This window comes from Argopecten irradians, chromosome 9 (assembly GCF_041381155.1).
Source record: "Argopecten irradians isolate NY chromosome 9, Ai_NY, whole genome shotgun sequence".
In the NCBI taxonomy this organism is placed as follows: domain Eukaryota; kingdom Metazoa; phylum Mollusca; class Bivalvia; order Pectinida; family Pectinidae; genus Argopecten; species Argopecten irradians.
Genome location: NC_091142.1, coordinates 40,966,953 through 41,039,041, shown reverse-complemented (window position 1 = coordinate 41,039,041; position 72,089 = coordinate 40,966,953). Strand labels below are relative to the sequence as shown.

General features: G+C 37.0%; 2 protein-coding genes across 6 annotated transcripts; one reads left to right on the top strand and one right to left on the bottom strand.

Moving 5' to 3' along the window:
- Nucleotides 1-26,711: 26,711 nt before the first annotated feature.
- LOC138332354 (uncharacterized) lies at nucleotides 26,712-66,154 on the bottom strand. 5 transcript variants are annotated; one of them, XM_069280430.1, is made up of 6 exons: nucleotides 66,015-66,154; nucleotides 42,566-42,672; nucleotides 38,448-38,721; nucleotides 35,522-35,636; nucleotides 29,749-29,850; nucleotides 26,712-27,445 (listed from the first exon to the last, which is right to left on the bottom strand). In XM_069280430.1, exons 3-6 carry the CDS (start codon nucleotides 38,691-38,693, stop codon nucleotides 27,264-27,266), a joined length of 645 nt encoding a protein of 214 aa, XP_069136531.1. In that variant the 5' UTR covers nucleotides 38,694-38,721; nucleotides 42,566-42,672; nucleotides 66,015-66,154; the 3' UTR covers nucleotides 26,712-27,263. The 5 variants fall into 5 exon arrangements, with proteins under 5 accessions (XP_069136531.1, XP_069136529.1, XP_069136530.1 ...); XM_069280428.1 differs by lacking the exon at nucleotides 42,566-42,672 and adding an exon at nucleotides 40,501-40,613 and having other exon boundaries at nucleotides 66,015-66,151; XM_069280429.1 differs by lacking the exons at nucleotides 42,566-42,672; nucleotides 66,015-66,154 and adding exons at nucleotides 40,501-40,613; nucleotides 42,157-42,175.
- LOC138332355 (thioredoxin domain-containing protein 17-like) lies at nucleotides 66,024-69,606 on the top strand. The gene is made up of 4 exons (XM_069280432.1): nucleotides 66,024-66,162; nucleotides 67,169-67,250; nucleotides 67,635-67,716; nucleotides 69,089-69,606. The coding sequence occupies exons 1-4, from the start codon at nucleotides 66,024-66,026 to the stop codon at nucleotides 69,158-69,160; spliced, it is 375 nt and encodes a 124-aa protein (XP_069136533.1). The 3' UTR covers nucleotides 69,161-69,606.
- Nucleotides 69,607-72,089: the final 2,483 nt, after the last annotated feature.

The following is a 72,089-nucleotide window of genomic DNA, read 5'->3' as shown; positions in this document are numbered from 1 at the left end:
TTTGTTACTGCTCTAACCATATGATATAACAGTTATGGACTGTTTTGTTACTGCTCTGACCATATGATATAACAGTTAATATCTGTTTTGTTACTACTCTGACCATATTATATAACAGTTATGGACTGTTTTGTTACTGCTCTGACCATATGATATAACAGTTATGGACTGTTTTGTTACTGCTCTGACCATATGATATAACATTTATGGACTGTTTTGTTACTACTCTGACCATATGATATAACAGTTATGGACTGTTTTGTTACTACTCTGACCATATGATATAACAGTTATGGACTGTTTTGTTACTACTCTGACCATATGATATAACAGTTATGGACTGTTTTGTTACTACTCTGACCATATGATATAACAGTTATGGACTGTTTTGTTACTACTCTGACCATATGATATAACAGTTATGGACTGTTTTGATACTACTCTGACCATATGATATAACAGTTATGGACTGTTTTGTTACTACTCTGACCATATGATATAACAGTTATGGACTGTTTTGTTACTGCTCTGACCATATGATATAACAGTTTTGGACTGTTTTGTTACTACTCTATAACCATATGATATAACAGTTATGGGACTGTTTTGTTACTAGTCTGACCATATGATGATAACAGTTATGGAACTGTTTTGTTATACTTCTCTCCTGACCATATGATATAACACTTATGGACTATTTTGTTTCTACTCTGAATACTATATGATATAACAGTTATGGACTGTTTTGTTACTGCTCTGACCATATGATATAACAGTTATTCACTGTTTTGTTACTGCTCTGACCATATTATATAACAGTTATGGACTGTTTTGTTACTACTCTGACCATATGATATAACAGTTATGGACTGTTTTGTTACTACTCTGACCATATGATATAACAGTTATGGACTGTTTTGTTACTACTCTGACCATATGATATAACAGTTATGGACTGTTTTGTTACTACTCTGACCATATGATATAACAGTTATGGACTGTTTTGTTACTACTCTGACCATATGATATAACAGTTATGGACTGTTTTGTTACTACTCTGACCATATGATATAACAGTTATGGACTGTTTTGTTACTACTCTGTCCCTATGATATAACAGTTATGGACTGTTTTGTTACTGCTCTGACCATATGATATAACAGTTATGGACTGTTTTGTTACTACTCTGACCATATGATATAACAGTTATGGACTGTTTTGTTACTGCTCTGACCATATGATATAACAGTTATGGACTGTTTTGTTACTACTCTGTCCATATGATATAACAGTTATGGACTGTTTTGTTACTACTCTGACCATATGATATAACAGTTATGGACTGTTTTGTTACTGCTCTGACCATATGATATAACAGTTATGGACTGTTTTGTTACTACTCTGTCCCCATGATATAACAGTAATGGACTGTTTTGTTACTACTCTGTCCATATGATATAACAGTTATGGACTGTTTTGTTACTACTCTGACCATATGATATAACAGTTATGGACTGTTTTGTTACTACTCTGTCCCCATGATATAACAGTTATGGACTGTTTTGTTACTACTCTGTCCATATGATATAACAGTTATGGACTGTTTTGTTACTACTCTGACCATATGATATAACAGTTATGGACTGTTTTGTTACTACTCTGACCATATGATATAACAGTTATGGACTGTTTTGTTACTACTCTGACCATATGATATAACAGTTATGGACTGTTTTGTTACTACTCTGACCATATGATATAACAGTTATGGACTGTTTTGTTACTACTGCTCTGGACCATATGATATATAAACAGTTATGGACTGTTTTGATTACTGCTCTGACCATATGATATAAACAGTTATGGACTGTTTTGTTAACTACTCTGTCCCTATGATATAACATTTAATACTCTGTTTTGGTACTACTCTGGACCATTGATATAACATTTATGGATCTGTTTTGTTACTGCTCCTGACCATATGATATAACAGTTAACATGACTGTTTTGTTACTTCTCTGACCATATGATATAACAGTTATGGACTGTTTTGTTACTACTCTGACCATATGATAGTAACAGTTATTGGACTGTTTTGTTACTGACTCTGACCATATGATATAACAGTTATGGACTGTTTTGTTACTACTCTGTCCTATATTATTACACAGTTATGGATTGACACTTTTTGTTACTACTCTGTCCATATGATATAACAGTTATGGACTGTTTTGTTACTGCTCTGACCATATGATATAACAGTTATGGACTGTTTTGTTACTACTCTGACCATATGATATAACAGTTATGGACTGTTTTGTTACTACTCTGATCATATGATATAACAGTTATGGACTATTTTGTTACTACTCTGTCCATATGATATAACAGTTATGGACTGTTTAGTTACTACTCTGACCATATGATATAACAGTTATGGACTGTTTTGTTACTTCTCTGACCATATGATATAACAGTTATGGACTGTTTTGTTACTACTCTGTCCATATGATATAACAGTTATGGACTGTTTTGTTACTACTCTGTCCATATGATATAACAGTTATGGACTGTTTTGTTACTACTCTGTCCATATGATAATATAACAGTTATGGACTGTTATTTACTGTTACTTACTCTGACCATATGATATAACACAGTTTGGACTGTTTTGTTACTACTCTGAACCATTATGATATAACAGTTATGGACTGTTTTGTTACTGCTCTGACCATATGATAAGATAACATTTATGGGACTGTTTTGTTACTACTCTGACCATATGATATAACAGTTATGGACTGTTTTGTTACTACTCTGACCATATGATATAACAGTTATGGACTGTTTTGTTACTTCTCTGACCATATGATATAACAGTTATGGACTGTTTTGTTACTACTCTGACCATATGATATAACAGTTATGGACTGTTTTGTTACTACTCTGACCATATGATATAACAGTTATGGACTGTTTTGTTACTACTCTGACCATATGATATAACAGTTATGGACTGTTTTGTTACTACTCTGACCATATGATATAAACAGTTATGGACTGTTTTGTTACTACTCTGACCATATGATATAACAGTTATGGACTGTTTTTGTTACTACTCTGACCATATGATTAAACATTATGGACTGACTATGATATAACAGTTATGGACTGTTTTGTTACTACTCTGACCATATGATATAACAGTTATGGACTGTTTTGTTACTACTCTGACCATATGATATAACAGTTATGGACTGTTTTGTTACTACTCTGACCATATGATATAACAGTTATGGACTGTTTTGTTACTACTCTGACCATATGATATAACAGTTATGGACTGTTTTGTTACTACTCTGACCATATGATATAACAGTTATGGACTGTTTTGTTACTACTCTGACCATATGATATAACAGTTATGGACTGTTTTGTTACTGCTCTGACCATATGATATAACAGTTATGGACTGTTTTGTTACTGCTCTGACCATATGATATAACAGTTATGGACTGTTTTGTTACTACTCTGACCATATGATATAACAGTTATGGACTGTTTTGTTACTACTCTGTCCATATGATATAACAGTTATGGACTGTTTTGTTACTGCTCTGACCATATGATATAACAGTTATGGACTGTTTTGTTACTGCTCTGTCCATATGATATAACAGTTATGGACTGTTTTGTTACTACTCTGACCATATGATATAACAGTTATGGACTGTTTTGTTACTGCTCTGACCATAAGATATAACAGTTATGGACTGTTTTGTTACTACTCTGACCATATGATATAAACAGTTATGGGACTGTTTTGTTACTTTACTACTCTGACCATATGATATAACAGTTATGGACTGTTTTGTTACTACTCTGTTAACTGTTCTGGACCATTTGATTACTACTCTGACCATTATGATATAACAGTTATTTTTGTTTTTGTTACTACTCTGTATGATATGATATAACAGTTATGGGACTGTTTTGTTACTACTCTGACCATATGATATAACAGTTATGGACTGTTTTGTTACTACTCTGACCATATGATATAACAGTTATGGACTGTTTTGTTACTGCTCTGACCATATGATATAACAGTTATGGACTGTTTTGTTACTACTCTGACCATATGATATAACAACAGTTATCTGACTGTTTTTTACAGTTACTGACTCTTTGACCATATGATATAACAGTTATGGACATGTTTTGTTACTACTCTGTCCATATGATATAACAGTTATGGACTGTTTTGTTACTACTCTGACCATATGATATAACAGTTATGGACTGTTTTGTTACTACTCTGACCATATGATATAACAGTTATGGACTGTTTTGTTACTACTCTGACCATATGATATAACAGTTATGGACTGTATTGTTACTACTCTGACCATATGATATAACAGTTATGGACTGTTTTGTTACTACTCTGACCATATGATATAACATTTATGGACTGTTTTGTTACTGCTCTGACCATATGATATAACAGTTATTGACTGTTTTGTTACTACTCTGACCATATGATATAACAGTTATGGATTGTTTTGTTACTACTCTGACCATATGATATAACAGTTATGGACTGTTTTGTTACTACTCTGACCATATGATATAACAGTTATGGACTGTTTTGTTACTACTCTGACCATATGATATAACAGTTATGGACTGTTTTGTTACTACTCTGACCATATGATATAACAGTTATGGACTGTTTTGTTACTACTCTGACCATATGATATAACAGTTATGGACTGTTTTGTTACTGCTCTGACCATATGATATATAACAGTTATGGACTTTTGACTACTACTGTTACCATACTGATATAACAGTTATGGACCATTTTGTTACTATGCTCTGACCATATGATATAACAGTTATGGACTGTTTTTGTTACTACTCTGACCATATGATATAACAGTTATGGACTGTTTTTGTTACTACTCTGACCATATGATATAACAGTTATGGACTGTTTTGTTACTACTCTGACCATATGATATAACAGTTATGGACTGTTTTGTTACTACTCTGACCATATGATATAACAGTTATGGACTGTTTTGTTACTGCTCTGACCATATGATATAACAGTTATGGACTGTTTTGTTACTACTCTGACCATATGATATAACAGTTATGGACTGTTTTGTTACTACTCTGACCATATGATATAACAGTTATGGACTGTTTTGTTACTACTCTGACCATATGATATAACAGTTATGGACTGTTTTGTTACTACTCTGACCATATGATATAACAGTTATGGATTGATTTGTTACTACTCTGACCATATGATATAACAGTTATGGACTGTTTTGTTACTACTTTCATCATATGATATAACAGTTATGGACTGTTTTGTTACTACTCTGACCATATGATATAACAGTTATGGACTGTTTTGTTACTACTCTGACCATATGATATAACAGTTATGGACTGTTTTGTTACTACTCTGACCATATGATATAACAGTTATGGACTGTTTTGTTACTACTCTGTCCATATGATATAACAGTTATGGACTGTTTTGTTACTACTCTGACCATATGATATAACAGTTATGGACTGTTTTGTTACTGCTCTGACCATATGATATAACAGTTATGGACTGTTTTGTTACTGCTCTGACCATATGATATAACAGTTATGGACTGTTTTGTTACTGCTCTGTCCATATGATATAACAGTTATGGACTATTTTGTTACTACTCTGACCATATGATATAACAGTTATGGACTGTTTTGTTACTACTCTGACCATATGATATAACAGTTATGGACTGTTTTGTTACTACTCTGACCATATGATATAACAGTTATGGACTGTTTTGTTACTACTCTGACCATATGATATAACAGTTATGGACTGTTTTGTTACTACTCTGTCCCTATGATATAACAGTTATGGACTGTTTTGTTACTACTCTGACCATATGATTTAACAGTTAATGACTTTTTTGATACTACTCTGTCCATATGATATAACAGTTATGGACTGTTTTGTTACTACTCTGACCATATGATATAACAGTTATGGACTGTTTTGTTACTACTCTGACCATATGATATAACAGTTATGGACTGTTTTGTTACTACTCTGACCATATGATATAACAGTTATGGACTGTTTTGTTACTGCTCTGACCATATGATATAACAGTTATGGACTGTTTTGTTACTACTCTGACCATATGATATAACAGTTATGGACTGTTTTGTTACTACTCTGACCATATGATATAACAGTTATGGACTGTTTTGTTACTACTCTGACCATATGATATAACAGTTATGGACTGTTTTTGTTACTACTCTGTTATGATATAACAGTTATGGACTGTTTTGTTACTACTCTGACCATATGATATAACAGTTATGGACTGTTTTGTTACTACTCTGACGATATGATATAACAGTTATGGACTGTTTAGTTACTACTCTGACAATATCATATATAACAGTTATGGACTGTTTTGTTACTACTCTGACCATATGATATAACAGTTATGGACTGTTTTGTTACTACTCTGACCATATGATATAACAGTTATGGACTGTTTTGTTACTACTCTGACCATATGATATAACAGTTATGGACTGTTTTGTTACTACTCTGACCATATGATATAACAGTTATATCTGTTTTGTTACTACTCTGACCATATGATATAACATTTATGGACTGTTTTGTTACTACTCTGACCATATGATATAACAGTTATGGACTGTTTTGTTACTACTCTGACCATATGATATAACAGTTATGGACTGTTTTGTTACTACTCTGACCATATGATATAACAGTTATGGACTGTTTTGTTACTACTCTGACCATATGATATAACAGTTATGGACTGTTTTGTTACTACTCTGACCATATGATATAACAGTTATGGACTGTTTTGTTACTGCTCTGACCATATGATATAACAGTTATGGACTGTTTTGTTACTGCTCTGACCATATGATATAACAGTTATGGACTGTTTTGTTACTGCTCTGACCATATGATATAACAGTTTATGGACTGTGTTTTGTTACTACTCTGACCATATGATTATAACAGTTATTATGGACTGTTTTTGTTACTACTACTCTGACCCATATATGATATAACAGTTATGGACTGTTTTGTTACTACTCTGACCATATGATATAACAGTTATGGACTGTTTTGTTACTACTGTGACCATATGATATAACAGTTATGGACTGTTTTGTTACTACTCTGACTATATGATAGAACAGTTATGGAATGTTTTGTTACTGCTCTGACCATACGATATAACAGTTATGGACTGTATTGTTACTACTCTGACCATATGATTTAACAGTTATAGACTTTTTTGATACTACTCTGACCGTATGATATAACAGTTATGGCCGGTTTGGTTACTACTCTGAATATATGATATAACAGTTATGGACTGTTTTGTTACTACTCTGACCATATGATATAACAGTTATGGACTGTTTTGTTACTACTTTCATCATATGATATAACAGTTATGGACTGTTTTGTTACTACTCTGACCATATGATATAACAGTTATGGACTGTTTTGTTACTACTCTGACCATATGATATAACAGTTATGGACTGTTTTGTTACTACTCTGACCATATGATATAACAGTTATGGACTGTTTTGTTACTACTCTGACCATATGATATAACAGTTATGGACTGTTTTGTTACTACTTTGATCATATGATATAACAGTTATGGACTGTTTTGTTACTACTCTGACCATATGATATAACAGTTATGGACTGTTTTGTTACTACTCTGACCATATGATATAACAGTTATGGACTGTTTTGTTACTACTCTGACCATATGATATAACATTATGATGTTTAACAGTGACCATATGATATAACATTTATGGACTGTTTTGATTACTCTGACCATATGATATACTTATGGACTGTTTTGTTACTATATGACCATAATTTATGGATGGACTGTTTTGTTACTACTCTGACCATATGATATAACAGTTATGGACTGTTTTGTTACTACTCTGACACCATATGATATAACAGTTATGGACTGTTTTGTTACTGCTCTGACCATATGATATAACAGTTATGGACTGTTTTGTTACTACTCTGACCATATGATATAACAGTTATGGACTGTTTTGTTACTGCTCTGACCATATGATATAACAGTTATGGACTGTTTTGTTACTACTCTGACCATATGATATAACAGTTATGGACTGTTTTGTTACTACTCTGTCCATATGATATAACAGTTATGGACTGTTTTGTTACTACTCTGACCATATGATATAACAGTTATGGACTGTTTTGTTACTACTCTGACCATATGATATAACAGTTATGGACTGTTTTGTTACTACTCTGTCCATATGATATAACAGTTATGGACTGTTTTGTTACTACTCTGACCATATGATATAACAGTTATGGACTGTTTTGTTACTACTCTGACCATATGATATAACAGTTATGGACTGTTTTGTTACTACTCTGACCATATGATATAAACAGTTATGGACTGTTTTGTTACTACTCTGACCATATGATATAACAGTTATGGACTGTTTTGTTACTGCTCTGACCCAGTTATGGACTGTTTTGTTATACTCTGACCATATGATATAACAGTTATGGACTGTTTTGTTACTACTCTGACCATATGATATAACAGTTATGGACTGTTTTGTTACTACTCTGACCATATGATATAACAGTTATGGACTGTTTTTGTTACTACTCTGACCATATGATATAACAGTTATGGACTGTTTTGTTACTACTCTGACCATATGATATAAACAGTTATGGACTGTTTTGTTACTACTCTGACCATATGATATAACAGTTATGGACTGTTTTTGTTACTACTCTGACCATATGATATAACAGTTATGGACTGTTTTTTGTTACTACTCTGACCATATGATATAAACAGTTATGGACTGTTTTGTTACTACTCTGACCATATGATATAACAGTTATGGACTGTTTTGTTACTACTCTGACCATATGATATAACAGTTATGGACTGTTTTGTTACTACTCTGACCATATGATATAACAGTTATGGACTGTTTTGTTACTACTCTGACCATATGATATAACAGTTATGGACTGTTTTGTTACTTCTCTGACCATATGATATAACACTTATGGACTATTTTGTTACTACTCTGTCTATATGATATAACAGTTATGGACTGTTTTGTTACTACTCTGTCCCCATGATATTACAGTTATGGACTATTTTGTTACTACTCTGTCCACATGATATAACAGTTATGGACTGTTTTGTTACTACTCTGTCCCTATGATATAACAGTTATGGACTGTTTTGTTACTGCTCTGACCATATGATATAACAGTTATGGACTGTTTTGTTACTGCTCTGACCATATGATATAACAGTTATGGACTGTTTTGTTACTACTCTGACCATATGATATAACAGTTATGGACTGTTTTGTTACTACTCTGACCATATGATATAACAGTTATGGACTGTTTTGTTACTACTCTGACCATATGATATAACAGTTATGGACTGTTTTTGTTACTACTCTGACCCATATGATATAACAGTTATGGACTGTTTTGTTACTACTCTGACCATATGATATAAACAGTTATGGACTGTTTTGTTACTACTCTGACCATTTGTTACTACTGGACTGTTTTATATATAACCATATGATATACTGTTATGGACTGTTTTGTTACTACTCTGACCATATGATATAACAGTTATGGACTGTTTTGTTACTACTCTGACCATATGATATAACAGTTATGGACTGTTTTGTTACTACTCTGACCATATGATATAACAGTTATGGACTGTTTTGTTACTACTCTGACCATATGATATAACAGTTATGGACTGTTTTGTTACTACTCTGACCATATGATATAACAGTTATGGACTGTTTTGTTACTACTCTGACCATATGATATAACAGTTATGGACTGTTTTGTTACTACTCTGACCATATGATATAACAGTTATGGACTGTTTTGTTACTACTCTGACCATATGATATAACAGTTATGGACTGTTTTGATACTACTCTGACCATATGATATAACAGTTATGGACTGTTTTGTTACTACTCTGACCATATGATATAACAGTTATGGACTGTTTTGTTACTACTCTGACCATATGATATAACAGTTATGGACTGTTTTGTTACTACTCTGACCATATGATATAACAGTTATGGACTGTATTGTTACTGCTCTGACCGTATGATTTAACAGTTATAAATGTTTTGTTACTACTCTGACCATATGATATAACAGTTATGGACTGTTTTGTTACTACTCTGACCATATGATATAACAGTTATGGACTGTATTGTTACTGCTCTGACCGTATGATATAACAGTTATGGACTGTTTGTTACTACTCTGACCATATGATATAACAGTTATGGACTGTTTTGTTACTGCTCTGACCATATGATATAACATTTATGGACTGTTTTGTTACTACTCTGACCATATTATATAACATTTATGGACTGTTTTGTTACTGCTCTGACCATATTATATAACATTTATGGACTGTTTTGTTACTGCTCTGACCATATGATATAACAGTTATGGACTGTTTTGTTACTACTCTGACCATATGATATAACAGTTATGGACTGTTTTGTTACTACTCTGACCATATGATATAACAGTTATGGACTATTTTGTTACTACTCTGTCGATATGCTATAACAGTTATGGACTGTTTAGTTACTACTCTGACCATATCATATAACAGTTATGGACTGTTTTGTTACTTCTCTGACCATATGATATAACAGTTATGGACTGTTTTGTTACTACTCTGACCATATGATATAACAGTTATGGACTGTTTTGTTACTACTCTGACCATATGATATAACAGTTATGGACTGTTTTGTTACTACTCTGACTATATGATAGAACAGTTATGGACTGTTCTGTTACTACTCTGACCATATGATATAACAGTTATGGACTGTTTTGTTACTGCTCTGACCATATGATATAACAGTTATGGACTGTTTTGTTACTACTCTGACCATATGATATAACAGTTATGGACTGTTTTGTTACTACTCTGTCATCATATGATATAACAGTTATGGACTATTTTGTTACTACTCTGTCCATATGATATAACAGTTATGGACTGTTTTGTTACTACTCTGACCATATGATATAACAGTTATGGACTGTTTTGTTACTGCTCTGACCATATGATATAACAGTTATGGACTGTTTTGTTACTACTCTGACCATATGATATAACAGTTATGGACTGTTTTGTTACTACTCTGACCATATGATATAACAGTTATGGACTGTTTTGTTACTACTCTGTCCCTATGATATAACAGTTATGGACTGTTTTGTTACTGCTCTGACCATATGATATAACAGTTATGGACTGTTTTGTTACTACTCTGACCATATGATATAACACAGTTATGGACTGTTTTGTTACTACTCTGACCATACTCTGACCATATGATATAACAGTTATGGACTGTTTTGTTACTACTCTGACCATATGATATAACAGTTATGGACTGTTTTGTTACTACTCTGACCATATGATATAACAGTTATGGACTGTTTTGTTACTACTCTGACCATATGATATAACAGTTATGGACTGTTTTGTTACTACTCTGTCCCTATGATATAACAGTTATGGACTATTTTGTTACTACTCTGTCCATATGATATAACAGTTATGGACTGTTTTGTTACTACTCTGACCATATGATATAACAGTTATGGACTGTTTTGTTACTACTCTGACCATATGATATAACAGTTATGGACTGTTTTGTTACTACTCTGACCATATGATATAACAGTTATGGACTGTTTTGTTACTACTCTGACCATATGATATAACAGTTATGGACTGTTTTGTTACTGCTCTGACCATATGATATAACAGTTATGGACTGTTTTGTTACTGCTCTGACCATATGATATAACAGTTATGGACTGTTTTGTTACTACTCTGACCATATGATATAACAGTTATGGACTGTTTTGTTACTACTCTGTCCATATGATATAACAGTTATGGACTGTTTTGTTACTACTCTGTCCCTATGATATAACAGTTATGGACTGTTTTGTTACTGCTCTGACCATATGATATAACACTTATGGACTATTTTGTTACTACTCTGTCTATATGATATAACAGTTATGGACTGTTTTGTTACTACTCTGTCCTGGACTGTTTTGTTACTACTCTGTCCATATGATATAACAGTTATGGACTATTTTGTTACTACTCTGTCCATATGATATAACAGTTATGGACTGTTTTGTTACTACTCTGTCCATATGATATAACAGTTATGGACTGTTTTGTTACTACTCTGACCATATGATATAACAGTTATGGACTGTTTTGTTACTGCTCTGACCATATGATATAACAGTTATGGACTGTTTTGTTACTACTCTGACCATATGATATAACAGTTATGGACTGTTTTGTTACTACTCTGACCATATGATATAACAGTTATGGACTGTTTTGTTACTGCTCTGACCATATGATATAACAGTTATGGACTGTTTTGTTACTACTCTGACCATATGATATAACAGTTATGGACTGTTTTGTTACTACTCTGACCATATGATATAACAGTTATGGACTGTTTTGTTACTACTCTGACCATATGATATAACAGTTATGGACTGTTTTGTTACTACTCTGACCATATGATATAACAGTTATGGACTGTTTTGTTACTACTCTGACCATATGATATAACAGTTATGGACTGTTTTGTTACTACTCTGACAATATGATATATAACAGTTTATGGACTGTTTTGTTTATTATAGCTTCTCTGACCATATGATATAACAGTTATGGACTGTTTTGTTACTACTTTCATTCATATGATAGATAACAGTTATGGACTATTTGTTTACTACTCTGTCCATATGCTTATTAACAGTTATGGACTGTTTTGTTACTACTCTGACCATATGATATAACAGTTATGGACTATTTTGTTACTACTCTGTCCATATGATATAACAGTTATGGACTGTTTTGTTACTACTCTGACCATATGATATAACAGTTATGGACTGTTTTGTTACTACTCTGACCATATGATATAACAGTTATGGACTGTTTTGTTACTACTCTGACCATATGATATAACAGTTATGGACTGTTTTGTTACTACTCTGACCATATGATATAACAGTTATGGACTGTTTTGTTACTACTCTGACCATATGATATAACAGTTATGGACTGTTTGTTACTTACCCTGTCATCATATGATATAACACAGTTTATGGACTGTTTTGTTACTACTACTCTGTCGATATGAATATAACAGTTATGGACTGTTTTGTTACTACTCTGTCCATATGATATAACAGTTATGGACTGTTTTGTTACTACTCTGTCCATATGATATAACAGTTATGGACTGTTTTGTTACTACTCTGACCATATGATATAACAGTTATGGACTGTTTTGTTACTGCTCTGACCATATGATATAACAGTTATGGACTGTTTTGTTACTACTCTGACCATATGATATAACAGTTATGGACTGTTTTGTTACTGCTCTGACCATATGATATAACAGTTATGGACTGTTTTGTTACTACTCTGACCATATGATATAACAGTTATGGACTGTTTTGTTACTACTCTGACCATATGATATAACAGTTATGGACTGTTTTGTTACTACTCTGACCATATGATATAACAGTTATGGACTGTTTTGTTACTGCTCTGACCATATGATATAACAGTTATGGACTGTTTTGTTACTACTCTGACCATATGATATAACAGTTATGGACTGTTTTGTTACTACTCTGACCATATGATATAACAGTTATGGACTGTTTTGTTACTACTCTGACCATATGATATAACAGTTATGGACTGTTTTGTTACTACTCTGACCATATGATATAACAGTTATGGACTGTTTTGTTACTGCTCTGACCATATGATATAACAGTTATGGACTGTTTTGTTACTACTCTGACCATATGATATAACAGTTATGGACTGTTTTGTTACTGCTCTGACCATATGATATAACAGTTATGGACTGTTTTGTTACTGCTCTGACCATATGATATAACAGTTATGGACTGTTTTGTTACTACTCTGACCATATGATATAACAGTTATGGACTGTTCTGTTACTACTCTGACCATATGATATAACAGTTATGGACTGTATTGTTACTACTCTGAATATATGATATAACAGTTATGGACTGTTTTGTTACTGCTCTGACCATATGATATAACAGTTATGGACTGTTTTGTTACTGCTCTGACCATATGATATAACATTTATGGACTGTTTTGTTACTACTCTGACCATATGATATAACATTTAATATCTGTTTTGTTACTACTCTGACCATATGATATAACAGTTATGGACTGTTTTGTTACTACTCTGACCATATGATATAACATTTATGGACTGTTTTGTTACTACTCTGACCATATGATATAACAGTTATGGACTGTTTTGTTACTACTCTGATCATATGATATAACAGTTATGGACTGTTTTGTTACTACTCTGTCGATATGCTATAACAGTTATGGACTGTTTTGTTACTACTCTGACCATATGATATAACAGTTATGGACTGTTTTGTTACTTCTCTGACCATATGATATAACAGTTATGGACTGTTTTGTTACTACTCTGACCATATGATATAACAGTTATGGACTGTTTTGTTACTACTCTGACCATATGATATAACAGTTATGGACTGTTTTGTTACTACTCTGACCATATGATATAACAGTTATGGACTGTTTTGTTACTACTCTGACCATATGATATAACAGTTATGGACTGTTTTGTTACTACTCTGACCATATGATATAACAGTTATGGACTGTTTTGTTACTACTCTGACCATATGATATAACAGTTATGGACTGTTTTGTTACTGCTCTGACCATATGATATAACAGTTATGGACTGTTTTGTTACTACTCTGACCATATGATATAACAGTTATGGACTGTTTTGTTACTGCTCTGACCATATGATATAACAGTTATGGACTGTTTTGTTACTACTCTGACCATATGATATAACAGTTATTGGACTGTTTTTGTTATCTGACCATATGATATGTTTTGTTTTGTTACTACTCTGACCATATATGATATAACAGTTATGGACTGTTTTGTTACTACTCTGACCATATGATATAACAGTTATGGACTGTTTTGTTACTACTCTGACCATATGATATAACAGTTATGGCCTGTTTTGTTACTACTCTGACCATATGATATAACAGTTATGGACTGTTTTGTTACTACTCTGACCATATGATATAACAGTTATGGACTGTTTTGTTACTACTCTGACCATATGATATAACAGTTATGGACTGTTTTGTTACTACTCTGACCATATGATATAACAGTTATGGACTGTTTTGTTACTACTCTGACCATATGATATAACAGTTATGGACTGTTTTGTTACTACTCTGACCATATGATATAACATTTATGGACTGTTTTGTTACTACTCTGACCATATGATATAACAGTTATGGACTGTTTTGTTAGACATGTTATATACTGCGTATGGACTGTTTTGTTAGACATGTTATTAACATTTATGGACTGTTTTGTTACTACATGTTATTACCATATGATATGGACAGTTATTGTTAGACATGTTATTTTTACTTGGCTGGACCATGTGATTTGTTAACAGTTATTGGACTGTTTTGTTACTGTCTGTTAGATATGATATAACAGTTATGGACTGTTTTGTTACTACTCTGACCATATGATATAACAGTTATGGGACTGTTTTGTTAGACATGTTTACTACTCGTGACCATTTTGTTATAACATGTTTATTACTGTTTGGCTGGACTGTTTTGTTAGACATATAACAGTTATGGACTGTTTTGTTACTGTTCTGACCATATGATATGGACTGTTTTGTGGACATGTTATTACTATGCGTGGCTGGAGACTGTTTTTGTTAGACATGTTATATACTGCGTGGCTGGGACTGTTTTGTTACTACATGTTATATATGATATGGACAGTTTTGTTAGACATGTTACTACTCTGACGTATGATATAACTGTTATGGACTGACATGTTTTGTTACTACTGGCTGGACTGTTTTTGTTAGACATTTATTACTTGGCTGGACTGTTTTGTTACTACTCTGTTATTATATTAACAGTGGCTGGACTGTTTTGTTACTTCACATGTTATTACTACGTGGCTGGACTGTTTTGTTAGATGACATGTTATTTCTATAACATGTTTATTTGGACTGTTTTGTTAGACATGTTATAACAGCGTGGCTGGACTGTTTTGTTAGACATGTGCTACTGCGTGGCTATGATGTAACAGACATGGACTGTTTTGTTACTACTGGGCTGGACTCTGTGTTTTGTTAGACATGTTATTACTGCGTGGTTACTTGGACATGTTATATAACAGTTATGCTGACTGGTTACTACTTTGTTAGACATGTTATTACTGCGTGTCTGGACTGTTTTGTTAGACATGTTATTACTCAACGTGTTATAACTGTCCTTGGACTGTTTTGTTAGACATGTTATTACTGCGTGGCTGGACTGTTTTGTTAGACATGTTATTACTACGTGGCTGGACTGTTTTGTTAGACATCTGTTATTAACTGCGTGGCTGGACTGTTTTGTTACTAGACATGTTATTACTACTGCGTGGCTGGACTGTTTTGTTAGACATGTTATTACTGCGTGGCTGGACTGTTTTGTTTAGACATGTTATTACTGCGTGGCTGGACTGTTTGTTAGACATGTTATTACTGCGTGGCTGGACTGTTTTGTTAGACATGTTATTACTGCGTGCTGGACTGTTTTGTTAGAGACATGTTATTACTGCGTGGCTGGACTGTTTTGTTAGACATGTTATTACTGCTGCGTGGCCTGACTGTTTTTGTTAGACATGTTATTACTGCGTTTGGCTGGACTGTTTTGTTAGACATGTTATTTACTGCGTGGCTGGACTGTTTTGTTTAGACATGTTATTTACTGCGTGGCTGACTGTTTTGTTAGACATGTTTATTACTGCGTGGCTGGACTGTTTTGTTAGACATGTTATTACTGCGTGGCTGGACTGTTTTGTTAGACATGTTATTACTGCGTGGCTGGACTGTTTGTTTAGACATGTTTTTTACTGCGTGGCTGGACTGTTTTGTTAGACATGTTATTACTGCGTGGCTGGACTGTTTTGTTAGACATGTTATTACTGCGTGTTTGGACTGTTTTGTTAGACATGTTATTACTGCGTGGCTGGACTGTTTTGTTAGACATGTTATTACTGCGTGGCTGGACTGTTTTGTTAGACATGTTATTACTGCGTGGCTGGACTGTTTTGTTAGACATGTTATTACTGCGTGGCTGGACTGTTTTGTTAGACATGTTATTACTGCGTGGCTGGACTGTTTTGTTAGACATGTTATTACTGCGTGGCTGGACTGTTTTGTTAGACATGTTATTACTGCGTGGCTGGACTGTTTTGTTAGACATGTTATTACTGCGTGGCTGGACTGTTTTGTTAGACATGTTATTTCTGCGTGGGTGGACTGTTTTGTTAGACATGTTATTACTGCGTGGCTGGACTGTTTTGTTAGACATGTTATTACTGCGTGGCTGGACTGTTTTGTTAGACATGTTATTACTGCGTGGTGGACTGTTTTGTTAGACATGTTATTACTGCGTGGCTGGACTGTTTTGTTAGACATGTTATTACTGCGTGGCTGGACTGTTTTGTTAGACATGTTATTTACTGCGTGGCTGGACTGTTTTGTTAGACATGTTATTACTGCGTGGCTGGACTGTTTTGTTAGACATGTTATTACTGCGTGGCTGGACTGTTTTGTTAGACATGTTATTACTGCGTGGCTGGACTGTTTTGTTAGACATGTTATTACTGCGTGGCTGGACTGTTTTGTTAGACATGTTATTACTGCGTGGCTGGACTGTTTTGTTAGACATGTTATTACTGCGTGGCTGGACTGTTTTGTTAGACATGTTATTACTGCGTGGCTGGACTGTTTTGTTAGACATGTTATTACTGCGTGCTGGACTGTTTTGTTAGACATGTTATTACTGCGTGGCTTGACTGTTTTGTTAGACATGTTATTACTACGTGGCTGGACTGTTTTGTTAGACATGTTATTACTACGTGGCTGGACTGTTTTGTTAGACATGTTATTACTGCGTGGCTGGACTGTTTTGTTTAGACATGTTATTACTGCGTGGCTGGACTGTTTTGTTAGACATGTTATTACTGCGTGGCTGGACTGTTTTGTTAGACATGTTATTACTGCGTGGCTGGACTGTTTTGTTAGACATGTTATTACTGCGTGGCTGGACTGTTTTGTTAGACATGTTATTACTGCGTGGCTGGACTGTTTTGTTAGACATGTTATTACTGCGTGGCTGGACTGTTTTGTTAGACATGTTATTACTGCGTGGCTGGACTGTTTTGTTAGACATGTTATTACTGCGTGGCTGGACTGTTTTGTTAGACATGTTATTACTGCGTGGCTGGACTGTTTTGTTAGACATGTTATTACTGCGTGGCTGGACTGTTTTGTTAGACATGTTATTACTGCGTGGCTGGACTGTTTTGTTAGACATGTTATTACTGCGTGGCTGGACTGTTTTGTTAGACATGTTATTACTGCGTGGCTGGACTGTTTTGTTAGACATGTTATTACTGCGTGGCTGGACTGTTTTGTTAGACATGTTATTACTACGTGACTGGACTGTTTTGTTAGACATGTTATTACTGCGTGGCTGGACTGTTTTGTTAGACATGTTATTACTGCGTGGCTGGACTGTTTTGTTAGACATGTTATTACTACGTGGCTGGACTGTTTTGTTAGACATGTTATTACTGCGTGGCTGGACTGTTTTGTTAGACATGTTATTACTGCGTGGCTGGACTGTTTTGTTAGACATGTTATTACTGCGTGGCTGGACTGTTTTGTTAGACATGTTATTACTGCGTGGCTGGACTGTTTTGTTAGACATGTTATTACTGCGTGGCTGGACTGTTTTGTTAGACATGTTATTACTGCGTGGCTGGACTGTTTTGTTAGACATGTTATTACTACGTGGCTGGACTGTTTTGTTAGACATGTTATTACTGCGTGGCTGGACTGTTTTGTTAGACATGTTATTACTGCGTGGCTGGACTGTTTTGTTAGACATGTTATTACTGCGTGGCTGGACTGTTTTGTTAGACATGTTATTACTGCGTGGCTTGACTGTTTTGTTAGACATGTTATTACTGCGTGGCTGGACTGTTTTGTTAGACATGTTATTACTGCGTGGCTGGACTGTTTTGTTAGACATGTTATTACTGCGTGACTGGACTGTTTTGTTAGACATGTTATTACTGCGTGGCTGGACTGTTTTGTTAGACATGTTATTACTGCGTGGCTGGACTGTTTTGTTAGACATGTTATTACTACGTGGCTGGACTGTTTTGTTAGACATGTTATTACTGCGTGGCTGGACTGTTTTGTTAGACATGTTATTACTGCGTGGCTGGACTGTTTTGTTAGACATGTTATTACTACGTGGCTGGACTGTTTTGTTAGACATGTTATTACTGCGTGGCTGGACTGTTTTGTTAGACATGTTATTACTGCGTGGCTGGCTGACTGTTTTGTTAGACATGTTATTACTGCGTGCTGGACTGGATGTTTTGTTAGACATGTTATTACTGCGTGGCTGGACTGTTTTGTTAGACATGTTATTACTGCGTGGCTGGACTGTTTTGTTAGACATGTTATTACTGCGTGGCTGGACTGTTTTGTTAGACATGTTATTACTGCGTGGCTGGACTGTTTTGTTAGACATGTTATTACTGCGTGGCTGGACTGTTTTGTTAGACATGTTATTACTGCGTGGCTGGACTGTTTTTGTTAGACATGTTATTATTACTGCGTGGCTGGACTGTTTTGTTAGACATGTTATTACTGCGTGGCTGGACTGTTTTGTTAGACATGTTATTACTGCGTGGCTGGACTGTTTTGTTAGACATGTTATTACTGCGTGGCTGGACTGTTTTGTTAGACATGTTATTACTGCGTGGCTGGACTGTTTTGTTAGACATGTTATTACTGCGTGGCTGGACTGTTTTGTTAGACATGTTATTACTGCGTGGCTTGACTGTTTGTTAGACATGTTATTACTACGTGACTGGACTGTTTGTTAGACATGTTATTACTGCGTGGCTGGACTGTTTTGTTAGACATGTTATTACTGCGTGGCTGGACTGTTTTGTTAGACATGTTATTACTACGTGGCTGGACTGTTTTGTTAGACATGTTATTACTACGTGGCTGGACTGTTTTGTGTTAGACATGTTAGACATGTTATTACTACGTGGCTGGACTGTTTTGTTAGACATGTTATTACTGCGGTGGCTGGACTGTTTTGTTAGACATGTTATTACTGCGTGGCTGGACTGTTTTGTTAGACATGTTATTACTGCGTGGCTGGACTGTTTTGTTAGACATGTTATTACTGCGTGGCTGGACTGTTTTGTTAGACATGTTATTACTGCGTGGCTGGACTGTTTGTTAGACATGTTATTACTGCGTGGCTGGACTGTTTTGTTAGACATGTTATTACTGCGTGGCTTGGACTGTTTTGTTAGACATGTTATTACTGCGTGGCTGGACTGTTTTTAGACATGTTATTACTGCGTGGCTGGACTGTTTTGTTAGACATGTTATTACTGCGTGGCTGGACTGTTTTTGTTAGACATGTTATTACTGCGTGGCTGGACTGTTTTGTTAGACATGTTATTACTGCGTGGCTGGACTGTTTTGTTAGACATGTTATTACTGCGTGGCTGGACTGTTTTGTTAGACATGTTATTACTGCGTGGCTGGACTGTTTTGTTAGACATGTTATTACTACGTGGCTGGACTGTTTTGTTAGACATGTTATTACTACGTGGTGGACTGTTTTGTTAGACATGTTATTACTGCGTGGCTGGACTGTTTTGTTAGACATGTTATTACTGCGTGGCTGGACTGTTTTGTTAGACATGTTATTACTGCGTGGCTTGACTGTTTTGTTAGACATGTTATTACTGCGTGGCTGGACTGTTTTGTTAGACATGTTATTACTGCGTGGCTGGACTGTTTTGTTAGACATGTTATTACTGCGTGGCTGGACTGTTTTGTTAGACATGTTATTACTGCGTGGCTGGACTGTTTTGTTAGACATGTTATTACTGCGTGGCTGGACTGTTTTGTTAGACATGTTATTACTGCGTGGCTGGACTGTTTTGTTAGACATGTTATTACTGCGTGGCTGGACTGTTTTGTTAGACATGTTATTACTGCGTGGCTGGACTGTTTTGTTAGACATGTTATTACTGCGTGGCTGGACTGTTTTGTTAGACATGTTATTACTGCGTGGCTGGACTGTTTTGTTAGACATGTTATTACTGCGTGGCTGGACTGTTTTGTTAGACATGTTATTACTGCGTGGCTGGACTGTTTTGTTAGACATGTTATTACTGCGTGGCTGGACTGTTTTGTTAGACATGTTATTACTGCGTGTGGACTGTTTTGTTAGACATGTTATTACTGCGTGGCTGGACTGTTTTGTTAGACATGTTATTACTGCGTGGCTGGACTGTTTTGTTAGACATGTTATTACTGCGTGGCTGGACTGTTTTGTTAGACATGTTATTACTACGTGGCTGGACTGTTTTGTTAGACATGTTATTACTGCGTGGCTGGACTGTTTTTGTTAGACATGTTATTACTGCGTGGCTGGACTGTTTTGTTAGACATGTTATTACTGCGTGGCTGGACTGTTTTGTTAGACATGTTATTACTACGTGGCTGGGCTGTTTTGTTAGACATGTTATTACTGCGTGGCTGGACTGTTTTGTTAGACATGTTATTACTGCGTGGCTGGACTGTTTTGTTAGACATGTTATTACTGCGTGGCTGGACTGTTTTGTTAGACATGTTATTACTGCGTGGCTGGACTGTTTTGTTAGACATGTTATTACTACGTGGCTGGACTGTTTTGTTAGACATGTTATTACTGCGTGGCTGGACTGTTTTGTTAGACATGTTATTACTGCGTGGCTGGACTGTTTTGTTAGACATGTTATTACTGCGTGGCTGGACTGTTTTGTTAGACATGTTATTACTGCGTGGCTGGACTGTTTTGTTAGACATGTTATTACTGCGTGGCTGGACTGTTTTGTTAGACATGTTATTACTACGTGGCTGGACTGTTTTGTTAGACATGTTATTACTGTGTAGACTGTTATTTATTACTGCGTGGCTGGACTGTTTTGTTAGACATGTTATTACTGCGTGGCTGGACTGTTTTGTTAGACATGTTATTACTGCGTGCTGGACTGTTTTGTTAGACATGTTATTACTGCGTGGCTGGACTGTTTTGTTAGACATGTTATTACTGCGTGGCTGGACTGTTTTGTTAGACATGTTATTACTGCGTGGCTGGACTGTTTTGTTAGACATGTTATTACTGCGTGGCTGGACTGTTTTGTTAGACATGTGGCTGGACTGTTTGTTAGACATGTTATTACTGCGTGGCTGGACTGTTTTGTTAGACATGTTATTACTGCGTGGCTGGACTGTTTTGTTAGACATGTTATTACTGCGTGGCTTGGACTGTTTTGTTAGACATGTTATTACTGCGTGGCTGGACTGTTTTGTTAGACATGTTATTACTGCGTGGCTGGACTGTTTTGTTAGACATGTTATTACTGCGTGGCTGGACTGTTTTGTTAGACATGTTATTACTGCGTGGCTGGACTGTTTTGTTAGACATGTTATTACTGCGTGGCTGGACTGTTTTGTTAGACATGTTATTACTGCGTGGCTGGACTGTTTTGTTAGACATGTTATTACTGCGTGGCTGGACTGTTTTGTTAGACATGTTATTACTGCGTGGCTGGACTGTTTTGTTAGACATGTTATTACTGCGTGGCTGGACTGTTTTGTTAGACATGTTATTACTGCGTGGCTGGACTGTTTTGTTAGACATGTTATTACTGCGTGGCTGGACTGTTTTGTTAGACATGTTATTACTGCGTGGCTGGACTGTTTTGTTAGACATGTTATTACTGCGTGGCTGGACTGTTTTGTTAGACATGTTATTACTGCGTGGCTGGACTGTTTTGTTAGACATGTTATTACTGCGTGGCTGGACTGTTTTGTTAGACATGTTATTACTGCGTGGCTGGACTGTTTTGTTAGACATGTTATTACTGCGTGGCTGGACTGTTTTGTTAGACATGTTATTACTGCGTGGCTGGACTGTTTGTTAGACATGTTATTACTGCGTGGCTGGACTGTTTTGTTAGACATGTTATTACTGCGTGGCTGGACTGTTTTGTTAGACATGTTATTACTGCGTGGCTGGACTGTTTTGTTAGACATGTTATTACTGCGTGGCTGGACTGTTTTGTTAGACATGTTATTACTGCGTGGCTGGACTGTTTTGTTAGACATGTTATTACTGCGTGGCTGGACTGTTTTGTTAGACATGTTATTACTGCGTGGCTGGACTGTTTGTTAGACATGTTATTACTACGTGGCTGGACTGTTTTGTTAGACATGTTATTACTGCGTGGCTGGACTGTTTTGTTAGACATGTTATTACTGCGTGGCTGGACTGTTTTGTTAGACATGTTATTACTACGTGGCTGGACTGTTTTGTTAGACATGTTATTACTGCGTGGCTGGACTGTTTTGTTAGACATGTTATTACTGCGTGGCTGGACTGTTTTGTTAGACATGTTATTACTGCGTGGCTGGACTGTTTTGTTAGACATGTTATTACTACGTGACTGGACTGTTTTGTTAGACATGTTATTACTGCGTGGCTGGACTGTTTTGTTAGACATGTTATTACTGCGTGGCTGGACTGTTTTGTTAGACATGTTATTACTACGTGGCTGGACTGTTTTGTTAGACATGTTATTACTACGTGGCTGGACTGTTTTGTTAGACATGTTATTACTGCGTGGCTGGACTGTTTTGTTAGACATGTTATTACTACGTGGCTGGACTGTTTTGTTAGACATGTTATTACTGCGTGGCTGGACTGTTTTGTTAGACATGTTATCACTACGAGGCTGGACTGTTTTGTTAGACATGTTATTACTGCGTGGCCTGATCTTTATAGATTTGTCATAGATATAGATTAAAATAGATTTGTATGGTGGGTGTCGTTTTTTTATCAATCCAACGCTTACTCTTTCTAAGTATATTTTTCTGGTAACTTAATTGTGTTCAAATGTGTCAATACAAAACTGTATCTTATATATATTTCCCGTGTTGAAATGAAAACAGTAGGATATTTGTCGAGCTTGTATCTAATAATCAATTGGTCTAGGTCGTCCGTATCACTGATAAGTTAAAAAGGGGTAAAAGGCCAATTTCTATTACATTACATTATTTGAGTGTGCCTTTTGAAAAAAATGTATTATTCTAGTAATGAAAGAGGAATGTTAAAGATGCTCCATCGCTGACAAATGGTATTTTTCACTATCAAAAACAGGAGCAGACGATTTAGTATTTTTCTTCAGTTATAAAAGTTACTATCTTTACATCATTATCACCAGTGAAAAGTTTCAGCTTCTAATTTTACTTCAAGTTAAAAATAATTGATTGTATTCCGAAAAAAATCCGTGGCACTATATCCTATATGGAATGCAGTAATGATCGCGCAAGCACCAAAGGCGAAATAAATAATCTTATGTTATTTTTGTGTTAATTAGGCATATATATACACGATTAAACACCAATTATTGTTCAAATGATGAATATCATTTATGCTCTGTCGGCGGTGGAGCATCTTTAAATTATATTTATAGGTAGATCTGGTAGAGCAGAGGGCAGCATTTTATGATCACAGTCTCTGATAGGGATCGAACTCGGAACCTCTGGTTTAACCTATAGTGCAATGCTCAATCGATTAAGCTAAAAAGAAGTTCTTTCAAGCTAAGAAGCGGTTAGTATTCACCAGGACTACATATTAATAGGAGATAAAGCAACTGATACAAATATAAATGCTAATATAATAAATAAAACAGACAACAATGATTCCAATTCATAAAACCAGGACTGTATACCTTGTCACCATTTTATGATATCTTTTTTAAACTAATGCTGTTAAATATCAAATTCCAATACTTGTTTTACATTTAATCAAATAGGTAGTATTGATTTTACTGTAAACCGACATCTCTACGGTAACAGTATACGGACTATGTCAGTTTCCTGGGAGTGGTAGCTATCAAATATATCGATGATGTAAGTAATGCAATGTGTATACTTTCCAAAACAAAAAGATTACTCTTAAAAAACTTTAAAGTGAACAGTCGGGCAAGAAAAGTTAACGGTGGTAAAAATGGTGTGAATGTATCCAGTAAAATTTCTTATGGAATAGAAAAATCAAAAATCCCGTCAAAACTCTCTGCATTCAAAGAAATTAATTTATAGTTTAGGAATCCTAAAACGTCCTCCCGACTGACTATGTCCGTGGTTACATTTCCACGCAGAGTTATTTCAATGGTCAGAACTGGGCAACGTAAGCAGAACTTGACTGTCGTTCTAATATGTGAGAACATTCGGAAGGCCAATGAACGCATTTAGACTGGTTTTCTTTGCCCGACTATTCACTTTAAGGATATTTTGGATAATACGGTTATAACGGTCAAACCTCTGTTTAGATAATGTCTTAAATTACGGCTACGCATTGTTTTTATCATCATTTTCACTTGCTCTCTGTAATGTTCATATAGCACATCAATCCTCGTTAAAGGCCTTCATGTATATATTTACTGATTTAACAATTTCACAAAGGGCGTATAAATGCTTTAACATTACAGATTAGATTATTATTGCATAAAACCAGACGACGAAATATAAATTTGCCGTAGTTTACAATTTATTGTTTCTAATACAAAATTCAAATTCAAAAGATAAAATAATCTCTGTTAGTAACTTTTCTCTTTGACCGATATTCTATGACTTTTTTCAATATAACGAGTTTCATAACAATTCTTTACATGTCGATTACAGACGTAATATCAACTTCAGGATTTCAAGAAATATCGTATAGTGAATAATAGGTGTAAGTTGTATAGTCCACGTTTTATCTTCGATAGAAGATCTGAATGAGACCCCCGACTTTTAAATTTTCAAATAATACCAATGATTCCATTGCCTCGAACTATTTAAGGATTCAAAATTGATCTGTACCGAACCTAGATATATCATCGTATACATTGTTTTATCATCCAGCTGCATTTCAGGAGTCTACAAACTAATACGTACATGTCCACATTTCCCCAATGTCAGTTGACAAATCACCACATTCAGGTAGTAATCGTTAATTCCATAATATATAGTTTACATGCATTTAAAAAAAAACCATACAACGTACATTTCATTTTTAAAACATTCACTTACTATTGTAATGCGGTAAAAATATTTCATAAAGTTAAGAAAATAATTCTGATTTTTATCATACGTAAGTATGCGTAGTGTCATGAAATAAATAAAGTAAAAAATGGTACATGCGGATCTTTTAATTTTGATTCAGGGTTCACAATATGAATGGGAATATTCACATAAACACAAAGAACTGCTATTATGATCCGTCTCTGTGCAAAGTCAGTGTCACTGTTTTGTAGAGAATACCTTCATTTTCTGATTAACATGATATGTTTACATTTGTAGGCGGTTGCCTTGAGGATTACCAAAACATACTCCAAACATATACAGTAAAGTCCGTTTTTCTTGAGTACTATTTCCACAAGTTTGTCAGTTAGATAGAATACAATGGATTTATCACTAACGAACAAATTTGGTATTAGCTCAACGTTTCCAGTGAAAGCGGAAAGGTGTAAAAAAAAACCACATGGATACAAAATTTTATGCCAACTTCCCTTCACACATGTTTTTGTTTTCTACCTGTTGTCACTTTCCTGTTTACTCCAGGCTATGTAATCTTGCTTAGATAACGACGATCGCAGTTACTAATTGACGAAAAACGTCATACTCCTTTGACGAAGAAAAGTTGCAGAAAATATGAAAATCCTTGAAACGAAATGAAATTGAAATACTTATAGGGTCTGCTTCCTTAGTTCATGTTTCAAAAGTTTGCCATACACAACATTGTACGGATGGGCAAATATCGTCTGTCTACCGTCCATATCCACCATATGTCGGCCCTCATTGGCCCACTTGAATAGACTGCCCTCTAGATTCACTGCAGCAGGTGACTCGGAACCCCCAGGTAGGCAACCTGTCATAAACAAAAGCATCACTAGTTGTATCGATACGAATTTGTTGTATCCCAAATGGAACCTGTCGTACCAGCAGAACTGTACCGGTACAAATGGTTCGTTTTCAGAAGCGTACCACTTGAATTCAAGATGCATATGGTGGACCCGAGAATTTCCATTTGTGATCGGAATATTTTCTTTGTTGAAAAACAAGACAGAGATTATCTATATCCTATAAAACTAAATGGATTATTTATTTCAATGTATTCCGAAACTATTTATGCTTTACTTTTATATCCATTTTATTGTTATCGCCGAAAATAATTGGCTTTTATATTCGAAGCGTATCTTTCATATGGTTGCCGCAATCATGGAAAAATCCAAACGCGTTCCATTTGGCGGTGCCGTATCACTTAAGTACAACTGGTACGGATCCGCAAATGGAACACACGGTAGATCTAATTATTTAAATTTGTCACTATGTATAGAATCAATTAATACCACAGACGAAGTTTTAAAAAACTAGAAATAAGTGCTCGCTAACTACTTCCTTACTTTAATTTCCAGTATGAAATCATCCTCGGCAACAGGTGTCCCTTTGTACGTAGCACTTTCGCTCATTATACTTGGGACTATTGCAAGGAGATTGTTTACGCCCTTGGTGTATTGTAATAATTAATATTACTTTCCTCTACTTCATCAGAACTTTAAATGTGAAATACCTTTGAACTTTGTTAAGTGTGTGCTTTGTTATATATATATATATTTGTAATATATCGATATTGATACCATAGACTTGTTTCGCTGTTTGAAATAGTCGTCCGCTAGAACACTGTCCAGTCTCTGTGCACGTGGTGACTTACCTTTGCCACGCTTAAACGCCTTACTGGGGTACATTAGATCTAAAGCTCAGACACCCAGACTGATATTTTATATTGTGTTTTTTTGTTTCTCTAACGCAAGGATGTATGATTTTAAAAATATTTCTTAGAACTGCAGCAAATGCGGTCTGTGGTCACAGGATTAAGTAAGCGATAGTGGAACGTACAACTAGGACCTAGGATGATATGCAATAAATTAAATATGTGGCATGTACGAAAAGTTATCCGTTTCCTCACTTTCTTTTATTGTCTATTTAAACCTGATTTGAATTGTATTGTTTGGGAAGTTTCCGAAGTCGATCAGATGCTTAGAATATCGTGAGCGATGCAAGAGTTTGTATGATACGCCGCTTGAAGTTTACACAAAACAAATGCGTTTATCACTGTGTAATGTTACTGTTCTTAATTATGGTTGATTATCACTGACAAGTATGTCTTAGTATATGTTTTTGAAAGGTTGAATTCACTAAAATCACGGCGAAATCTATTAAACGGTTTGAGACACCGATTTCCGGTATCGCGTGCGCAGTTGGAATCTGTGCATATAGCGGATGTACACAGACTCTACACCCGACAAGGAAAATAATAGAGCAGGTACACTAGCCCTTAAAACACACATTATACTTTAAAGCACATTAAGACGTCTAATTGTAATATAATTGTTTTGTTTTTTATGGCAGCTATGAACAATATATTGACCGATCACCAGGTGTAATATAGCCACGCCTCGCGCTCACAAACGCACGTGTTTCTATTCAATGTCGGAGCAAACATCGTAGCACACACAATACAAAATACAAAGTCACGTGCGGTTTGATTGACAGCTGGCGATCCGTCAATTGGCTATAGTAGGCGTGTAAAAACAATCAATATCTCCAGTACGAATAGAACGGCCCTATACTATCTCCACACGCTGACTTTTAAGTGCGTGCTTCTTTAAAAAAACATCGCGTCAGCTCCGGCAAACTAAGGTTGTTGACATGGAAATCAGAACGCTCCCAAGCTTCTCACGGTTATCCCGTGGTCGTTAGATAAACGACTAATAGAAGACAGCTCACATAAAGTGTATATGTACACTAGACAATTACGTGACGTCATTAATACATGCGTACACTGTATATGGCGTCATCAATTTTGACACATAACGACGCTCCTGTGCTTATGGAGCAATGAATATGCTTGATAATAATAGAAATTCCCTAAGAAAATATGATCAAACATGGTTCTGCCAAGTGGACAGGGAGATCTCAACGATATATAGTTTAGAAGTTTGGCCCTTCAACACTCTTCAAGCTTCGTATTGATTGATCAGCCAAAATCTATCATTTGGGTTCTGATATTCCCGTCAACTTTATAGATCCATGTGATATTCTATTTATCACGAAATGTGATATTTGTAAACAAGAATTATAAAACATTAGTGACTTTAAATATCATCTCACCTGAGTTTTCCTTCAGAAAGTTCTGAAATTTATCCGCGACAACAGACGACCTATACCCGAGCGAACAGTAGCATACGATGTCAGTGTTAGCTAGGTTTTCAACTGAAAAAAAATGAACAAGAAGGATTAAACAGATTCAGATAGAGCGTTTCACCTAATAATATTACCAGGTATGTGATTGATGCTATTAGCTAAAGGAGTAAATATCTCGACTGATGAGAGGGAACTTTAACCATAATGTTTAAAGACTAAATTATGTTTAGATCACATCCGACATAATTTGTTGCTCATAACGATTGTTCAATCAGAGGAAATTCTCTGAAGAAGGAAGAATCTCTGTACTTCACAAGAACAGACATCAGCATTTCTACCAGTGTATTTTGATCATACGTCTGTGTGGTTCTGTTTCTTCAAGAGTAACAACAGTTAAATGCAAAATTACCTTCATAATAAACCAATTGGACTGCAACCAGTGATAACTCTCAGGTAAAGAGGGTATAAGTGTAACCCATAGATAGATGAATGGAATCTGATGTAACACAGTAGAAACAATGGGATCAGAACCGGTTGATTCTGATGTAACACAGTAGAAACAATGGGTTTTGAACCGGTTGATTCTGATGTAACACAGTAGAAACAATGGGATCGGAACCGGTTGATTCTGATGTAACACAGTAGAAACAATGGGATCGGAACCGGTTGATTCTGATGTAACACAGTAGAAACAATGGGATCGGAACCGGTTGATTCTGATGTAACACAGTAGAAACAATGGGATCGGAACCGGTTGATTCTGATGTAACACAGTAGAAACAATGGGATCGGAACCGGTTGATTCTGATGTAACACAGTAGAAACAATGGGATCGGAACCGGTTGATTCTGATGTAACACAGTAGAAACAATGGGATCGGAACCGGTTGATTCTGATGTATCACAGTAGAAACAATGGGATCGGAACCGGTTGATTCTGATGTAACACAGTAGAAACAATGGGATCGGAACCGGTTGATTCTGATGTAACACAGTAGAAACAATGGTATCGGAACATTCTGATGTAACACAGTAAAAGTAGATGGGATCGGAACCGGTTGATTCTGATGTAACACAGTAGAAACAATGGGATCGGAACCGGTTGATTCTGATGTAAACACAGTAGAAACAATGGGATCGGAACCGGTTGATTCTGATGTAACACAGTAGAAACAATGGGATCGGAACCGGTTGATTCTGATGTATCACAGTAGAAACAAGAGGCCCAGAGGGCCTGTATCGCTCACCTGGTTTGTAATGCCAAGTAATGTTCTGAATACAAGTTCATTGTTTATTTTCTGAAGGAATTTGAATATTAAACCTCTAATTCCCCTATTGGACCCCGCCCCTCCTGCCCCCGGGGGGTCAGAGCCAAAATTTATACAAGTTCTGTTCCCCTTCCCCAAGGATGTTTCTGGTCAAATTTGGTTACAATCCATGCAGAACTCTAGGACAAGTAGCGATTTATAGGATTTACCTCTATTTCCCCTATTGGGCCCCGCCCCTCCTGCCCCCGTGGGGTCAGAGCCAAAATTTATACAAGTTCTGTTCCCCTTACCCCAAGGATGTTTCTGGCCAAATTTGGTTACAATCCATGCAGAACTCTAGGACAAGTAGCGATTTATAGAATTTACCTCTATTTCCCCTATTGGGCCCCCGCCCCTCCTGCCCCCTTGGGGTCAGAGCCAAAATTTATACAAGTTCTGTTCCCCTTCCCCCAAGGATGTTTGTGGCCACAATTGGTTAAAATCCATCCAGAACTCTATGACTAGTAGCAATTTAAAGGAAATGTTGACGGACGGACGACGGACGACGGACGGACGGACGGACGGACGACGGACGCCGCGCCATGACATAAGCTCACCGGCCCTTCGGGCCAGGTGAGCTGACAATGGGATCGGAACCGGTTGATTCTGATGTAACACAGTAGAAACAATGGGATCGGAACCGGTTGATTCTGATGTAACACAGTAGAAAGGATCGGAACCGGTTGATTCTGATGTAACACAGTAGAAACAATGGGATCGGAACCGGTTGATTCTGATGTAACACAGTAGAAACAATGGGATCGGAACCGGTTGATTCTGATGTAACACAGTAGAAACAATGGGATCGGAACCGGTTGATTCTGATGTAACACAGTAGAAACAATGGTATCGGAACCGGTTGATTCTGATGTAACACAGTAGAAAACAATGGGATCGGAACCGGTTGATTCTGATGTATCACAGTAGAACACAAGAGGCCCAGAGGGCCTGTATCGACTCACCTGGTTTGTAATGCCAAGTAATTTTCTGAATACAAGTTCATTGTTTATTTTTCTGAAGGAATTTGAATATTAACCTCTAATTCCCCTATTGGACCCCGCCCCTCCTGCCCCCGGGGGGTCAGAGCCAAAAATTTATACAAGTTCTGTTCCCCTTCCCCAAGGATGTTTTCTGGCCAAATTTGGTTACAATCCATGCAGAATTCTAGGACAAGTAGCGATTTATAGGATTTACCTCTATTTCCCCTATTGGGCCCCGCCCCTCCTGCCCCCGTGGGGTCAGAGCCAAAATTTATACAAGTTCTGTTCCCCTTACCCCAAGAATGTTTCTGGCCAAATTTGGTTACTATCCATGCAGAACTCTAGGACAAGTAGCGATTTATAGAATTTACCTCTATTTCCCCTATTGGGCCCCGCCCCTCCTGCCCCCTTGGGGTCAGAGCCAAAATTTATACAAGTTCTGTTCCCCTTCCCCAAGGATGTTTGTGGCCAAAATTGGTTAAAATCCATCCAGAACTCTATGACTAGTAGCAATTTAAAGGAAATGTTGACGGACGGACGACGGACGCCGCGCCATGACATAAGCTCACCGGCCCTTCGGGCCAGGTGAGCTAACAATGGGATCGGAACCGGTTGATTCTGATGTAACACAGTAGAAACAATGTGATCGGAACCGGTTGATTCTGATGTAACACAGTAGAAACAATGGGATCGGAACCGGTTGAATCTGATGAGTAATCGATAACTTCATCTGTTTTATCGACGATGATGATGAGTGGTTAAGTCATTTGGTCTTTATTTAACTACTGCTGACAATACAATACCCAGTATCTGTAGCAATAATGTACCAAAGTGTGGAGCTCATATATATACCGTATAGTTGGTTATTTTCGCGGTGTATACCTACATGTATAACCGGTTATTTTCGCGGTATATATCCGTATAACCAGTTGTTTTCGCGGTATATACCGTATAGCCGGTAATTTTCGCGGTGTATACCTTATAACCGGTTATTTTCGCGGTATATACCGTATAACCAGTTATTTTCTCGGTGTATACCTATAACCGGTTATTTTCGCGGTATATACCGTATAACCGGTTATTTTCGCAGTATATACCGTATAACCAGTTATTTTTGCGGTATATACCGTAGAACCAATTGTTTTCGCGGTGAATACCTATAACCGGTTATTTCTCGGTGTATACCTATAACCGGTTATTTTCGCGGTGTATATATATAACCGGTTATTTTCGCGGTATATACCGTATAACCGGTTATTTTTTGCGGTTTATACCGTATTACCAGTTATTTTTGCGGTGTATACCTATAACCGGTTATTTTCGCGGTATATACCGTATAACCAGTTATTTTCGCGGTGTATACCTATAACCGGTTATTTTCGCGGTATATACCGTATAACCAGTTATTTTCGCGGTGTATACCTATAACCGGTTATTTTCGCGGTATATACCGTATAACCAGTTATTTTCTCGGTGTATACCTATAACCGGTTATTTTCGCGGTATATACCGTATAAACCACCGTATAACCGGTTATTTTCGGGGTGTATACCTATAACCGGTTATTTTCGCGGTATATACCGTATAACCGGTTATTTTCGCGGTATATACCGTATTACCAGTTATTTTTGCGGTGTATACCTATAACCAGTTATTTTCGCGGTGTATACCTATAACCGGTTATTTTCGCGGTATATACCGTATAACCGGTTATTTTTGCGGTATATACCGTATATCCGGTTATTTTTGCGGTGTATACCGTATAACCGTTCGCGGTACATAATTTATATACCGTATAACCAGTTATTTTCGCGGTATATACCGTATAACCAGTTATTTCGCGGTGTATACCTATAACCGGTTATTTTCGCGGTATATACCGTATAACAGGTCATTTTTGCGGTATATACCGTATAACCGGTTATTATGGCACCAGATGAAATTTATTCTTGAATAATTGACATTTAACAAAATTAGGTCACTGGGACCTATTTTTGACACTAAGTTATATTTTCCAAAATGTTTTATTTTTAACATATAAATGCATTATAATTCATAAAAAAAAAATCCAAAATATAATTAGGTTCCAACGAAACCGGGCAAAACAGAAAATTGCCCCTCCTATTTTATCCCCCATAACTCACAAGGGACTCCGACCTGACCTTAATCATATGCCATATCATGATGTCCTAGCCCTTGGGTATACGTAAACAAAAAATAATGCTTATCGGTCATGGCCACCACAGGGCCTAAATTGACACTCCTCCTTTGACCGCAAAATATTCATAAATGGTTTAATCATGTATCCTCCTAAACCAGATCGCTTAAATTTAAAATTCGCTTAAAGATGCTCCACCGCCGACAGAGCATGAACGATATTCATTATTTGAACAATAACAATAAAACGTTTATATATGTCTAATTAACACAAAAAATACGTTCTTTTTTAAAACATGTATAATCAGTACTTCATTCCATATTGAACATAGTGCCATGTGATTTCTTTGGGACGCAATTAATTGATTTTACAATTTAACACGTTTTCTTCTTGACTTAAAATAAGAAGCTCAAACTTTACAATGATGGTAATGATGTGAAGTAAATAACTTTTGCAACTGTAGAAAATACTTCGATTGAGAAAAAATACCATTCATTAGCGGTGAAGCATCTTTAAATTTATAGATATGTATATAAATCGCGAGAGATTTAGCACTAACAGATATACTTGTGTTTCAGACCCCGACAGAACGTACACTAGCACTGTGATCAGCGTCACGTTCACATGACCTTTCAGATTAGCCAATTAGCGTGATGCCAATAAATATCTCCGTGCCCATCTATCGTGGCGTGGTATTTGTTGGTAAGACAATAGAAGACATTCACTATGACAAAGCTTTAGCAATAAACCGAACAAGGGTCACTAACGTATAGCCGGCTATTTTCGCGGGGATGATATTTTCGCGATTTCGCGGCACATTGCGAAAGTTTGATCCATGATATATTGAGAAACGGTTGAATGCTATCTACCTTTAAAATCCATATCGCGACAATTTAAAATCGCTACATTTGTAACATATTATTTTCTCGTTTTTAGATCAAACATTTTGGTCCGCGAAAATAACCGATTACGGTATTACTTCTGACGTTCATTTTTCAATTTATTAGTACATTGTATGTCGAATTGGTATAAATAATGAGAAAAGAAATACGTCGGTTTGGAAATCCCCAAACGACGTGGGTAAAGTACAATTTACCGTCGATTAGTCCCACTATCCGGTAATTATGACGTCATCATTTGACGTAAGTTTCGTGACGTCATAATCACCGGAAGTTGGGAATAATCGACGGTAAACTGTACTTTACCCACGTCGTTTTGGGATCTTGAAACTGACGTATTACTGTGATAACGAAGCGTATCACTTGACAAGGATCATACCGACGTTTAGCACATTACCTGTGTGAAGATGTTCTGGCAATGTCTGAATAATTTCCTTCACATCCTTATCGTAATCCACTCTTACCGATCCTTCAAGATGGCTGATAACGAACTCTTCTTCAGGTCGACAGTCCTGTACAACAATGACCAATGATTAATGACATAATGTCAAAAAGAATATTCTTCACCGAATCCACAGCATCATTAATAAACGCGATATACGATTTAGGAATAATTATACATCGAAACATTATCAAAGCCTTTATTCGGAAATCTTTGTCTATTACATACATGTAAGTGTAGTTTAGTAAGAGTACTGCTTAACAGTCTATCGTCATCAAAACAGCATAGTGGATAAAAGGCGGAGTACATAGAGAATAAAACATTAAAACGTGTATATGTCAGTATTATATACTTCTATCTAGAAATATGTCTGTTAGACAGTAAGTGCTCGCTAGATATGTACTTCCTAACCTCAATTTCCGCTATAAAATCATCGTCTGCAACAGGTGTACGTAGCAGTTTCGCTCATTATCTTTGGTACTATTGCAAGGGGATGGTTTAGGCCCTTGGTGCTTTGTAATAAATAACTTTCCATTACTTCATCAGAACTTTAAATGTGAAATTACTTTGACGTTCCTTGTAACATAAAAGAGTGTTTATTATCATATTGATATTGATACGATAAACTTGTTTCGTTCTTCTAAATTGAACGCCTTTCTGGGGTAAATTAGATCTAGAGTTCAGACACTTGAAATTTACACAAAACAAATGCGTTTAGCATTGTGAAATGTCACTGTTGTTAATGTATAGTAGATTATCGCTGACAAGTATATCTTAACATATGTTTTTGAAATTTAAGTGTCACTAAATCATGGCGAAATCTATTAAAGGTAAGACACCTATAAATAGAATCTCGCCTCTGATTAGTCAAAAATTAATGTTGATGCTCGAGACTGAACTTCATGTAAGAGGGTGGACTATTGGCTTAAAATAAACCATTTTTGTCAACTAATGCCATAAATATTAAATGCATGTTTCTACTCTTTGAAAATAATATTTGAGCATTAATTTTTGCATTTAGGGGATATTTAGGGTAATTTTGAAAATTTGACAATTTCCTGTGTTTTCACTTAGTATGCTGTGCGGGACTGCTTTATTTTAGACGAGCATGGATTTTGGAAGAAGTTTTATTGGTGAACACGCTGTTTTCACTTCGTAACTGTATTCGTGACTGAATTACCTTTCCAACAAGTATAAGTAAGTTATATTTGTATGAACAGAATTTTAGATACACTTATTAATGCTAGCATTGTCGCCTATGGGAAATCTATACGCTAGTCTTACCTATAGAGCGACATTGCAGGATTTTACTGTTTTGACAATTAGCTCATCACAAGCGGATTTTAATGCATGTTATTTCATTTTAGAATCATAGTTTATTCACTATTTAGTTAATTTAATATTATGGAGGCATTTTGGGGAAAAAAACAACATTATTTTACAAGAAAAAGTATTTTACATGACAACATACATAGTTGTTTACTGTGGCAGGGAGGGGTTAATGCCTGGGGCTATGGAGTTTAATTTTTTACTGTTTTAAAAAAATTATATTTATTTTACATACTCATCATTATATAAAATAGCATAACATGCACATATTATGAATTGAATGCACTTGCATTTTTGTGTATTGAAATTTGACACTTCTCCCGGGTTAAGGGGGCATGGTTTGGTTTTTGGTTTGATTAGTTTAACGTCCTATTAACAGCCAGGGTCATTTAAGGACGAGCCAGGTTTGTTGGTGGAGGAAAGCCGGAGTACCCGGAGAAAAACTACCGACCAGCGGCCAGTACCTGGCAACTGCCCCACATGGGATTCGAACTCGCGACCCAGAGGTGGAGGGCATGTGGTAATATGTCGGTACATCTTAACCACTCGGCCACCGCGGCCCAAGGGGGCATGGTACACTTGGAGTAAAAGTGGCCCCATTTCTTTAATATTTCATATTTTTGAAAAATTTCTTTTGATGTGTACTTGGTATAACATACTGTATAGGTTTAGGTAATAATTTTTACAATCAGTTGCAACAGGGTTTTGTATAGGTAAGACACCTATAAATAGAATCTCGCCTCTGATTGGTCAAAAATTATTGTTGATGGCTCGAGACTGAACTTCATGAGACTGAACTTCATGTTAGAGGGTGGACTATTGGCTTAAAATAAACCATTTTTGTCAACTAATGCCATAAATATTGAATGCATGTTTCTACTCTTTGAAAATAATATTTGAGCATTAATTTTTGCATTTAGGGGATATTTAGGGTAATTTTGAAAATTTGACAATTTCCTGTGTTTTCACTTAGTATTCTGTGCGGGACTGCTTTATTTTAGACGAGCATTGATTTTGGAAGAAGTTTTATTAGTGAACACGCTTTTTTAACTTCGTAACTGTATTCGTGACTGAATTACCTTTCCAACAAGTATAAGTAAGTTATATTTATATGAACAGAATTTTAGATACACTTATTAATGCTAGCATTGTCGCCTATGGGAAATCTATACGCTAGTCTTACCTTAAACGCTATAAAACACTGACTTCCGGTATCGCGTGCGCAGTTGGAATCTGCGCATAGCGGATGTACAAAGACTCTACACCCGACAAGGATAATAATAGTACGAGTACACTTGCACTCAAAAGTAACATAGTATTTTCTTTGAAATCCTATAGCTTCAACTGCTGTTGATTTTTAAGGTCAATGATAACCATTACGTATTATATTAAACACACCTCATTTTTCTCGAAGACTCAATTTAGATACTACGTGTATGCATGTACATGTATATACTTTCCGTTCCCAAACCATAAGCTATTAATCTAAGATCTGCATTTTGTTTCGTCTGGCACAACGGTAAAAATATTGAATACACACCACAATACATACCAGAATAACGAGTTTCCTTTGTGCATTGGTTACCTCCTGTGTTTGTGTTCCCGACGACGAACCTGTAACGAGGTTATCTATTGGTGAGCTCTGGTTTCCGGTCGGGGTATTGATTCCGGCTACTTTGCCAGATATTGAATGATTTTTTAACCACTCCTCTAACGTGTCAGTGCTGATATCTCTCACAGACCCAAATTTCTTGGATATCATAGCTATTGTCATTTTCATTCCAATACCAGTGGCCATGGTTCAATTTTAGTTGTTTCATTTAATTCTGAAAGAATAAATTTCAAAATTTTGAGACTTTTTTCATGTATATATTATTTTTAACTTCTTATTCAACGGTGATTCACCAACATGATTTTAGACAAAATGCTACTTTCACACAATAAATGGTTAATGCATGCATTAAAACAGAACATATATCTTTCGGTCGGTTACGAAATGGTGCCCGTTGGTCATAGCGGGGAACTAGTACTGCCTCAGTCAACTCTTGGGAACATTTTGCTATACTTTTTGTAGGTTTACAATTCTTTTATAACTAAACATTGTATATGTATTTAGTTTAAACAGTATTTCATTCATACAATGATACAGGTATTAAAGTAAATAAACACATTTCGGGATAGGAAAACAAGCTTAAAGCTTATATAAATTCCATTTCCTGAAATATCAAGACAGAGTATATGCATTTATCTATCATCTGTGTAGGCTACAATTGTAACTGTAAAAACAGCACCATTATCTGTCTATAAGTCTTTACAATATTGCAGTCAGCATTAAAAGTCACAAACATCGCTCTGACCAGACGCAAAAGAAAATATAGTTAGTTAATGCGTGTTTCCGAAGCTAGAAATGAAGGAACTGATAGTCCATTTTGTCGCTTGCATTGACTGAAGACGGGACATGAGCTTCGTCCAAATGAAGTGAAGCTATGCTGTCAAATAGCAAAGATCGAAAACATATTGAGTGTGGGATTAAGTCGGTCGCAGATAATGGAGAATCTTTTCGATATTCTTAAAATGTGGTGACCTTATTGTTCGCTGACGTTTGAATTGTACATTCGGAATCAAGAATGATGATTTGTAATGTTGACAACAGTCCTCTCTGTTGCTTCAGTTTTGACTCGCACGAACCACTCGTTGATGATGAACATTGGACATAATGTCTAATAATTTCGGACGTTATCTCTCTTTATATGTATGATCATTGAAATATTGTTTTTATGTGGTCCTACAAATGTTATCCATTATCAATAACCAGCGCGCGATTACATCAAGACGTCGAAAACTACATGGAAACTTTTAAACTGTTTGTATGCTGCTAGACATTTGAAGCTACAGTGCTAGTGCTATGTATACAGCAACATTGTAACAATATCCTAATTTGTATTCACACACCAAAATTGGAAGTGTACAAGCAGAACAAAGATCAGAATGTGATTTCAAATCTTTTCTGCGAAAGGAAATAATTGAATTTTGCTATTCGCATACCAGTATTTGAAGCGTAAAAGCAGATCCGCGAAAGGAAATAATTGGAGTTTGCTAGTTACATTAAAGCAGAGCAAGTTATCCGTGTAAACATTATGGATTTATCCCTGTCTATAATATGTACAATGCCAATCACTCTAAAATCAAGCAATATTCGGAGAGTTTTTACGTTACTATACAAATTATCTATGACCAAGAATTGGTCTGCCTATTTTATTGTTCTCAATAGTAGTGAGTGACCAACCATTTTACCATCTTATCATCTTGGTTGTGATTGTTTGATTAATTTAAAACTTATTTTTCAATCAAAAACGTTTTATTAAATAACTGCTTCTTTTTCTTACAGTACGTTTCGAATGTGACAACAAGCTACTGATTCACAAGTCCCGACATATATCAACAATACCGTGTATTCTGTTTATCATGTAACCATTTCCTCACAGATGCAGATGTAATTCAAAACGAAAGCAACATACTGGTTATTTACATGATTTTGCTCAGAGCGAGAGGCTTCTTTGGTGATAAAAAAAAACATGCATTGGGTGTGTACATCTTTTTACTACCGTGGGAAATATGTAAGCGACGTAATTCCGGTGCTTGTGACGTCACTGTTTGGCGGGACTGACTGACGATTCATTTACACGTCACTGAAATGTTCGGGATCAAAGAATCAAATCTAGAAATGGGAATCAAAATAAAGAAATTAAACATTTTTTAACACACATCGTAATATTTTTCTATCGCAACTGTTACAAAAAAATTTCCACCTATTACCTGGTATCGAGTTCTATACCTGAATTATCCCGATATCAGTGCTGAAAGTGCCTTGTTGATTGATATTGTTCCGCTCCTTTTCTTGAGTTTAAATTCGCAAATTCGAACGGCGTCAGAATGCTTGTTTCCAAACGGAATAAACACCGTAGTGATAAACACCTTCCAAGTATTGCAACAGTGAATATTTGCATCGGGAGAACTGGGACACAAGAAGTGGATTTCTCCAAAAGTTAGTTGGTAAGTTACAATATAATAAGAGCGCAGCCCTTCGTGCCCGAAGCACTTCTTAGGTAACGGATACACGAAAATATATGAAAAACACTATCTTCAAAATTCAATCCTACACACTGACAGCTTCAGTTTGCGGCCGCCATTTTGGGGAGGTTGTGCGTTGCTCCGGTACTGCTCTCCCCAGTAAATATATATTTGAGTAATGCAAATGCATACCAGGGGTAATTAAACATTTATTTTTTATTTTTTAAATAATAATAATAACACTTTGAAAATTCAAAGCTATAGAATGCAGTTAAAATATCCACCAAGGCGAAGATGAGCACAAGGAATCATGACGTCATATAACGTCAACAAATGGCGCGAAATCATAGGATTCGCATACGCGGCAATCCAGACCTTGAATGGACACAGAGAAATCCGAATCTTTGAGTTCATTTCTTTGAGTTTAAGCTAGACAATTCTAACATCAGATACTTCTATAGTTTAAAGTGTGTCCTTTTATTTCTAAATTGTGTCTTCTACATGAAAAAGAAAATAAAATGAACAAGTAGAGCTTTGCTCTTCCTATGCAGTGCATGATTCATATTAAAACATCTGGCTGCGCCCTTTAAGGCCTTGCCTTCAGTCATATTAGAGAGTGCAGCGAACTCTTGTAAAAGAGGTGTCTCGGTAACGCTATTATCCAAAGTCACACTCTCGCGATTACAAAATCAAACTCTCGCGTAATTACAAACAAGTTATTCTTGAACAATTTCCAAATGAAAACATCAGTGAAAGATAAACCTTCCATTTATTATTACCTGAATATAACAATTACATTTTGTCCTGAATCTTAACTTGAAAGCCGTTTTACGTGAGCAAATGCTTCGGAATTTTCCGCCTGGCAACGGAGAATGACATTGAGATATATTTTTTTAGCCGCAGTCACGTGTTTTTGCAGAAAGAGAAAGCAATCTCTCCCAGGGTACATTGCGGTCCCCACACACAAAAAAAACACACAGATACTACATCATTTTGACCTGTACATTTATCGTGTCGTTCTTGTCTTTACATGTAGGTAAATAAATCAAGAAATAAAATGCTTTTGAATTTTTTTCCGATGACATTTTCAAAATATAGATTTCAAAATTACGAGAATGTTTATTGTTTAAAACCATGACATGGCGATTGTTCGCAGCAACAGCAAACTGATAAGAAATCTACTGACTCACCTCAACATTAATCCACTCTTCATATATATATATCTGATGTTTTGATGCGCATTTTGGGGAAGAAATGTTGCTGTCTCATCGTATAGCATTTTATCAGTCATCCATAAAGCTGAAGTTTACGGTACATGGATGCATATTAATGTTTATGCTGACGAAGTATGTTGATATTAACAATATAAGATTGCTTTAACTTTAATGACATATTACATAAAGCTGCAGGATACATACAATATTTTGGATGGTGAACTAAGGGCTTCTCAGCCCATGACACCGTATGTAAAGTGTTTTGAGTGAAAATAAATGTTATATAACTGTATAGATATTTCTATAATTTCCCTGCATGGTAACCAGATATCTTCAATACCCGACAAAACAAATAATAAAACAGTTAGTTTATTTTCTATCTTACCATTAAAGTTTCGGTTTGATTTTGGCAGCTGTCATTCGGATGATGTGTGCGTACTTGGGAAAATGTTTTATTGCACTCATGGAGGTGGCTGATCAGAAGGCCTCTGACTGCGTCATAAGAAATGTAAAATGTCACACATTAAAATATCATTGAAGCCTTCGTGTAGGACATCTTACCTAGCTATACTTAAGTTCATATATGAAAATAAAATCGAACGAAAAGAACATTAGAAAATGTGAGTATGTCTGTATAAAATAAAAATAAATATGTACATTTGCAAAATATTTACCGAGAAAGGAATGCATAAAATATCAATATTACAGAAGCATACATGTACATATCATGAAATCATCACATTTACTTAAAAAGTCATTTTGCTTCTAAAAAATGAGTTCCGTTTGATTAGTTTAACGTCCTATTAACAGCCAGGGTCATTTAAGGACGTGCCAGGTTTGTTGGTGGAGGAAAGCCGGAGTACCCGGAGAAAAAACACCGACAGCGGTCAGTACCTGGCAACCGCCCAACATGGGATTCGATCTCGCGACCCAGAGGTGGAGGGCATGTGGTAATATGTCGGTACTTCTTAACCACTCGGCCACCGCGGATGAGTTCCGAATATACGTTGTGTCACCATGGTGAAATACGACCAACTGACTAACAACATCTACACATCGGTCTATCTTGGTTGAAGGTAATTTTGTAACTCTTCATTGCAGGCCCAGCGACACGTCGATAAGCCTTTTGAGAATAAGATGAAGTAATTGAAATACTAAAGCATAGCTAATATCTATGAATTTGTTCCAAGGACAATGTCATTCATTTAAGTACAATGTCCTTATAATTCTATCTCTCACTCAGTATATTACAATTTTCCCGTTTCCGTCAGTTAAAACATATCTGCAAATACAATCCCCGATCATGGGTTGTTAAGAATGTATATTACGATACCATTACTTGGATTCTCGTGTATGTACGCGAAAAGAAAATTCAAGAACTTTACAGTACATTCGGTGATTTTTAACGATTAACCAGAATATATATTTTTATCCTATAACTGCCGCAAATACTAACGGATAACGACCGTTGGAAAAAACTTGTACTTTATCCGTCAATACGAAATGCTTTATCCGTCAATACGAAATGTTTTATCTGTTAATACGAAATGCTTTTTCCGTCGATACGAAATGTTTTATCCGTTAATACGAAATGTTTTATCCGTCAATACGAAATGTTTTATCCGTTAATACGAAATGCTTTTTCCGTCAATACGAAATGTTTTATCCGTCAATACGAAATGTTTTATCCGTCAATACGAAATGCTTTATCCGTTAATACGAAATGCTTTTTCCGTCAATACGAAATGTTTTATCCGTCAATACGAAATGCTTTATCCGTCAATACGAAATGCTTTATCCGTCAATACGAAATGTTTTATCCGTCAATGCGAAATGCTTTATCCGTTAATACGAAATGCTTTTTCCGTCAATATGATCACGTGAATTTGTTCCACATTTGACGAAACTTTTTTCTAATTTGACCCCAAAATTTATCCTGTCGGCGAATGATAAGTCATTCTGTCCCGCTAAGAGTTGGCGTCACATTCACGAGAATGCCGTCAATACTCTCGTAATATAAGTCGGTGTCGTCTTTTTCTTGGCACAAGGTACGAATCGTTACGTAATTCTTGATGTGAAATTATTGTTATTTGAGTATTTCCATATTGTTTTAATGATATTACACAATGAATTACTGGAACTGTTTGTGAAGACGCTTACATATATACATCTCCCAGTTACTCAGAATGTCTTCTTATATCTCCGTAACATCGATAATTTTTAAAATAAATTCTTAATATTCAACTATGTAAGCATAATCTCTTTTTTTTCAAATTCAAAATGACTCTTTTTTTCTAATAAATCATTACGCCGTTATACGTGTATCAGCCGATCACATGCAACAATAAAAGTAACGGCGAACTCCATATATAAATGTACAACGTCCCGAGAAGAGAGAATTTTTATAGCCGGTGTAACGTTGAAAATGGACCTCCGTTGAAAACTGACCTCGGGTCATTTTTCAACGTTGCAAAATGACCCCGAAAACCGTTGAAAACTGAACTTTAAACGCACTTTTTACACCGACCCGTTGAAAATAGACCCCGTTGAAAAGTGACCCCATAAGAACTCGTTTTTACAAAAAAACAGAACACGACACCACACAGCATCACACAGAACATCAACACACCAACAACACAACAACACTACACAACACAACACCACGAAACCACACAGCATCACACAGCACAACAACACTACACAAAACAACAACAACACAACACAACACATCACATCACACAACAAAACACAACAAAATAACACAACATCACACAATACAACATCAAACAACATAACATCACAAAACATAACATCACACAACGCATCGCACTAAACACAACATCACAAAACACACAACACAAGGCAACATTACACAACAACACGACACAACATCACAACAAAACATCATAAAACACAACAACAAACAACAGAACCACACCACAACACACAACCACGCAACAACAATACAACAACATCCAACAACAACAACACAACACTACACAACACAACATCACACAACACAACATCACACAACAGCACATCACACAACAGCACATCACACAACACAACATCACACAACAGCACATCACACAACAGCACATCACACAACATAACACAAATACACATCACACAAACACGCAACAACAACACAACACCACCCAACAACAACACACAACACCACAAAAACACAACACACCCCACAACACACCACAACAAAACATCACACAATAACACAACACACAACACAACCACACAACAACAATACAACACCACCCAAAAAACAACACAATAACACAAAACAACACAACACCCGACAACATCACACAACACAACATCATACATAATAGCACAACACAAAATCACACAACAAAACATCACACAACAACACAACACAACCACACCAGAACACACAACACAACAACAATACAACACCACCTAACAACATAACAATACACGGCAAATCAACACCCGACAACAACACAACATCACACAACAACACATAGCACAACACACAACACAACCACACAACAACAATACAACATCACCCAAAAACAACACAATAACACACAACAACACAACATACGGCAACATCACACAACACAACAAAACACAACACAACCACACCACAACATACAACGCAACAACAATACAACACCACCCAAAAACAACACAATAACACACAACAACACAACACACTACAACATCACACAACATAACACAAGACAAAATCACACAACAAAACATCACACAACAACAACACATCACACAAACATAACACAACAACACAACACAACAACACACACAACCACAACACAATACATAACACAACAACAATACAACACCACCTAACAACACAACAATGCACAACAACACAACACCCGACAACAACACAACATCACACAACATAACGCAACAACACATCACAAAAACATCATGTAACGACACTGCACAAACACGGAACAACAACACAACACACACAACAACAAAACACAGCCACACAGCACACAACAACTCACAACACACAACACAACAACACACCACACAACACAATAACATGACACAACCACACATAACAACACAACATACAACAACACAACACCACACAACATAACAACACATCATCACACAACAACAAAACAACACACAACAACACCACACAACAAACAACACACAACACAAAACACACAACCTCAAAACACCACAACACAACCATACGCAGAACACAACAGAACTGATCCAAACGCAGATATATAATACATGCATTCTTGTATTGCAGGGAATGAATATAAATTAACAATTACTGAATATCTGACAAACGTTAAATCGTCGAAAATATAATCAATAAAAAATCATTAAGAAACAAATTAATAATATCCCATAATTATAGTTTTGTAACACTATCCACTGGTACTCGGAAGTGAACACCACATAGTACAAACTTTGCATGCAGTTGATAACATCAATTCCTTTTTATTTACTACGTTACCTCAGTGTTATATAGCAATTCCTCAGTCTGAGAACAATTAAATTAACATTATATACACGGACGAACAAAATGACTATAGATAAAATGAAAGTTTTGTAGTGCCGTATTCTCGATAATAAACATACAAGCACCTAAAATATTTAAATGAGGTATTTAATTGTTACGATGATAACAATATCAAATTTCAATTCAAATCGGGTGATTACGTAATTTAAATACCAGCAAGAAGGGTCGCGTATATTAGGAATGGCGATAACAGAGTTTGTGCAACAGTTATATATGTGAATGTACTAGAATAATATTTCAACAGACCATCCGTGGATAGTTTGCCAAGGTCATTTTTCAACGGTCATTTTTCAACAGACCTGCCGTTGAGAATTGACCCTAGACACCGTCAATTTTCAACGGCATGTTCAATTTTCAACGGCATTCGGGGTCCGTTTTCACCGTTGAAAACTGACCCGAGGTCAATTTTCAACGGAGGTCCATTTTCAATGTTACACCGGCCAATGAGATTGCAGCCGAAGCCTCGCTCATGCATATTATACCAGCCACGAAACCAGTATGCATTTTTAATTAGATGGCTTCAAGATGTTTGTCATAATGGGGCGTATATCGTCTTAATGACAGCACTTTGTATAGATGTATAGGATGATTTTGAAAGGAAAATTATCGCTCATTCCGACGGTAGTAACCGTTTTTATGACGATGTACTAGAAATGTGTTTTTATAGCCGCTAAAGGTGGGCGGGTTAGAAATTTGGAGTCTAAGGCTTTCCACCCTTCTCGTATATAGTACCATGTAGAGTATGATTTTAATCGGTTTTTTTTAATCTAGACCTCTTAAACGTCTAAAAATGGTCTTAGGGCACTCTAGTGGTCTAGGAGCTGCTATGCGTGATTCAGCCGGGATAGAATGGATAACTTTTCTCGTCATCTCTAGCATAATTCAAGGTAACTTAAAAACTTATGCTAAAGGAGTACTGACGGACGGTAAACTTCGTCATGAAATACTTGATCTTCATTGTAAAGGAAGTTGTCCTCCTCAAAACTTTTAAGGCGCGTCTTGACAGTTACTAGAACAAGAGATCCCAGAGGGATCTTGGCGCCCATCAAAGAATGATATATATCTGACAAAGGAAAGATGGATCTTTTCTCTACTTTTTAACTTTTTCAAACATACTACATATAAAATTTGAGACAGATCGCTTCAGTACCTTTTGAGAAATAGCGGTAACAAACTTCAACTATCAAAATCCAAGATGACTCCTTGGCGGCCATCTTGTTGATCAATCGGTCCCAAATCACAATATGCACAACTAGGCCCCTAGGGGGACCTACATGTGAAATCTAAGAAAGATCCTTTCAATACTTTCTGAGAAATAGCGATAACAAACTTTGAATATCAAAATCCACGATGGCTGCCTGGCAGCAATCTTGTTGACCGATCGGTCCCAAATCACAATATGCACAACAAGGGCCCTCAGGGAACCTACATATGAATTTTGAGACAGATCCCTTCAGTACTCTCTGAGAAATAGCGATAACAAACTTTGAATAACAAAATCCAAGATGGCTGCCTGGTGGCCATCTTGTTGACCGATCGGTCCCAAAATACAATATGCACAACTAGGGCCCTAGGGAAACCTACATATAAAATTTGAGACAGATCCCTTCAATACTTTCTGAGAAATAGCTTTAACTATCAAAATCTAAGATGGCGGCCTGGCGGCCATCTTGTTCACCGATTGGTCCAAAAATGTAATATGCACAACTAGGGCCATAGGAGCACCTACATATTAAATTTGAGAAAGATCCCTTCAGCACTTTTTGAGAAATAGGGATATCAAACCTTAACTATCAAAATCCAAGATGACCGCCTGGCGGCCATCTTGTTTTTCCTATCAACCTCAAAATCTGTATGGCACAACTAGGGACCAAGGGTAACCTCCATGTGAAATTTGAACAAAATCCCTTCAGTATTTCTCAAGAAATATCGATAACAAATTTCAACTGCCAAAATCAAAGATGGCTACCTGGCAGCCATCTTGTTTTCTGATCAGCCTCAAAATCTGTATGGCACAATTAGGGACCAAGGGTAACCTCCATGTGAAGTTTGAACAAAATTCCTTCAGCAGTTCTCAAGAAATATTGATAACAAACTTCAACTGCCAAAATTAAAGATGGCTGTCTGGCGGCCATCTTGTTGATCAATCGGTCCCAAATCACAATATGCACAACTAGGCCCCTAGGGGAACCTACATGTGAAATCTAAGAAAGATCCTTTCAATACTTTCTGAGAAATAGCGATAACAAACTTTGAATATCAAAATCCACGATGGCTGCCTGGCAGCAATCTTGTTGACCGATCGGTCCCAAATCACAATATGCACAACTAGGGCCCTCGGGGAACCTACATATGAATTTTGAGACAGATCCCTTCAGTACTCTCTGAGAAATAGCGATAACAAACTTTGAATAACAAAATCCAAGATGGCTGCCTGGCGGCCATCTTGTTGACCGATCGGTCCCAAAATACAATATGCACAACTAGGGCCCTAGGGAAACCTACATATAAAATTTGAGACAGATCCCTTCAGTACTTTCTGAGAAATAGCTTTAACTATCAAAATCTAAGATGGCGGCCTGGCGGCCATCTTGTTCACCGATTGGTCCAAAAATGTAATATGCACAACTAGGGCCATAGGGGCACCTACATATTAAATTTGAGAAAGATCCCTTCAGCACTTTTTGAGAAATAGGGATATCAAACCTTAACTATCAAAATCCAAGATGACCGCCTGGCGGCCATCTTGTTTTTCCAATCAACCTCAAAATCTGTATGGCACAACTAGGGACCAAGGGTAACCTCCATGTGAAGTTTGAACAAAATCCTTTCAGTAGTTCTCAAGAAATATTGATAACAAACTTCAACTGCCAAAATCAAAGATGGCTGCCTGGCGGCCATCTTGTTTTTCCAATCAACCTCAAAATCTGTATGGCACAACTAGGGACCAAGGGTAACCTCCATGTGAAGTTTGAACAAAATCCTTTCAGTAGTTCTCAAGAAATATTGATAACAAACTTCAACTGCCAAAATCAAAGATGGCTGCCTGGCGGCCATCTTATTTTTCCAATCAGCCACAAAATCTGTATGGCACAAATATGGACCAAGGGCCTCCATGTGAAGTTTGAACAAAATCCCTGAAGCAGTTTTTAAGAAATAGTGATAACAAGCATTGTTTACGGACGGACGACGGACCACGGACCACGGACAAAGGGCGATTTGAATAACCCATGAAAACGTGCTGTATGACTATCGTCCCTCGACCAGAACCACTCGATTAGTTGATCATATCTGTCGGGAAAGCTCAACATACCGAGGTATTACATTATTTATTTTGTCAAACGGTTAGACCGACACAACGTACGAAAGTACGAAATATGAAATGACCGTATTTGTATAGCAGCTATTTACATGCAGTCTAGGTCTAGTTTGGGAATGCATGCATCCAGAGGGTTGGAAGGTGGAAGGGTGTATCTGTCACTTATGCTTAGTAGTGTTAGAAAACGTCATTTCATGCCCTTCAAAAAAGACTTGAGACAAACAAGAGGCCTATGGGCCTTAACGGTCACTTCAGTTCAGATATAGAATGAAACATATAAACACTATATACTGGTCCTTGACGTCGGTCGGTGATAAAAACACTATATACTGGTCCTTGACGTCGGTCAGTGATATAAACACTATATACTGGCCCTTGTCGTCGGTCAGTGATATAAACACTATATATACTGGTCCTTGACGTCGGTCAGTGATATAAACACTATATACTTGTCCTTGACGTATGGTCGGTGATATAAAAACTATATACTGGTCATTGACGTCGGTCAGTGGTATAAACACTATATACTGGCCCTTGACGTCGGTCAGTGATATAAACACTATATACTGGCCCTCCTCTTGACGTATAGTCAGTTGATAACAAACACTATATACTGGTCCCTTGACGTCGGTCAGTGATATAAACACTATATACTGGTCCTTGACGTCGGTCAGTGATATAAACACTATATACTTGTCCTTGACGTATGGTCGGTGATACAAACACTATATACTGGTCATTGACGTCGGTCAGTGATATAAACACTATATACTGGTCATTGACGTCGGTCAGTGATATAAACACTATAGACTTGTCCTTGACGTATAGTCGGTGATATCAACACTATATACTGGTCCTTGACGTCAGTCAGTGATATAAACACTATATACTTGTCCTTGACGTCGGTCAGTGATATAAACACTATATACTGGCCCTTGACGTCGATCAGTGATATAAACACTATATACTGGTCCTTGACGTCGGTCAGTGATATAAACACTATAGACTTGTCCTTGACGTATAGTCGGTGATATCAACACTATATACTGGTCCTTGACGTCAGTCAGTGATATAAACACTACATACTGGTCCTTGACGTCGGTCGGTGATATAAACACTATATACTGGCCCTATACGTCGGTCAGTGATATAAACACTATATACTGGCCCTTGACGTCGGTCGGTGATGTAAACACTATATACCGGTCCTTGACGTCGGTCGGTGATTTTACTCTAACTTATTAATCTATGAAGAGTATTTACTTACATCAAACCTGTGAACTCGGAATTTTATTGAAAATTTAGTCATTTTGACCCTGTTTGGTCCCGCCCCTATGGTCCCCCAGGGGGTCAGCGAGGACCGATATGGATGTTAAACTGCTATATCTCAGGCTAATAAATCTTATCAAGTTTGACTAATTTCCTTTGAAAATTGAGCAAGTACTGTTCATAAAAGTGTTTTCCTTTATAAACTAGAGAAAAATTGACCCCCTCCACAGGGAATAACGTGAGACCCAGGGTCATATAATTCACAATTGTCTATAAGGAGTATTTGATTCTACCATTCCCAGAATTATACAAGGACATAGTCATTCAGATCCCCCGCCAATGGAGATATCAAAGCTGAAGTAAGTTTGATTGTGGAGACTAATGTGTATGAAAAAACCCCAGGAAAAAGGAAGTTGAGCTAAAGAAAGATGGAGTATAATTCAAGTAGAGCGGGGCTGCAATTGTTGAATCAGGTATACAGCCTTGACATTAACATTAGACTATATAAACAAAGATGGGTGGAGTTTTGCAAAGTAACATTTACCATTTACCATGATATTTTCAGCAATGTTTCCATGGTAACGTAAAAAGTGCAAAAACTGAAAACCTAAAAATAGCAAAAGGTACTACTAGACAATAAAAAGAATGTGTCTATGAAGTTTCGTGGAAATATCTCTGCTGGTTTTAGAGTTATGCTCCGGAAATGAACCTGCTACTAAAATATGATATTTTCAGCAATGTTTCTATGGTTACAGAAAAAAACACAAAAAGCGAAAACCTTAAAATAGCAAAAGGCACTACTAGACTATAAGAACAATGTGTCTATGAAGTTTCATGGAAATATCTCTGCTGGTTTTAGATTTGTGCTCCGGAAACGATTCTTACACAAAAATCTGCCATTTTCAGCAATGTTTCCATCGTTACAGAAAAAAGTACAAAAAGTGAAAACCTTAAAATAGCAAAAGGCACTACTAGACCATAAGACTAATGTGCCTATGGAGTTCCGTGCATATATCTCAACCGGTTTTCCAGTTATGCTGCGGAAACGAACCTGGTACAAAAATATGATATTTTCAGCAATGTTTCCATGGTTACGGAAAAAGTGCAAAAAATGAAAACCTAAAAATGGCAAAAGGCACTACTAGACCATAAGACCAATGTGTGTATGAAGTTTCGTGGAAATATCTCTTCTGGTTTTAGAGTTATGCTCCGGAAACGAACCTGGTACATTTTCAGCAATGTTTCCATGGTTACGGAAAAAATGCAAAAAATGAAAACCTAAAAATAGCAAAAGGCACTACTAGACCATAAGACCAATGTGTGTATGAAGTTTCGTGGAAATATCTCTACTGGTTTCAGAGTTATGCTCCGGAAACCATTCGTACGGACGGACGGACGGACGGACGGAAGGACGGACGGACGGACGGACGGACGGACGGACGGACGGACGGACGGACGGACGGACGGACGGACGGACGGACGGACGGACGGACGGACGGACGGACGGACGGACGGACGGAACCCATTTGTATATCCCCCGCCTACTTCGATGGGCGGGGGATAATAAAAAGAATTTTGAAGTTTTAGCATATCTGACCCCTTTTGGCTCACTCATCTCCCTCACCCACCCCTCTACCCCATGGGGTCAGCCGGGACCAATACGGATATGATGTTAAAATGTAATAATAATTCTGAACAAGTTTGACTAATTTCCTATTAAAATTGAGTGAAACAAGAGGCCCATGGGCCTTAACGGTCATCTGACAATTAGTACAATACAACATAGTCGTTTAAAGATTTTAGCCTATTTGACCCCAATGACCTTGAATGAAGATCAAGGTCATTCATTTGAACAAACTTGGAAGCCCTTCATCCCAGCATGCGACAGGCCTAATATCAGGTCTCTAGGCCTCTTAGTTATTCACAAGAAGTTGTTTAAAGGATTTTAGCCTATTTGACCCCTGTGACCTTGAATGAAGGTCAAGGTCATTTATTTGAACAAACTTGGTAGCCCTTCATCCCATCATCCTACAGGCCCAATATCAGTACCCTAGGCCTTCTGGTTCTTGAGAAGAAGTCGTTTAAAGATTTTAGCCTATTTGACCCCTGTGACCTTGAATGAAGGTCAAGGTCATTTATTTGAACACACTTGCTAGCCCTTCATCCCAGCATCCTACAGGCCCAATATCAGTAACCTGGGCCTTCTGGTTCTTGAGAAGAAGTCGTTTAAAGATTTTAGCCTTTTTGACCCTTTTGACCTTGAATGAAGGTCAAGGTCATTCATTTTAACAAACTTGGTAGCCCTTCATCCCAGCATGCCACAGGCCTAATATCAGGTCTCTTGGCCTCTTAGTTATTCACAAGAAGTTGTTTAAAGGATTTTAGCCTATTTGACCCCTGTGACCTTGAATGAAGATTAAAGTCATTTATTTGAACAAACTTGGTAGCCCTTTATCCCAGCATCCTACAGGCCCAATATCAGTACCCTAGGCCTTCTGGTTCTTGAGAAGAAGTTGGTTTAAAGATTTTAGCCTTTTTGACCCCTTTTGACCTTGAATGAAGGTCAAGGTCATTCATTTGAACAAACTTGGTAGCCCTTTATCCCAGCATGTCACAGGCACAATACCATTACCCTGGGCCTTCTGGTTCTTGAGAAGAAGTCGTTTAAAAATTTCAGCCTTTTTGACCCCTTTGACCTTGAATGAAGGTCAAGGTCATTCATTTGAACAAACTTGGTAGCCCTTCATCCCAGCATGCCACAGGCCTAATATCAGGTGTCTAGGCCTCTTAGTTATTCACATGAAGTTGTTTAAAGGATTTTAGCCTATTTGACCCTTGTGACCTTGAATGAAGATCAAGGTCATGTATTTGAACAAACTTGGTAGTCCTTCATCCCAGCATCCTACAGGCCCAATATCAGTAACCTGGGCCTTCTGGTTCTTGAGAAGAAGTCGTTTAAAGATTTTAGCCTTTTTGACCCCTTTGACCTTGAATGAAGGTCAAGGTCATTCATTTGAACAAACTTGGTAGCCCTTCATCCCAGCATGCTACAGGCCTAAAATCAGGTCTCTAGGCATCTTGGTTATTCACAAGAAGTTGTTTAAAGGATTTTAGCCTATTTGACCCCTGTGACCTTGAATGAAGGTCAAGGTCATTTATTTGAACAAACTTGCTAGCCCTTTATCCCAGCATCCTACAGGCTCAATATCAGTACCCTGGGCCTTCTGGTTTTTTGAGAAGAAGTCATTTAAAGATTTTAGCCTATTTGACCCCTGTGACCTTGAATGAGGGTCAAGGTCATTCATTTGAACAAACTTGGTAGCCCTTCATCCCAGCAACCTACAGGCCAAATATGAGTACCCTGGGCCTTCCGGTTATTGAGAAGAAGTCGTTTGAATGAAAAGTTTACGGACGGCGATCGGCGCACGGCGGACGGCGCACGACGACGGACGGTGCATGATGACAATAGGTCATCCTGGCCCTTTGGGTCAGATGACCTAAAAATGCTCATAAATGTGCTTTCCCTAAATAAACGATAGTAAACTTGACTCCCTCCCCAGGGGGAAACGTGAGACCCCAGGGTCATATAAGTCACAATTTTTGTAAATGACCTTCTTTGTAAGACCTTTCCATCTATGAAAAGTATTTTATTCTATCATTTCGGGAATTTCATAACAAGATTTTTCAAGACCCCTTCCCAGGCGGAAACTAGAGACCCCAGGGTCACAAATTCTCACATATTTTGTAAAGGACCTTAAATCTTTCTATCTATGAAAAGCATTTGATTCTACCACATTTGTGAGTAGAGAATAAGATTTTTGAAATTTTAGTCAGTTTTACCTCTTTTGGCCCCTCCCACAGCCCCCTTGGGGTGTGGGGTGGGGACTATATAATTCATAATTTTGATTGGCCTTATGTCTTAAACGGTTTGTGCAAAATTTAATTGAAATTGCTTCCAAAGTTTTGGAGAAGAAGTTGAAAATGTAAATTGTTTATCGTCGCGCGACGGACGACGACGGACAAAGGGCGATTAGAATACATGTAGGTCACATGAGACTTCATCTCAGGTGACCTTAAAACCCACACAAATACTTATAAAGCACATACATCTGTATATAGACATTTAACACTGAAAAAAATGAACGCATACATGTAAACAGCGTGGGCAGATTTTCCAAAACCACCTTTTATTTAGAAACATTTTTTTTCAAACATTTAGAAACTTGAAACACTAAGTCATTTTCTTAGCATGTTTCCTTTGAAATGCAATAAGGACAAGGCAAAACAAAGCCTAGTGCAGACGTCCTGATGTTCATTCAGTAATGGATAGTGGATTGTGTTAAGTGAAGACCGAAAACAAAACAAAAAGATAAAAGGGTTAATTCATATTAATGTTATATTATCTTCTATAAGACTTGATTTATGCAGTACATGAGGATATCTCATTACAAGGTATTTGACTGATCGTTTGACTAAGAACACCCGATATGATGACCATCCATGACAGTGAGACATCCATACCGTTCTCTGATAATCTACCGAACCTGGGATCAAATGATTTTCAATTATATCACAAAATAATATTGAAATAGATATTTCAGTTCATAATATTAAAGACCTTTGTTTAGACAATAATTTAAACATAGAACGTTCATCATCATCTATGTCATGGATAAATCTCATTAAGGATTTTCATCCATAAAAAGTATTACCATTGTGACTTGTATCCATGATATTATTTTCTGTATTACCTGTCGTAGTGACCGACTACCTAACTTGATTACATAAAACTACATGTACCATAGTACACACACAACACATTCATTTCATATAGAATGGTACTAAAACCGGTCAAAGATACTCCGGACAAATCAAAATGAGCTTTGCTATAAGTGACATATCTGATAATCAATGTTCAAATGAGAATAATATTTTAAACAATTACCAGAAATACATCATCAGTAACACGCAGTTCATACTAATACTTTAGGTCTAGAGAAGAATATAGTCGCTAATTCGCGGGTAAGATACAGGTAAAATGTACCATATCCCAAAGTATCCCTCATTACAATGTATCGTTCCTAAGTATCCCTTATTATCGTCCCCTCCCTAAGTTTTCCTCATTATCTTTCCTGCCCTTAGTATCCCTCATTATCCTTCCCTCCATAATATCCCTCATAATGGTTCCTTCTCGAAGTATCCCTCATCATCCTTCCCTCCATAATATCCCTAATAATCGTTCCTTCTCGAAGTATCCCTCATTATCCTTCCCTCCATAATATCCCTCATAACCGTTCCTTCTCGAAGTATCCCTCATTATCCTTCCCTCCATAATATCCCTCATAATGGTTCCTTCTCGAAGTATCCCTCATTATCCTTCCCTCCATAATATCCCTAATAATCGTTCCTTCTCGAAGTATACCTCATTATCCTTCCCTCCAAAAATATCCCTCATAATCGTTCCTTCTCGAAGTATCCCTCATCATCCTTCCCTCCATAATATCCCTCATAACCGTTCCTTCTCGAAGTATCCATCATTATCGTTCCCTCCCTAAGAATCCTTCATTATCGTACCCTCCCTGAGTATCCCTCATTATCGTTCCCTCCCTAGGTATCCCTCATTATCGTTCCCTCTCGAAGTATCCCTCATTATCCTTCCCTCCATAATATCCCTCATAATCGTTCCTTCTCGAAGTATCCCTCATTATCCTTCCCTCCATAATATCCCTCATAATCCGTTCCTTCTCGAAGTATCCCTCATTATCCTTCCCTCCATAATATCACTAATAATCGTTCCTTCCCGAAGTATCCCTCATTATCCTTCCCTCCATAATATCCCTCATAACCGTTCCTTCTCGAAGTATCCATCATTATCGTTCCCTCCCTAAGAATCCTTCATTATCGTACCCTCCCTGAGTATCCCTCATTATCGTTCCCTCCCTAGGTATCCCTCATTATCGTTCCCTCCCTAAGTATCCCTCATTATCGCTCCCTCCCTTGGTATCCCTCGTTATCGTTCCCTCCCTTAGTATCCCTCATTATCGTTCCCTCCCAAAGTATCCCTCATTATCGTTCCCTCCTTTAGTAACCCTCATTATCGTTCCCTCCCTTAGTATCCCTCATTATCGTTCCCTCCCTTAGTATCCCTCATTATCGTTCCCTCCCTTAGTATCCCTCATTATCGTTCCCTCCCTTAGTATCCCTCATTATCGCTCCCTCCCTTAGTATCCCTCATTATCGTTCCTTCCCGAAGTATCCCTCATTATCGCTCCCTCCCTTAGTATCCCTCATTATCGCTCCCTCCCTTAGTATCCCTCATTATCGCTCCCTCCCTTAGTATCCCTCATTATCGTTCCTTCCCTTAGTATCCCTCATTATCGCTCCCTCCCTTAGTATCCCTCATTATCGCTCCCTCCCTTAGTATCCCTCATTATCGCTCCCTCCCTTAGTATCCCTCATTATCGTTCCTTCTCGAAGTATCCCTCATTATCGCTCCCTCCCTTAGTATCCCTCATTATCGCGTATCCCTCCGCTCCTCCCTTAGTATCCCTCATTATCGCTCCTTCCCTTAGTATCCCTCATTATCGCTTCCTCCCTTAGTATCCCTCATTATCGCTCCCTCCCTTAGTATCCCTCATTATCGCTCCTCCCTTAGTATCCCTCATTATCGTTCCCTCCCTTAGTATCCCTCATTATCGTTCCCTCCCTTAGAAGTATCCCTCATTATCGTCCCCTCCCTTAGTATCCCTCATTATCGCTCCCTCCCTTAGTATCCCTCATTTATTGTTCCCTCCCGAAGTATCCCTCATTATCGCTCCCTCCCTTAGTATCCCTCATTATCGTTCCCTCTCTTAGAAGTATCCCTCGTTATCGTTCCCTCTCTTAGAAGTATCCCTCATTATCGTTCCCTCCCTTAGTATCCCTCATTATCGCTCCCTCCCTTAGTATCCCTCATTATCGTTCCCTCCCTTAGTATCCCTCATTATCGTTCCCTCCCTTAGTATCCCTCATTATCGCTCCCTCCCTTAGTATCCCTCATTATCGTTCCCTCCCTTTCCCGAAGTATCCCTCATTATCGCTCCCTCCCTTAGTATCCCTCATTATCGCTCCCTCCCTTAGTATCCCTCATTATCGCTCCCTCCCTTAGTATCCCTCATTATCGTTCCCTCCCTTAGTATCCCTCATTATCGCTCCCTCCCTTAGTATCCCTCATTATCGTTCCCTCCCTTAGTATCCCTCATTATCGTTCCCTCCCTTAGTATCCCTCATTATCGTTCCCCTCCCTTAGTATCCCATTATCGTCCCTCCCTATTCCCTATTATCGCTCCCTCCCTTAGTATCCCTCATTATCGCTCCCTCCCTTAGTATCCCTCATTATCGCTCCCTCCCTTAGTATCCCTCATTATCGTTCCCTCCCTTAGAAGTATCCCTCTTATCGTTCCCTCCCTAGTATCCCTCATTATCGCTCCCTCCCTTAGTATCCCTCATTATCGCTCCCTCCCTTAGTATCCCTCATTATCGCTCCCTCCCTTAGTATCCCTCATTATCGTTCCCTCCCTTAGTATCCCTCTTATCGTTCCTCCGAAGTATCCCTCATTATCGCTCCCTCCCGAAGTATCCCTCGTTATCGTTCCTTCTCGAAGTATCCCTCATTATCGTTCCCTCCCTTAGTATCCCTCATTATCGCTCCCTCCCTTAGTATCCCTCATTATCGTTCCCTCTCTTAGAAGTATCCCTCTCTATCGTTTCCACCATAAGTATCCCATGTTATCGTCCCCCTCCCTTAGTATCCCTCATTATCGTTCCCTCCCTTAGTATCCCTCATTATCGCTCCCTCCCTTAGTATCCCTCATTATCGTCCTCCCTCCTTAGTATCCCTCATTATCGTTCCTCCCCATAAGTATCCCTTATCGTTCCCCTCCCTTAGTATCCCTCATTATCGCTCCCTCCCTAGTTACCTCATTATCGCTCCCTCCCTTAGTATATCCCTCATTATCGTTCCCTCCCTTAGTATCCCTCATTATCGCTCCCTCCCTTAGTATCCCTCATTATCGTTCCCTCTCTTAGAAGTATCCCTCATTATCGTTTCCCTCCCTTAGTATCCCTCTTATCGTATCCCTCCTTATAATCCCTCATCTCCCCTCTGTCCCTCATTATCGTCCCTCCCTAGTATCCCAATTATCGTTCCCTCCCTTAGTATCCCTCATTATCGCTCCCTCCCTTAGTATCCCTCATTATCGTTCCCTCTCTTAGAAGTATCCCTCTTATCGTTCCTCCCTTAGTATCCCATTATCGTTCCCCTCCCTTAGTATCCCAATTATCGTTCCCTCCCTTAGTATCCCTCATTATCGCTCCCTCCCTTAGTATCCCTCATTATCGCTCCCTCCCTTAGTATCCCTCGTTATCGTTCCCTTTCTTAGAAGTATCCCTCTCTATCGTTTCCCTCCCTTAAGTATCCCATCATTATCGTCCCCTCCCTTAGTATTCCCAATTATCGTTCCCCTCCCTTAGTATCCCTCATTATCGCTCCCCTCCCTTAGTATCCCTCATTATCGCTCCCTCCCTTAGTATCCCTCGTTATCGCTCCCTCTCTTAGAAGTATCCCTCATTATCGCTCCCTCCCTTAGTATCCCTCATTATCGTTCCCTCCCTTAGTATCCCTCATTATCGCTCCCTCCCTTAGTATCCCTCATTATCGTTCCCTCTCTTAGAAGTATCCCTCATTATCGTTCCCACCCATAAGTATCCCATGCTATCTTCCCCTCCCTTAGGTATTCCCATTATCGTTCCCTCCCTTAGTATCCCTCGTTATCGTTCCCTCCTTTAGTATCCCTCGTTATCGTTCCCTTTCTTAGAAGTATCCCTCTCTATCGTTTCCACCATTAAGTATCCCATGCTATCTTCCCCCTCCCTAGGTATTCCTCAAATATCGTTCCTCGTATCCCTCATTATCGTTCCCTCCCTTAGTATCCCTCATTATCGTTCCCTCCCTTAGTATCCCTCATTATCGCTCCCTCCCTTAGTATCCCTCATTATCGTTCCCTCTCTTAGAAGTATCCCTCTCTATCGTTTCCACCATAAGTATCCCATGCTATCTTCCCCTCCCTAGGTATTCCCAATTATCTTTCCCTCCCTTAGGTTTTAACAGATTGTGTCCCTACAATGTAATACTACATTAAACTGATGTGTATCTACACTGTGCAACAATATGCACACATGCTATTTATTCAGTATTTGAAGCGATTTGATGAATAGTTTAACATGTCTCATTGATACTATTATTTAACTATATCTTCTGATATGTTGGCTGACACACGTTTCACAGCCCTCCGTAAAGCTGTTTATCTACTTTAAGGGCAGTAAGGGTAAATTGCTGTGGCTGAGAAAACTTTAATGAGCTAGCCGATTACGTGGTACCAACGCGTCATCCGTTTCACCATGCTCTGCTGTCTGCTGTAGATACTGTATATCTATAGAGAGTCTTCTAGTATTTTTTTTTTAAATATCTGCAGTTGAAAGCAATAACAGTGACATCCCTGTTTTGGGTTTTGTTCCGGTTATTATCCCATACCAGTTTGACCTGGCCTTTGATGAACACTGTTAATTCTCTCTCTACGGAAAAGGGGGATAACATCGCCAGATGTTTCAGATGCTGATCAAGAAAACCAAGAAGGTAATCAAGAGGATCGGTTGACAAACAAAGCATGGTTTGTAATACAACTGTTATTATTTTAATTTATTGGCATTAAATATAGATGTGGATGCCTTCATGGGTATTCATCAGATAATTTCTTTTTAATAAGTGAATATAATCTGTAATATATCTTACATGATTCAATATTTTACATTAAAATCATCCACTGAGAACAATTAATTTCTCCTTTTCTTACATTATAAATGCATTAACCTAAATGCATTTGTATGATTGATATCAGTGACTTACGACTTATATAATTACTACACTAATTTTACATACCTACACTTTACAAATACATGTATCTCAATAAAATCTCTTTTTGTAATCAACATCAATGACAACAATATGCAATACACTTCATTACTATGTCAATAAACAATTGGAGAATTCAGTAAACAAGGATTATATTCTTAACAACTGAGGAATGTATAATAATGACATTGGTTACTACCGTGAGACAAAGCTAATTGCATGTTCAATTACCAAAAGTTTTATTTTTTTTAATTTTCAACAGGTGTTAATGTTGTTTCTATGATCCAATGGTTACGGACTCGGAATCTACGTTCTACTATGTGAGATATATGATGTCAATTCCATAGTTTTCAATAAAAAACATCTCTGTAAATTGTTGATATTGTTATTAATTTTACCTATTGATATATTTATTATTAACGAAATGTAACTTTTGTTGCAATATTTATATACATTACATCAATCCTCTTCTCGATATAATGTAATTATATGACTATACAGCCAGATACTATTACTGATATTATGCAATTATTTATTTAATAATGTGTACTGTAGCATTTGTAACAGTTATTAAGTAGCAGGCATTGGTGATGATAAATTGTCCTTAAGTTATTACAAGCAAACACACATTTCAAACACAAACATCCCATGTATAATGTTTACTAACAAACAGGGCTGAGGAATTTTAATGTAAATGTACAGGTCATAGATAATAGATCACCTTTTCAAACATGAATTAAATTGACCCTGAAATAATTTAATTAAAACCCCATTCACACAAATGATGATTTTCTGTCAGCTCAAACTTGACATTTATGTAATGCTACCATGTATTTTGAATACTCTTCTTCTTTGGAAAGCGCAAGAACTTGTTTTAAAAAACAAGAGGCCCAAGGGCCTTAACGGTCATCTGACTACCTTGGCAATAGCTGTATAGGAAATTAATTAGATATGGTGTCATGGTTAAAAAATAAAAACACTTGGTCATGACCATGTAAGGATCATTTAATGCAAGTTTCAGTCAAACTGCATGGATAGAACTTCAAGGAGTTCAAAATGTGTTTTCAAGATGGCGGCTTTGGTGGTCATCTTGGTTTTCGGGTCAACCCGACAAATAACAACACTTTGTTGGGACAATGTCAGTATCCTTAAAATTATTCAGACAAGTTCCAGCAAAATCACACTGGTAGAACTTGAGAATAAGTTCAAACTATATTTTCAAGATGGCGGGAGTGGTGTCCATCTTGGATTTCAGATCAACATAAGATATAAAAGCAGTTGGTCAAGACCATGACAAGGATCATTTCATGCAAGTATCAGCTAAATCACACTGGCAGAATTTGAGAAGAAGTTCAAAATTCAAGATTTTAGAATATTTGACCCCCCTGACCTTGATAGTTGGTCAAGGTCATTCATTTACATAACATTGGTAACCCTTCATCCCAGCATGGCACAGGCCAAATATGAGTACTCTGGGCTTTATGGTTAGTTAGAAGAAGTCGTTCAAATATTTCAGCCTTTTTGACCCCTGTGACCTTGAAAGTAGGTCAAGGTCATTATTTTTAACAACTTTGGTAGCCATTCATCCCCGCATACTACAGGCCAAATATGAGTACTCTGGGCCTTATGGTTATTGAGAAGAAGTCATTCAAAGATTTTAGCCTATTTGACCCTTGTGATCTTGACAGCAGGTCAAGGTCATTCATTTTCATACTTTTGGTAGCCCTTTTTCCCCCACATGGTACAGGCCAGATATGAGTACTCTGGGCCTTATGGTTATTGAGGAGAAGTCGTTGAAAGATTTTAGCCTATTTGTCCCCTGTGACCTTGAAAATAGGTCAAGGTCATTTATTTTCACAACTGTAGTAGCTCTTCATCCCAGCATGCTACAGACCAAATATGAGTACTCTGGGCCTTATGGTTATTGAGAAAAAGTCGTTCAAAGATTTTAGCCTATTTGACCCATGTGACCTTGAAAAATAGGTCAAGGTCATTTATTTTCACAACTGTGGTAGCCCTTCATCCCAGCATGCAACAGGCCAAATATGAGTACTCTAGGCCTTATGGTTATTGAGAAGAAGTCGTTCAAAGATTTTAGCCTATTTGACCCTTGTGACCTTGAAAGTAGGTCAAGGTCATTAATCTTCACAACTTTGGTAGCCCTTCATCCCAGCATGCTACAGGCCAAATATGAGTACTCTGGGCCTTATGGTTATTGAGAAGAAGTCGTTTAAATGAAAAGTTTACGCACGGCGCACGGCGCACAGCGGACGGCGGACGCCGACGGACGGTGCATGATGACTATAGGTCATCCTGACCCTTCGGGTCAGATGACCTAAAAACTTACTTTATTTTAACTTATTTTATTTCTGTGATTGTCATATCAGCCATAAGCAGCACATTGCACCACACTGAATTATATAATAACAGCCTGTAATTATTTCATGTGAAACACAGGATCCCAGATAACATGCCAATGTTGGCCCGATGTTGGGTAATGGTCGTACGGTCGGGTGACCGCTGGCAGTCGGTGTACTATCAATGGCCCAATGTTGGCCCGATGAAGTACGACCAACGGTTGGGATGATAAAGTTGGCCCATTATTGGTCCGATGTTGTACGCCCAATGGTTGGGCTGCTTACATTGGTAAAATGTTGGCCCATTATTGGCAAATTGGCCGATTCCCAATACAGTTTCATCAGGCCAATGCGACGTGTGACAGAAAAAAACTTTCAATAAAATAATGAAACAATGTTATGTACTACACACAGTTACCAGAATTTCTCTAATGACCGTGAGTTGTTTTAAATGGTTTGTACCGTAAATAATGTAAAAAAAAAAACACACTTTTTTTCTTTATTTCCTAGGCCTATTTTATTTTTTGTCTGTGTGTATCTGCGAGATTCATTGCTTGAATTAAAATTTTTGCATATTTGACTCGGTCTTCTGGTCATATTTATACCATTACGTGTACAAGGATTTACAGGTAAGTCTAAATTTCCGCTGGCGGGCACTATCAATGATCCACATCTGCTATGAGTCACGTGACCATTCCCGCCAAGACCATCCCCATCTATTTGTATCTGGACCACACTCTATAGCTAGTTGACCAGGAGCTGACCAGCACACATGAATTCATTTTGAGTTTTGCTGACATATAGGAAGAATTACTTCAAGACCACATCAAAATTGTAAGTAGAGTTACTTTTGTTATAATATACTAGTTAATGATCAATAATAATGATATCATATCTGTTTTAACGTTGTGGTGATGTACAGATTGTTTGGTGTATGTTTATAGTTCCATTAAAGCTAAACCTTTGCCAATTTATCAGTATTATTACACATGCCAAAAACATATTTCACAAAATTTGTGATCAGGTTGAAAGTGGTACATGTAGATGTAGATAATTAACATGTTATGAAACATGTGCATAATGTACATGCAACAACGAAATATATTATTTTTGAAAGGCTGGGAACGTCCTACTTAAAAATTCGGGTGGTTAACAATTACGCTGATTAGGTAGTGGGCGGAAAGTATACTTCAAGTGCATAGTGACCAGCCTCTGCTGCTGCATGTAAACATTACTACATGTGTCTAAACCACATGGTCAGTGTACGCATACACTGTAGATGGCGAGAAAAGATTAAGTTGAATAACATAAGAACATTATTTCATAAGTAGTATGTTATTTGTCTGATATGAGTTTGAAAGTTCTAATAACATTTTACAGCATTAGAGCAAATTTAAAATTATACATCAGTACAGAAAATTCCTTTTGAATTATAATTAATGTTGCTATAATCAGGCTGTTTACGATCAAGCCTACTTTAGATAAGCAACTTAACAAGTGAAGAGTTATATAATTATATACAAGATTACAATTTTGAATACATAATCACACTCCCTTCACAACATTCCTCTGTAACATGAAACTAAAATCACACATCCCTTATTTCTTTTCCGTCCATATCCTAAACACTGACTACTAGTCTCCCTCCAGGCACTTGGTAAGAAGGTTATTGATAACAAAACTATAGCATCACCTGATTGTGGTGGAAATTCCAAAAGTATGTGCAAATTTTGCTGCTTGGATATAGATAGTACACCCAATTTATAAGTATTCAAAACATCTTTCTTATTTTTTTCATGATTTAGGAGAATGTTGAAAAAAAAATCCTGTTGTAAATCATGCAGAGAGAGGACTAAATCAAAGTCAAGATGAGCGATTATGATTCGGAATACTTTGATAAAAATCTTAAACATCGCTAGGTGGGTCCCACTAAACAAGCCGAAGTTAGCCGACATTGTAACGTCGTTGCCGAGAACGTCATGTGACTACCGTTTACTACGTAACGTCTGTCCGAACTCTTCCGAAAACGGGTCATGAACTTTCCGACTTCCGTTCGGTAATAATCGTAACTTCTATGGCTGTACTAAAGTTATTTAAAAAATCATTACCTTTAATACATCATTAATTTCAACTATCTACAAATATAGACAACTTATCATCACTTTTTGTGTCACAAACACAAAAACAACATCTTTTGGACATAAATGATTTATCGTCATTTTATGCAATAAATGTAACATTTTATGGTAATAATCCCATTGTACCAAACTATTTAATATACTAAAGTCCGGATAGCTATTTTCCGTGTTTTTAGTCGGTTTAGGCAGTACCGGAAGTAGCTATCAGTGGGAGTGTATTGTCAATATAACAGCGAAAGCCACTACTTACATTTTAACGATGGTGCTGAAGGAACACGTCGAGGGATTCGCAGATTTTGAGAAAAAAGCAGAAGAATACAAGGACAAACAGATATTCGTCTTGTTTTCTGGTTCCGTTGACGCAGAAGGCAAAAACTGGTGTCCCGATTGTGTAGCAGGTTGGTAACCGGTGCTTTCCAAGGGAGATTACTCTCATTGAAAAACTCCCATAATTCTACTTTCGGTTTGACTCATTTAAAATTATCAGAAACCCTATTTCGTTATTTGTCTTGGATTCCTCAGATTCTCGTTTTTAAACGATTCGTTGTATTTCACAATATATTTCACGTCCTTCACATCATAAATAAATGTCATGGACATGCCAGTTAGTTCATACTGTATAGATTAAAAGTAAATTATTACTGTGGCATTTAACATAAAGCACATGCATTAGTTAATTTAATTTAATTTATTAAAACGGTCATCACATGAGACTTAATCTATCATGTGACTGAAGGCAAGGCCTTAAAGGGCGCAACCAGATGTTTCAGTAAACCATTAATTATGCAATGTTAAAAAGTCCAATTTATGGAAATAATTGAGCCGAATTTTCTCTTTATTTTTTATTCATATATTCACACTCAGTCCTTGTCCCCAAACCCCTATTTGAGAAGGAAATCCACATTTTATTTCTGTAACAGATATTCCGTTTTTAGTCAGCTTATTATATTGAAAGTGGTCTTTCACTTGAACGCTTGCAATCAAAGAGCAATAGCACCAGACTTCTGACGGATGAAGATTATGTTTTTCGGATCTTAAAACCGTTTGAACCGCTTGATTACATAATGAGCTGACTTCAAAGCATCGCATTCACGCTGATTGGAATTTTTACAGTGGGTAAAACAATAGCGGCCGCAAACTGAAGCTGTCAGTGAGTTGGATTGAATTTGAAAGATTGTGTGTTTTCTTATATTTTCATGTGTGTGTTACATTAGAAGTGCTTCGCACTTTGTGCCCTGTGCACGAAGGGCTGCGCCCATATAAGACATGTACATTATAAAAAAAGTATGAACTCTAGCTACGTTACGCTGCAATACAGTATCGAAATCGAGCGGAATTACAAGTCTAATTTTGATTATATTGGTATTAATTGGCCTTATTAAAATTTATCATTGGTACATGTAGCTGATCCAGTCATCACAAAGAATGTTTCTAACATCCCAGATGAGGCAGTGTTCATCCATTGTGGAGTCGGAGGTCGTGATTAGTAAGTATAGTATAAATAATTTATACTTACATTTTTAACATTTTGGGAATCTTAGTTAACATTAGTAAATACTATGAAAAAAAATCCCTAAAGTAAAAAGGATAGAATTGTAAAAGGTGTTTGTTCATTTGTATGACTAATTGTAACAATTTCCAATATTGTTTAACATTTAGAGATTGCAAGTCGATGGCTAATTGATAATAAGTTGTCTAAAATATTTTAGAACTTGTATAATAATAAAGGGTCATAGACATTTTTTATCATCAACCGTTTTATTCTCTCGATGATTTTATACTTTATTTTCTATTACCTTATATCAATGAAGCCTGTGACTAAATTATAACAAATTAATTAATTCACATTATACACTCTTTGTAACTGCAGCTGGAAAGATAAGAATAACGATTTCAGAACAAGCCCAAAGTTGAAACTGAAGAGTGTTCCTACTCTGATGAATCTTGCACAGGTAAACAAATATTCACACGATGATATGATTTATAGTATACATTCATACAGAGTATTTTAGAAAACATGTCCTGATTTGGATGCTTAATAATGCCTGTATTCAGAATAGTACAAATTAATTTAAATTGTAGATCGGTCAAACATGGTATTACACATATGGTTCATATGATAAACTTAAGAAGCTTATGACATTTCGTAATTTCAAATTATCTGTCATGCTCTAAAATGTTAAACTTATAGATGACTGTTACAATATATTAAATATTTTAAAAGTTTTAAATGGCATCTTATTATCTATCCTTGATACTCAAGGGGTTCCGATCACTTACAATCTCTACACCCCTGGACTATATCATAGTAAAAATGAAGGCAACAGAACAGATCAGGTAATTTCGTTCTTTGATGAATATCAAAATAGCCGTATTATATAACAGAGATAGTTGATGGTTGTAGAGATTTTAAGTGATCGGAACCCCTGGTGTATGGAGAAGGCTTATAAGCTGCTGTACTTTACCAATCAAGACTTATAACAGAGCATTGTGATTAGTAACTTAAAAGTATAAGTAATTGACCACTAATTAATTATGTATTTATTATGAGCATCAAATAAATCTGAGAAAGGAATATATAAGTTGTACATTAAGATACTTGAGTTTGGTATTAACCCAAACCTGATAACCTATACAACATTTACAAATAAATCATATTGATTAAGGCAGCAAAGTGCAGGTTTTAGATACAATTGTCTTTAAGGAGCCAGTCTGTTTTGTACAAATATATTAATTTTCAATTCCAGTGTTTAAATGAGTGTTGATATACAATATATATAGCAGCACTTATTTTCATGGTTTAGAGTTTGAAAGTACAGAAAAAACACTATTTCATGTGTAGAAATATATGTGGTAAGAAACATTGATTCAAATATTGCAGAAAACAAATTTAGTTTTTTGTATTTTCGTGGTTTAGCAGCACCCGTAAGAAAAACCAGGTGTCTACACAACAAATATTTAGTGTTATACAGTACACATTTTTCATCTATATAAAAATCAAACATCAGGGCCCAGTTGTTCAAAAGGTGATTAAGTTAATCACAGTTTAACAACAATTTTCAAATCAAGATAAAATAATTTCTGGTAATACAAATTTTACAAAATTTTAAATGTATCTGAAGAACTCCATTCTTTACTTACTTAATGAGTTTAGTGAAGATATGATCGCGAATATTGCAGTAATAAGAAATGAAAATTTCACTAATCATGTGATTAAGCTAACCATGCTTTGAACAACCGGGCCGTGATTATACAATAAACAGTAGTATGTAAATTGTATAATCCAATATTGTAATTAAACAAATACATGTTTATATATTTCAGCCAAACAACAGACTTGAAGAGGGACAATGTGCTGATGAGAGTTTGGTGAATATGCTTTTCCAGGATGACTGATGAAACATTTCATGTCAACACAACACTGTACCATCTTTGTTGTTGGGGATATCTTGTTAATTTTGCTTTTCCAGGATGACTGATTAAAGTTATATGTGCCGTAACTGGGCGATAATTTTGACATGCTATTTTTTCATTATTAATTTATTAAAAACCATAAGGTTTGATGAATAAAGCTGTAAAAACCATTCAAATGTCTTCAGATGACTTATAAGCGTTAGTTATAACACGGGAATTTTGTACTGAAAAATTGTTGTTTTTATGCCTTAAATATGTTTAAATGAAAACATACCTGCAGAAGTCACTTTATAATTACTAAAAACATTGTAAAAATGTGTAATGAAATTGTAGACCACAAGTTGGCTTCATGGTCTCACCTTATGTACTCATTTCACTTCACTATTGATGTAAATAAATGATTTTTGGCAGTACTGCCAAAAATAATTTTCAGCAGTACTGCCAAAAATCCAAAAATAAAATTAAAACCTATGCATTGAAAGCACTGTAATTTTCAAAAAGTTGGTAATTTTTGGTGATGAATAATATATTAAAAGCTCATCTTGATTCGTGAGTATGAAAAATACGGCACATATAACTTTAAACATTTCATGTCAACACAACACTGTACCATCTTTGTTGTTGGGGACATCTTGTTAATTTTGCTTTTCCGCTTTAAAGCTTGAAACAATTGACCACATCATATGCACTTGTACAGGTTGTAAACTCTCTGTATTGATGCATAAATATTAATCTCTGATAATATGTTGGTGCATTTTAATTTTCTAGTCTTCATAGTATCTACATGTATTATGTGTTGTTGTTAGTCTCTGTTTCATCCTTGAAGCTTCACATTATGAAAAATTACAAAGCTTTGGTAGATTATCAACTTAGATACTGTAATTCTGCTGGGTTTTTTAAGCTTTGGTTAGGAAAGGGAATTTTCAAAAAAGTTTAAAAAAAAAAAAAAAAAAAAAGGTACAAGCACGCATTGGCTTGCAGATGTACATAGTACATGTATCACAGAGGTTGTAACAATGGTTGTATGATATTCTTTCAGTATGGTGGTTAAGAGTTATAGCTTCTAATAATTTCATCTGCTTTGATATGTGTCAACATGATGATAGAATACTTAATTCTCCAGATAGATGGGCGTGCACGATAGAATACTTAATTCCCCAGATAGATGGGCGTGCACGATAGAATACTTAATTCCCCAGATAGATGGGCGTGCACGATAGAATACTTAATTCCCCAGATAGATGGGCGTGCACGATAGAATACTTAATTCCCCAGATAGATGGGCGTGCACGATAGAATACTTAATTCCCCAGATAGATGGGCGTGCACGATAGAATACTTAATTTACCCAGATAGATGGGCGTGCACGATAGAATACTTAATTCCCCAGATAGATGGGCGTGCACGATAGAATACTTAATTCCCCAGATAGATGGGCGTGCACGATAGAATACTTAATTCCCCAGATAGATGGGCGTGCACGATAGAATACTTAATTCCCAGATAGATGGGCGTGCACGATAGAATACTTAATTCCCCAGATAGATGGGCGTGCACGATAGAATACTTAATTCCCCAGATAGATACGCGTGCACGATAGAATACTTAATTCCCCAGATAGATACGCGTGAACGATAGAATACTTAATTCCCCAGATAGATACGCGTGCACGATAGAATACTTAATTCCCCAGATAGATGGGCGTGCACGATAGAATACTTAATTCCCCAGATAGATGGGCGTGCACGATAGAATACTTAATTCCCCAGATAGATGGGCGTGACGATAGAATACTTAATTCCCCAGATAGATGGGCGTGCACGATAGAATACTTAATTCCCCAGATAGATGGGCGTGACGATAGAATACTTAATTCCCCAGATAGATGGGCGTGCACGATAGAATACTTAATTCCCCAGATAGATGGGCGTGCACGATAGAATACTTAATTCCCCAGATAGATACGCGTGAACGATAGAATACTTAATTCCCCAGATAGATACGCGTGCACGATAGAATACTTAATTCCCCAGATAGATGGGCGTGCACGATAGAATACTTAATTCCCCAGATAGATGGGCGTGCACGATAGAATACTTAATTCCCCAGATAGATGGGCGTGCACGATAGAATACTTAATTCCCCAGATAGATGGGCGTGCACGATAGAATACTTAATTCCCCAGATAGATGGGCGTGCACGATAGAATACTTAATTCCCCAGATAGATGGGCGTGCACGATAGAATACTTAATTCCCCAGATAGATGGGCGTGCACGATAGAATACTTAATTCCCCAGATAGATGGGCGTGCACGATAGAATACTTAATTCCCCAGATAGATGGGCGTGCACGATAGAATACTTAATTCCCCAGATAGATGGGCGTGCACGATAGAATACTTAATTCCCCAGATAGATGGGCGTGCACGATAGAATACTTAATTCCCAGATAGAGGCGTGACGATAGAATACTTAATTCCCCAGGATGCGTGCACGATAGAATACTTAATTCCCCAGATAGATGGCGTGCACGATAGAATACTTAATTCCCCAGATAGATAGCGTGACGATAGAATACTTAATTCCCCAGATAGATACGCGTGAACGAATAGAATACTTAATTCCCCAGATAGATGGGCGTGCACGATAGAATACTTAATTCCCCAGATAGATGGGCGTGCACGATAGAATACGTAATTCCCCAGATAGATGGGCGTGAACGATAGAATACTTAATTCCCCAGATAGATACGCGTGAACGATAGAATACTTAATTCCCCAGATAGATACGCGTGAACGATAGAATACTTAATTCCCAGATAGATGGGCGTGCACGATAGAATACTTAATTCCCCAGATAGATGCACATGCATGATAGAATTCTTAATTCCCAGATAGATGTGCATGCACG

Coding starts and splice junctions, on each gene's coding strand:
- LOC138332354 (XM_069280430.1), bottom strand. CDS start 38,693: ATGGCCACTGGTATTGGAATGAAAATGACAATAGCTATGATATCCAAG. Junction 35,637..38,447: donor AAAGGAAACTCGTTATTCTG/GTATGTATTGTG, acceptor ATTGTTGTACAG/GACTGTCGACCTGAAGAAGA. Junction 27,446..29,748: donor CTTTCTGAAGGAAAACTCAG/GTGAGATGATAT, acceptor TGTTTATGACAG/GTTGCCTACCTGGGGGTTCC.
- LOC138332355 (XM_069280432.1), top strand. CDS start 66,024: ATGGTGCTGAAGGAACACGTCGAGGGATTCGCAGATTTTGAGAAAAAA. Junction 66,163..67,168: donor GTGTCCCGATTGTGTAGCAG/GTTGGTAACCGG, acceptor TGGTACATGTAG/CTGATCCAGTCATCACAAAG. Junction 67,717..69,088: donor CTCTGATGAATCTTGCACAG/GTAAACAAATAT, acceptor TATATATTTCAG/CCAAACAACAGACTTGAAGA.